The sequence below is a fragment of the Ctenocephalides felis genome, unplaced genomic scaffold (assembly GCF_003426905.1).
Source record: "Ctenocephalides felis isolate EL2017-DRISC unplaced genomic scaffold, ASM342690v1 CF-g0.4_SCAFFOLD_01492, whole genome shotgun sequence".
NCBI classification, from domain to species: Eukaryota; Metazoa; Arthropoda; class Insecta; order Siphonaptera; family Pulicidae; genus Ctenocephalides; species Ctenocephalides felis.
In genome coordinates this window covers 40,163,723-40,226,431 of record NW_020537646.1, presented here as the reverse complement: position 1 = coordinate 40,226,431, position 62,709 = coordinate 40,163,723, and the positions used below count along the sequence as shown (strand labels likewise).

The 62,709-nt window shown below is 28.2% G+C and overlaps 2 pseudogenes; both read right to left on the bottom strand.

Annotated features, from left to right (window-relative positions):
• Positions 1–3,988: 3,988 nt before the first annotated feature.
• On the bottom strand, positions 3,989–19,158 carry LOC113371235 (annotated as a pseudogene).
• A 3,017-nt stretch (positions 19,159–22,175) lies between these two features.
• LOC113369910 lies at positions 22,176–32,249 on the bottom strand (annotated as a pseudogene).
• Positions 32,250–62,709: the final 30,460 nt, after the last annotated feature.

Sequence of the window (62,709 nt, the reverse complement as noted above, 5' to 3'; positions counted from 1 at the left end):
AAGATTCATTTTTCCACTCCATATGAATAGCAACTTATAGATTCAAATGATAGTTCAAATTCTAAGTAAAGTAAATTTAGCGATCTAACACTCGAACGGTAACTGGATATTTTTATATCACGCATTCAGTATTTAATTATTGTTTAGTTAGTTTTCAAATATTTTCAAATTCATACGTATTTAACTACTTTATTATAATTTTAACTTTCAGTATTTGATATAATTTACTTGTAAATCTATCGTAAACTAGTTACCATATTTACGTTCACAACGCATTTGGTGTGTTATGTAACGAATTGATTTATTGAGAACGATTGACTCATGTTGGTGCTAGCTGTTAGCCAGATTGACCCATGTTCATCAAATTTATCAAATATTACTATAACATTGTATACTGATGTTCTTTATAAAAATGCACGGATGTGAATATTTCACAATATAAATGTACGTAAAAATTTAAGAGAATAATGTACCTGTTTCAACTCCATGTTCCAAATATCGTCTGCATTCATTGAACGTCTGCATTGGCATCTCGTAGTTAAAAACACTGATACCGAGTCTTATTATTGCACAAAAATTGTTAATATATTATATTTTCACATACAATTAAATTAATATAACATACATTTGCAAATACTATTACTTTTGAACTACCGATAAATCAAATATAGTTTTTATACCATCACAAGTAGGATCACAAGTGTTACCCGACGAGTGTCGTCCAGCAAATGTCACAGGTACCTCAAAAGCCATAAAATTAAAAAGAATATGTGCATATAAAAATAATGGCGGGAATTATTTTTTGATAAGACGCCATCTGTGCAGATACATTCATATATGTTGTAACCATAGTAAAATATTAAAAACATGACTTATTCTTTGAACAGAAAAATAATTTTGGAGTGATGATATGAAGGTTTTATTCAAATAATGTTTATTCAAATCGTTTATCATAAAAGCACAATAAAATTGATGTAATCAAAAAACAATATTATTAAATCTTTTAATAACTCAGTTAAAGCCTTGCTAACATAAAGTGCAAGTTTGAAAACGAGAAATGTATAAAAAAAAACTAAATTCAAAATAGATTTTTTTTAATTTTTTTATTATATTTTTAACAGCAATCAGAACCTTACGACCTATGAGCTGTGGGGCTGAAACTTCTCCTTTCTTCGTATTTTTTAGATGGTAACCCAATGGTTAATCCATCCATATTTGATGATTTTGTTATTAGAATTAATCTTGTAGGGCTGACTTTTTATTGGTGCTGCAATGCCTGGTGAGGGCTATTTGCACTTGGAAACATATTGTTATCTATATTTCCGAGTGAAAATCGTTGTCACTGCTGCCTGACAACAGGCTGCTCGAAGTGGGTATCGAACCCGGGACCTCTGATTCAGGTTCCGTCGCTCTTAACTGCTTACCTACGGGCGAGCCCAAAATAGATTTAAGTTCAAAAAATATTGGTAGTAAGTCATTGACGGATGTTTATTAGCCATGTCGAAATAAAATGCTGCAAGACATATTACTTAGGTCACTATTAAAAAAAAGAATAAAAATCTCATCAGGTTGAAGCTCAGTAGTCATCCACTAGGTTGCCTGTAACTTGCATTGGAATTACTACACAACAGCTCATAGAACACGGAGATCTGATTGTTGCTCAAATAAAAATTATATATTAAAATAACATAGAATAAATAATACAGAAAAATACTTGGAAAATATATAAAAAGCAACATTGTAACTATACGATTCAACGTATCTTAAATCTGTTAAATCACAAAATATCTTACATCAATTACTTGAGATGAATAGTAAGAAACATATCTTATACTAAAGTGAATTATTTTATTAATTTTTCTTTTTACTAAATTGTGCTTTAATTGGACCTACAACTGATTCCAACCTTTTAGAATAATTTTGATAATCAATCTTTTGTCATTTAAAAACTTCATAGAATTCTGGTGTATCTTAATATATTGTCATTTAATTATTTAATATTGCTGAAGTACAACAACAATATTTGTTAACTAATTGCAAGTTATTTTCAATAAATTAATAAAAATTATTTAAATATGCGTGTTTTTGCGGTGAATAAACAAATCATGCTTAAATATATTCTTAAGAATTTATGAGTATTGAACCATATTTGTGGTAAATTCTCTCAGCCAATTCGTTAAAATTAAGCAAAAATATTTTACTACAAGGCAATACCTTTCATAACTATCAAAAAAAACAATAAGTCAAACTTTAGGTAATAAAATTAAAGTTTTATAAATTCAAAATCATTGATACCATTGATAATAATTTTGAGGTTGATAGAGATTAATGTAGAAGTAGTGTAGTAGTGGCAAGTGAGTTGGGGTGATCTTCGAGGCGACTTCTGTACTAGTCAGAATGAGATCGTACTTCATTGTTTACTATGCTGATATAGACGGTGCTTCATGGATTTTAGAGCCAATATACCAATTTAGAACATACTTTTTGGGGCATTCAAAATTTCTTTCAATAATTCATTCGGATATTTTTATTTTCAAGATGTTTGATTTAGAAACTGATCCCCAAAGTTGTAATATAAATATAAAGATAAAACAAATTGACTTTTCTAAATAATAGGAGTGGCTACATTATATCAAAACTGATCGTTGGCACTATTAAACATTTTTTGTATCAAAATGTTCAGAGTGATTATTTATTTATTTTGGCAAATTGCCAACTACTCAAAAAATATAACATAATATAATAATATGTATTTATAAATGTGTAGTACATTTATACAGTATAATTTTAAATATACACATATGAGAATACACATCCTATTCGCTTGGAGTTATCATACATCACTTTTGTATGGCGATATGAACAGAAGCGAAATTCGTTCCATACCTTTAGTCCAGCAAAGGTATTTTGATATAAATGTTACCTTTATGCAAAGAATGTTATGAAAACTTTCAATTTGAATTCTGGACACTCACCCCGAATAAAGGTATACGGATGATATTACTGAGTTGCCATGCGAAATATTTTCATATGATTCGTTTCACAAAAATATTAAATTCAGATAAAAAATATATGTGCTTTAGAATAGAAATTTTTGTGAATAATTAAAAATTCAAACTGAGAATATAGCAAATTATATTGATAGTGGTAGTGATACTGATTAGGTTTAAAATAATAAAATTATGAATTAGTAATTAATGATAATATATTAATATTGCTAACTAATTCTTTACTAATATAATAATATTATTTGTAAATAAATATATTTGTAGATAACTCAAATATTTTACATATGTTTATCTAATGAAATAAAATAATTTATAAAAAACTAATCGATTCGAGAAAGTACTTGACACTACCAAATTGTTTTTGATTTTTAATAATTTTTTGTTTTCAGTAGTTAAGTTTTTATGCCTTAAATTTAATAAGTAATAACTCGGAAATATAGGGGCCACCACTTTTCCGGTAAAATAGATCTATTTTACCGGAAAAGTGGTCTATTTAGATCGACCCAAATAGACCGTAACATAAAGTTGTTATGATAACGCCAATTCATTTATATATGAACATTTTATATTCTCATATAGGTTAGGTTTATAACTAAATAATGATCAGTTTTACACATAAAATCTAAGTTCACGTATGTGTTATAAATGCACACCAAAAAGATGCAGTTCTGATAATATTAGAAAATGTTTTTTTATTATTTAAAATGTAATACAATTTTTTGCTGTGTGCTCTTAAAATCTTTTTAAAAATTAATCTGATATTTATAGATATTTTTAAATATGATTTGTGCATTTGTAAAAATCATACTTAACATGATATATGAATATTATAAATAATAATATTTTTATGAACGACCTGACTGAAAATATTACTGGGAACTAGCAACTTAGCAAGAGAATCTTGAGTTGCTGGTAGATTCGAAAGAAACAAAGAATCTAAAAAGTATCTTTATTATCTGTACCTACATAAATTCAGAAATTCAATATCTGTATCTTCCTGGTTCCGATTCTAAGTGTCTTGGATAATCATTTCCATAAGTTGGAGGCAATACACGAAGATGCGTGTCCGGCCGAACAAATCTGAAAATTATATTGTTGAATATTATACATAAAGTTTATACTTAAATAAATTATGTAAATTATTTTTTTCTATATCATATTGTTTGATTATTCAATGAATTTATATCCCATGTAGATAGAAAATTAAATAAATATAGAAAAAATATATCATATTGTCACCTATCGTGAGCTGGTCCGCGAAAATTATCTTCAGGATTGTGATATGATAAATCTTCTGGACGGCGACTGTAACTGCTAATAACAATATGATTTACATATAAATCATTATAAATAAATTTGTGGAATGTAATTTAGTGCGAATAATGAATATTTTCAATAAAATATTTTATAATAAATATTTTAGTTTTGCTTTTAGCTTAATATATTTAAATATTTTTTTACCTTGGTTCACTGGGTGGTTCATTTTGTCGGATGTATTTAAGTGATTCTGGATCGTTGAATCTGAAATAGGCAGGAGTTTATTTGTTATCAGAAAGATGAGGTATTAACTGTATATCATTCAAATTGATAACTTTTCTACGCATTTTTGTCCATTGGCTTTTTTGCATAAATGTTAATATTTATTTGTGTTACATACTCAAGCATTTACCACCAAAGCAACTTAAGAGAAGAACATACAATTATTTACTACATCAAACCACATAATATCTGGGAAGGCGCCATTGCAGAATAGCGAATGTACTGAGTGTATAGTTGTCTATGTAAAATAAACCAAAAAAAATTATTTGCTAATTATTCATTTTTGTGCAAAATTGCTAAACATATAAGTTATTTTCAATAAATAATTTACACAAGTATTACTCATTATTTAACGGAAAACATTCACGCGCCTAATAGTAATCCATCGTGTATTTTCTAAAAGTGCAATTTCTAATTAAACTACACTTATCACTTGTCACTAAAAACACTTGTCTTAGGCTTATTATATTTTAGTATCTATGTTAATCGAAATCGTGAAAAATAAATACTATATCAATTATAAACGATGTAATACTGCTCAGTATTACTTTGCCAAAAACTAATGTGCGCGATTTCCTCTAATATCTCTCAAGCGGTTGTTGAATTTTCCAAATAGATTCAGGAGGAGTTTAACGTAGTTGACAATTTTTGAACTCTTTTGTGAATTCAAAAAAATGGCTCGGTCAATATAACAAATCTAACCAACGCTAAACTTATTTCAAAGATTTTCGTCAATATTTTTGAAATCGATTCAGCGGTTTATAAAAAAACTTCGACGAAAGTCAAATTTTGTTTCACATAGAAATACACGCGCAAGCATTCTCATACATACACATACTTTTTCAAATGCGGACTTGCCGCTTTTCAATTTTCCAAATTCCAACATAAAAATACTTTTTCCAAAATTTAGAATCACTTTGAAACGACATAAGAATCGAATTTTCTGAAATCATCTTTTTTGGAAAATTAACTAGTGGTGCACAACATTATGCCTTAAGGTAAATTGCTAAAACTCCCGACAAAAAGTGAGCTTGAAAAAGGGGCCACTTTCACATGTTTTCACTGATATCTCAGCCAAATGATGAGCTACGGATTTGAAACTTGGTATATCGATTTTTTTAGAAAATATCTATAAAATGGCATCAAAATTATACCAGGGTGGGGCCGATTCTGTATGGAAACACGTCCATACCCTTTATACCTATTATTAAAATGTCTGATAATTTGATGTGCATATGTTTAATGATCATTTTTGACCCTTAAATAGCAATTTTTGCACTTAATTTAAACATTTCTTCATTTTGTTTTTTTTTAAATTATTGGAATCGGACGCTCCATTCTCTCAAACACTGAATTACAATTTTTGGCACTTTTTGCCCCGTATCTTCGAAACGGCCATACCTGCCTTGGCTAAAACCTAATCAGCATGTCTCCTTATCAATACGAATCGAATGTTTTTTTAAATTCAAATCGGTTGATACGTGTTCCCGAAATCGTCGACGAAAATTTGTATCCGCACACACACATATACATCCATTTTTTCTAAGGTATACCAAAATCTTGAGAGGCCTTTGAAACGTGAATTATTACTAGAACTTACCCTACGGGAAGTTAATAAACTGTTTGATAGTATTTAAATTTACTCAATAATAAAAAATAATCAATTATTATAAAATAATGAAATTTTTACCTGTGTTCATTGCCGTATCCTCTATTGTTGACAACCGCTGGGTCCTCGTATATCGTAATTTGGGGTCGCAAACGCTGACGGTATCTCTCGGTGTTTACTGGGGCCACATCGTCGTCGTATCGATGATTCGAATAACGCACATTTTCTTCATTTTCATTGAACCTCGGAAATCCATCAGACTCACGATGGTTTAGAGGTATTCTATTTTTACCTTGATTTTCATATTCGGAAAAATAATTCAGTTTTCGATTTCCAGGGCGAAAATCATCTCTCAAAGGCGGAGGTGGTCTGAGTACAGATAATTCTTGTTCTTCGGGATCATATTTTGGTAGTTGTTGATATCGTTATAATTATTGTGCCTATTATGATTGTCATAATCGAAACGACGAGGATTAATTGGTTTTCTATAGTTATTTGAGAGATTTGTCGTCTTCTCATCTTGGTATTCCTCATCGTAACCTTGGCCGAAATGTGATACTCCGTTGTGGTATAATTTTTCAGCGCCATCATCCACGGTGTCTTCGTAGAAGCTGCTATTTGTACCAGATTCATCTCTGTAATATAAACAAGATTAGTGAATTTTGATTTTAAAGTTTCTATAAAAATTAACAAAAATGTGGAGACATAAAATTACATATTTAAAAGTTAAGTTTTTTAATGCATCTCCAATAGTTAGCAACAATGAAATAGTTTGACCGAGCTTAAATTATACTATTTCTGTGGTAAGATCTATATATAAAAATAGAAAAACTATACTTATGGCTAATTAAGAATATTAGTGAACCAGCACTAATATTCTTAAGATCCTTAAGTATAGTTTTTAGTATAGTTATGTTATCGACTAAAATAATTGCTCATTGCAGTTGCAGTTTCTACCTAACAAATTATTTTCAATCCGATTTTAAATATTTCTAATTAACAACACGTCATATGTTGATTCCTAGTCTTATAATCTTTCTGAAATATTACTAGTTTCGTTAGTTAGATTACTATCGTTATTTATTACGTTCACTCTGAGTTTGTAACAGTTTACTGAATTTCGAAAGTAATTTAATGACATAAAGCACTAATAGGTAATTATCAATCGTCCATATAATATTTTGATAAATATCTCCAATATAATCGCAGAGTTATTTTCAAATTCAACATTTTGAACTAACCGTTTTGAATAAAAAGAGATGTCGAAATGTGAAATATGTGTAAGTTTCGTCTTGAAAATATGAATTAATTTGAATTTGCATAATCAATTCCAATGTACATTTTATAAAATTGTTGAGTAACGAAATATGTCTACCATTTTATTTGATAACTATTTGGTATTGGTATTTAGCCTTGAGACAAGTTACATGAACTTACATAAATAATTTATGAGTGATTAAAACTATTTCGAGTGGTTTTATTATACATAAATGAAAACGAACGAACACGTTAACACGTTTTCTAAAAGTAAATATTCAAAAATCAATAATTTTTATAATTGAACCAGTTTCCGTAGGACTTTAATGATTTAGTATGTTCATTAAGACCAAGTACTCTATCGTTATACCAAGTAAATCTAATTTTAATTTTAGCTAACGTCAGAAAAACTACTCATTTTTTTTAAATTATGATGAATTTTTAAAATTAAACTACTTGTCGTAAGACCGCAATATTACAGTAAGTTCTATAAGACCATGATATATATCGCTAAAAAAGTTCCATAAAAATCGGCTTAAATTTTTTTTCAACAGTTAATTACAAGAAAACGGCTCGGTGGATTTTCACCTAAAACTAATCAGCATCATTCTCAACTAATATCTTTCGAACAGTTTTTGATTTTTTAAAATCGATTCGGTAGTATGAGCTTAAATTTGGACGAAAAGTTTAACACTTTTTTTTTAAATCATAAAGAAGGCAGCTCGTCGCACAAAACTGACAAACGATAGTCCTCATCGAGATACATCAAATGGTTTTTAAATTTGTGAAATCGATCCAGCCGTATTTGAGAAAACGGCGATTCACGGCAAAAAATCTGTTGATGCACACGCACACACACACATATACTTTTTCCAAATTTGGTCTCATTCGATACAGAATGGCTTAAAACGTCGCGAAAACAAAATTAGCAAATCGATTTTTTTAGGAAAACAAACTTCTCCTTTGGGATGTTAAAAATACAATTCATATTTTACCTTCTGTAAGAATTGTAGAATCCCGACTTCTGTCTTGTCTTGTTATGGCCTTTATCTATGCGTCTGCCTTGTGAGCGACTATCTTCATTAGTTCGAAACGTGCGTCCTGATATTGTTTCAGATTTCTTCGTTTTGATTTCTGGGGTACTATTTTCACTATCTTCTTGATTTTGTAAAAAGCCATGTGATTGTCCAAAATCCGATTCTGGTCTCAAAGGTGTGGCACGTTGTACGGACGCATTTTCGCATTTGTAAATATAAATAAAGAATAAGATAAAATAGAAATAATTTTTTAAAGAAAACATAATGAAAAAATAAATATTTATACAAAGTAAAAAGTTATATCAAGCCTAATTAAACTACATTTAAAAATCGGATAACTAAAAAAATACTCCGTAATCAAAAATTTTAATATTTATTCTGGTTTTTATTACTGTTAATATAGAATGAAATTATAACGCAGTATTTTCAGTCGCATTGACAATTAGCAAATAAGTATGCATACACCTTTGTCAGAGTTATATATAAATCGTCTTGAATTTTTTGCATAAAGTCGAATTTCAACCTTTGTTGCGAGGTTAAAACTGATCATCCAGAACGAAAGCATATATCCCTATACTGATTGAATATTTCGACGTTTATAAGAAACAAAAATGTTTCTTATTTAATAAACACTGCATGATATCAAATAACTGATGTACTATTCAACTAAAAAATAAAATCTCTATAAAGACTTTTAAAAGTCTTTATAAATATCTTTATCTAAATATATGATCTAATTAGATCATATTTGTATTTTATGAAATTTTATGAAAATAAACGTTAAGATTTATAATTTGATCAACTAATTCAGGTACTAATGCAGTCTAGGATGATTCTTTTAATTTCATATTTGTGAAACTTGAAATGCAAGATAAACATATTGCATAACGTCTAAAAAGCAGTACCTTTCTTAATTAGTAATGTTATGTTTCATGAAATGGCGATCTGAAAATGAGTATAACGAAAAGAATTTTCCAACAAAGTGAAAAATCAATTCAACCAAGTCTAGTAAGATTTGTTATTTCACGCTATTGGACCTTAAACAACTCATAAAATTCATTCACCCAGTTACCTGAAAAAAACAGCAGAATAAATCGATCGATTTACGAAGCGTAAAAGCTTGTGTTTTTATCTGTAAAAAATGACATTGTTCATTGCTAGTGGATAAAAATAAAATAATTAACATATATGTATTATTATATCTGGTTTTTATACTGTTTTTAATTTCAAATGCATGATTATCTTATTGTAGCACCAATTTTTAACCATTTTTTTCGGCGGTAACGGTAATTAACGACTCGTATTTAATTGTATTTAATCGATATCTCTTCATTTCTTTCATTATCTATTTATTAGCTTTAATTTCAATATTGGTGAATATTATTGGAATTAACTATTAATTGAATTTATTATTTATAAATTAATTTGCTAACCACATGTTAAAACATTTTCGCCACAAAAAATGAATTATTTTTTAACACTCACAATGACAAAAATAAAATTCAATTTATACACAACACTTGAAATTGCAAAAACCGTTTTACGTTTATAATTATAATAAACCGTTTATTTTTATTTTTACTCCAATTTTAATTCAAAACTACTATTTATAATGATTAATGCAATTTCATCTATATACTAACTTTGATTAAAATATGGTACCCCAACAATACGAAATGGAACGTTATATTTAGGAAACATTCTTAGAAAAGAAAATAATGTATTAATTTAGATTTATAATTAATTATATTTTGCATTTGATATCGCAGAACAAACTAGTTTTAATCAATTTTGTCGGACTTTAAGTGAAATTAAGATTTTCAAGAATCAACAACACAAGTAAAATTCACAGAATGGAAAACAAATATTTAATTCATATTCTTCAGATAATTCACCAATAGTTAAATTATGCTAAATAGTATTTTGTAGTTCGTTTTTTAACAAAAACAGAACTAATAATAACTAATATATTATTGCCATGGCCGTTAAATAAATAAATAATAAATAAAAGTTTTATAATCTGTTATGGTACTTTACCATAACTGTAACTTTATAGAAGACAACCCAATGGCTGCTGTATATCTATCTATTTGAAGTATTTTATACCAAAAGGCAACCTAGCAGTTATCCTTATATATTCGAACTCTATTGCAGCAATGCCGACAAGGGCTATTATCACTTGAAAACATTTTGAAATTTACAAGCAATAATAAACTGCTTTATATCACGCTGTCCGAAATGCGTCCGAATATTTGTAATTCAATCTATGCAGCTGAGTTTTACCAAAAATTAAAAACAGAAATTTTGAATTTAAAATTTTTATTAATAAATATCAATTAGGTCTCAAATAATTGTGCTATATTTGTATAAAATTATATTACAGTAACTCTTTGAGTTTCTCTTGTATAACAATACCATATCCTCTCTTTTCACTTCCAATTCTTTTCGAGTATTGACATTTCTCAATTTAACAATACCACTCTTAATTTCCGATTCACCAAGAATGATTGCTAATGGAATTTTGTTTTCCTCACAGTGCTGTAGTTGGACTAATAATTTTGGATTGTTTTTATAGGAATGCTCAGCCTGAAATAAATCAAAAGTCATATGAAGTCTCCAAAGTATTAAATTTCAAATTAGTCATTATATATATATATATATATATATATATATATATATATATATACGAGGTGTGTTTCAAAAAGTACCCGGAATTACTAATAATTAAATTTCGCGGGTCTGGAGTGTCTGATTGTCAAAATTTTTTTTTTATTGTGTTGGTATACATGCCCCTAAAGTATGATGAAATTTTCAGCTATATTCACTGTTTACTTGTCTGTGGTAGTCGCTAAAGGTTCGACGTGTTTTTCTGAGCTCGGCGATTTTTACAATGGAAGAATTGAAAAGTCAAAGAATTTGTATTAAATTTTGCGTAAAAAATGAAATAAAGTGTTGCAAAGTGCAAAAATTCACCAGATATGGCTCCGTGTGACTTTTTCCTATTCCCAAAGTTGAAGAGACCCATGAAAGGACGGCGGTTTTCCTCGATTGAAGAAAATCGCTGAGAGTGCTCAAGGACATATCAAAAAGTGAATATCAAGGGTGCTTCGAAAATTGGAAAAAACGCTGGCATAAGTGTATTATATCTGGGGGGGACTACTTTGAAGAGGACCACATTAATGTAGACGAATAAATAAATATTTTTTTGAAAAACGAAAATTCCGGGTACTTTTTGAACAGACCTCGTATATATGCAAATAAAACTATGAATGTAATTTTTTGACATTGTTGAGAAATTATATTATTTCCCAAATTATCAAATTAATTTATTGACAAGCTTGGGAAATTATTTATTGTTAAATGTTTATTAATAAATAAATGGTATAAATCTTTTGAACTTATCATTTGTGAAAATTACCTTAATACCATTATTCCACAGTTCTGTTAATACTTTCATTCTATGTACAGAAAGATTTTTTTGTGCTGAAGCAACATAAACTTCAGTTTGGCATGTTCTTAACTTCTGTCCTGCATTTGCAATCGTGCTTCCAAAACAGCAAAATTCTTTCAACCCCAATGCTAACACCCACACAAGGAACCTAAGAAACAATTATAAGTTAGTTTATTATATCACAACATGTGATATATATAATTATAAAAAATTGTACCTGTTTGTTCTTAGAATCAAACATTCCAACTAGATTATCATAACGTCCGCCACCGGCTACTGATCCAACTCCTGATTGTTCATCTCCAGCAACAGGATTTGGAACTACTTCACCTGCAAATTAAATTACAAGATTTTTGAAAATCTTGAATATTTATCTATGCATTTAACTACAAAGTATTAAACGAATTTTTTACAAAATAGCAACAATTAAAAAAAAAATACAACTCCTTTTTCATATTCTTGATTTTTTTTAAAAAAGGTTAAAATCGCATTTTGAGGAGGAGCGTACTGAAGAGAAGAAGTCTCTGAACAAGACTCTGTAATCATTTCAAGTAAATTGGTCCAGTAGAAGTTGGAAAGACAGTTTCGAGACAAAGGTATTTAAAGTTTCGCGGAGAGTAAGGAAACAGAGGTGGATCTTCTTAGTCAACAGCTATGTCTCCAAAAATAATTTAAATTTTGATGTACAATCTTCTAAATCCTCTTGTATACAAATTCTTGAAGTTAAATTTTGAACACGCTCTATGGATATACATCGTGTGTAGAATCCTAAGAGATTGTATGATTATTCTAAAATTTAATAAACTCTTGTAATTAAAGCACTTCTCTTAAAACCATAGTATATTAGAATATATAAGTGGACTTTGTGATTAGAAAATTCAAGTGGACAATCTATCGCTAATAGTAAGTTTCAACAAGTGATATCTTTCGAAGCTTCTGATTTTCAAAATCAATTGAAAACTATCAAAACGATCCAAGACTTCGTCCAGTTAACATCAAACAACTTTTGAATTTTTGAATATACATACAATAATGTACATAATGTTTTAAATATACATATAAACACGTACTATTTCCAATTGTGATTTCACAAGATTAAAAATTCTTTGAAACAATGAGAGACCAGATATTAGCAAATTGATTTTTCATTGAAAACAAGCTTCTCTAACTTGGGAAGTTAAATCTTTGATATACAAGTTAAATTTGATATATCTACATATATATATATATATATATATATATATATATATATATATATACATATACATATATATTGAAATGAATAAAACAGCCAATGCGTCGAATGTAAAGAATTTATTTTAATTTTTTATACGTTTCGAGACTAGATGTGTCTCATCATTCACGTTCAAATTCTCAAGATATATATATATATTATATATAATATATATATATATATATATATATATACATATATTGAATGGTAGAATCTTGGATTTTGTGTATATTTTGTAGAGTTTCGAACAAGAATCCAAAGTAATAAAAAAACAAGAAAAGTTTTTAATAAACAATTTATTTATTTATTTATTTACTGTCAACGTTTCGAAACAAGGTACGTTCCATCTTCAGGACATCTGTCAAGAAACATGATCTTGATGAGATTTAAGCAAACAATATGTTTAGGAAAAGAAAATAGATTTTTCTTAAATAATAAATTATTTGCAAAAAATAATAATGTACAGAATATGATAATATGATCAAAATGAAAATGATAAAAATAAATGAGTGGATCATCAGAACAGGATATTAAAAATAATTTTTTGAAAGTTATGGAAAATTTTAAGAAAAGGTTAATGACAAAATTGAATTAATTACCTGTATGTTTGAATATACGTTGCACTTTTTCACTAAACAAGATTTTTTAAAACAAAAAATGATTTGTGAGTTATTTTTCCGCCGAATAGTTAAATTTTGTAAAGCAAAATTACTAAAAGTTTTGTCTTTTTTAAAATTATTATTTGAAAACACAAATAATATTGTTTTCTCGATGTTATGCGATCGGCTTTTGGAAACAAACCTACTGAATCTGATGATTCATGTGTAACACGTGTAAACACTTGAACGAGAACTGTGAGATTGTATGTGTGTGTTTTTATATGTTATGTTCATTATTATTTTTTGCAATTAATTTATTATTTAAGAAAAAAATAAATTTTCTTTTCCTAAACAAATTGTTTGCTTAAATCTCATCAAGATCATGTTTCTTTACAGATGTCCTGAAGATGGAACGTACCTAGTTCCGAAACGTCGACAGTAAATAAATAAATAAATAAATAAATTGTTTATTAAAAACTTTTCTTGTTTTGTTAATTCTTTTGGATTCTTGTTCGAAACTCTACAATATATATATATATATATATATATATAATATATATATAATATATAAAAAATGTTAAAATAGCAAGATCACAAATTAAAAAATCCCAATGATGTCGATTACCATATTTATAAATTTATTAATTTACCTTTAAGTACAGCTTCGAAAATTACACCAGTGTAATAATCTAAACCTCTTGCCAAACTCAAGTCAAATGAAACACAATGATCAACACCATAGATTTCACAATAATCCAGTAACAAATTCATTGCCTGGATAATAAATAAATCAATTAGTACTAAAACCAATTGCTAGGTGATAAGCATTCAAAAAATTACCTCTAAACCTTTTATAGCCATTTGTGATTTCTTTAAATCTGGATCTTCTAGCAATTTATTTACTAATTCCTTTTTACCATTTAGTTGGACATATGTACCGATTTTATCAGCACTTTCTGGGCTCAAACCTTTCTCCTCTACCATTTCTTTTCTTACTTCTTCCCAAGGAGACTGAAATAAAATGATTAAATTATAGAATAATATAAATTTGTTTTAAATTTTAAATATCATGCATTAAACATAAAAATCCTCATATATATAATGCAATGTTAAATAATCTAAGTGTATTAGTAAAACAGATTTTACTTAGACCTGCATTGATAACTCAACAACAATTTACCAGAAAGTAACAAATAAAAGCAAACAAAATATCCTTTATACCTTATCCAGTTTGTCGACTGCTGAACAGATTGTTCTGAATTTGTCTTGAGGAACTCCACATGCTTCAAACATTCCGTCTAAAAGAGATCGGTGATTCAATTTTACAACAAAGTTTCCCAAATCTAAAGCATTTAGGATCTCATATACGACTCTTACACATTCAGCATCAGGAAGCATGTGATCATAAGTTCCTGCAATATCAAAATCCTGCAAAAGTAATGAAAATTTAATTAGGAAAAGTTAACATTATAATAATACATTTTATACATCCAACATATTTAACACAAAAATATAGATACCAGACAACTAGAATAAAAACTTTCCAAATTATAAGTTTTTGTGTAACAATAATTTTAAGTCCTATTTATAACAAAAATATAAATAACCAAAAATTATTTCAAAATAAAATTGAAAAAAAGTTGCTTTCAAATTTTCATCTCGGTTTATCAAATTATAGTATCAACTAGTTGTAAGTGGCATTTTGTCTTAAGACAAGTTGCATAAACATCCCAACATGTGTAAATAATCAACTTAATCAAGATAAAATCAATATATTAAATTATGAGTGATTTATAAGTACACCGAGATGTTGTTTGCAGATTATTCATTTTCATACAATTTTTTCTTATTACACATTATTCAAAAAAGAAATATGTCTAATACATACACGGTTGATTAATTCAAATTTTAATTATTTTTCATAATTAAAACTCTTTTTGTAGGACTATAATATTTTAGTATGTTTATAAGACCAGATACTCAATTGTCAGACCAAGTTTATTAAAATTCTCAGAAAAAACTTTAACAATTAATTATGAAGAAGCGGACTGGCTGATCTTTGTCAAAAACTAATCAGCACAATTTGCAATTGTTATCTTTTTTATATTTTTTGAATCTTCAAAATCGGCTTCCAAATTTTGCGCTTTTCTGCTAATTCTAAGCTCAGCGAATCATATCAAGAGCTTATCAAGTTTTATTAAATGGATTTATATTTTTGATTTAAAAAATTTCGAGAAGTGGTTTAAATCTACAAATAATAATAGAAAGATCAGAAAAAAAACTATATAATATAATTTCAGCAAATAAATTGATGATTAATGATACATACACATTGATAAAATTCTCTGTATCTCCCTCGGGTCATAGAAGGGTTATCTCTTCTGTACACCTTGGCAATATGATATCTTTTGATTGAAGACACTTTGCTCATAGCCAAATATCTTGCAAAAGGTACAGTTAAATCATAACGCAGAGCTAAAATTTCACCACCTTGATCTTTTAATTCATAGATAAGCTTTGAGTCTTCACCATATTTTCCAGTTAGAACATCCTAAAAACATGATAATAAATTGTTGTATTTTAGAAACAGAGCTATTTATTATTATTAATGTCTAAAATAAAAAAATTTAGATTTTTTGTACATTATTGAAAAAGACAATGATCAGAAGATTTTGTATTTTCAAAGTCATTTTTTTTAACCCTACAGTTTTACTTGTTGTCCATTTCAGGAAATGGGTAAAATTACCACATAATATAAACCTCAAACACATGCATATGTAATATATTAAATTTATAAACATATATGTTTTACAAAAGTATATGATGTAACCCCAGTATAACGCGGTACTTCTATAACACAGATCACTCCAATATGGTTGGAGAATTGAGGATATCCATTTTATAAAACAGCAAGGTTTCACACTAACATAGATCGAAAATTGAGTAAAACCCTAATTAAATAGAAAGTATATAAAAGAAAAAGGACTAGGCTTATCTGAACAGTTAGTAATATTTCTTAAATGCAAATCCTTCAAATAAAATGAGCAAAATATGACTAATTATGTCCTCTAACTTTAACTCAATTAATAATGAAATAGATATTCACAACACTTCACCTAATCAAATAATCTCCATCTACACAAGTTAACATTTTTATTTTCTTTTCAAATATCTCATTATTTTATCTTATTCTGTTTGTAAATATTATTGTTACATTCTGCATTATATGTAATTTTATCTTAAGCATTTTATGTTACTAACTATATATTGTAATTTTGTATATATTTCAATTGTTATTCATTATGTAAAATAATTGTACACCTAAGTCTGTTTTTACACGGTCTTTTTGTACACGGTTTTGATATAACACGGTTTGAAAATTGAATATTTTTAAATTTTTTACACGAATTTATTCCATTTAGCACGACTTGAAATTTTATGTACCTAAATTTTTTTGTCAAATTAAATATTTGCGAAGTATGTTCATTCACAAAAAAGTATTTATGAAAAAAAAAGTCTGAAACCATCGATAGTTTGCAAACACTACTTAAAGATTTAAGTGAATTCCCCTTTAGCGCGTACAAACAATTTTACTGGTCAAGCAAATGTGAATAGCACTAATTTAATTCTTGTTCTTAAAAATTATATGTTTTTTACCAATTTTAATAGGTTTTAGAATTAGGAACGAAATCACCCATTTTTGTATAAGTCAATGTCTGTTTTTTACACGTTTTTTTTTACAACGGATTCTTCTGGAACCAATCTCCGTGTAAAACAGACTTAGGTGTTTTTTGAGTCTCTTGGAGAAATCTGTGGGCTATATATTAAAGAAATAAATAAATAAATAAATAAATATATACAAATCTATCTATGAACTCTTAATACTCAAATTTTCTCATATCTTTAGTTTATATTTGTACACTTTAAAATGTAATTATATTGTATATTCCCTTGGGCGTTGAATAAATAAATAAATAAATAAATAATAAATACCGTACTTTGAGTTCAAACACTGGTGTATCAATAGTCTCTGCTCCGTGACGATGAAAAACTGTTAAGATTTTCTCAAGCACATTTTGTCTTAATGTCATTTGATCCGGAGAAAAATCTCTCGTTCCTTTGGGAGTCTTTAATATCAATTTCCCACTCGTCGGCGGGGCAGCCCCATTACTCAGCTGTGCTTTTAAGGCAAGTAATTTGGCAACTTCTTCATCAATCTAAAAATGAAATAATTTCAAATATAACAATTTTTACTGTAATTTTATGTTTTAAAGAAACCTTCCTAACCTGATTAATAAGTTCAGGATTTATTTGTAAATTTTGTTGATTTCTATATCCTATATGTATTTTTCTTGGAGTAGCGCAGGTTTTAGAAATTGCAGAGAAAATCGCTCGAGATAAACGACAATAGGTAAATGACATCATTTTCATTTTCAGTAATAATGGTAATAATGGAAAGTAACTCGGCTCAGAACTGCGTTAAGAAGTATAGCACGTACATTCCATTGCAGTTTTTTATGATAAGAAAATAGAGCAATAGAAAGTAATAAATTCTGATATATTGAAGGCTAAACAGCATATGGCTAACAATAGATAACCTCACAAAAAAATTAATTTAATGTTATTAAATCCTCTAATTAGACTCATTTAAGTACAATTTACACCAAAAAATCAAATTATAACTTATATCATGAAAGTTGCACAATCGTTAAATACATGTGGCTGTCAAAATACCTTTTCTTTAGGCTCTTTAGCTGCTTTGAGTTTTCTCACTAAATCTCCTTGTTCTTTAATCTGATCTTGAATATCCGACATAATAATAAATTTTATTCAACACTATATTCAAAATTAAATTATTTACTATATTATTTAATAAATAATTATAAAACTACAAAATATGACGTTAAATGCACGGCGTTCAATTGCGGATTGTTCGCATGGCAGTTTCTTCAAACGACTGAACTTGCTTGATCAAATTGCAGCTTTCATTGTGTGAATAAAATAAAAATATAGGTCAATTTGATTGCATGTTTTAACGCAAAAAAATGACATTATGACTATGCAAAAAATCAATAATCAATAATAATTATTTTAGGAAATGCCTTCATGAGTTTCAGAAGTCCATAAAAAAAACTTAACCTCAAAATATGCTCCAAAGAAAAGGATTCAATACTGTTTAAGCTGAATTAAATATTGGTGTGCAGGATTATATAAGACCCAATTTATTTTATTACAAAAATTATTTATTAAAATGAGAAGGATTTCAACCCGAACTTTAATGAAAGTCGCCGCCTATGGCGCAGTAGTTGTTGTTGGCACTGGTTTATACCTCCAAAATTCTGTAAAACAGAATATCAGAAACACAGAATTTTACAAATCAGCATTAAAAACATTAAGAGCTCATCCAGGAGCTATCCAATTCCTAGGTGAACCCATAAAGACAATGGATTTAATTATAGAGACACACAAAACAATAATTTTGATGATACAAAAGCTACATTTGCTGTTAACGTTACCGGCTCAAAGGACAAAGGTGTAATGTATTTCTGGGCAGATAAGTTAGAAATGAATGGAATGTTAATCGAATGGAGCTGGAACTGAAAAGCAGACCTAACGAAAGGCTAAAAATTGTTGGAGATTCTCAAACATCACAGTAGTCATGAATTAAATGTGCATATTGTGATATGTTTAGTAAATTGTTGTAAATAGATATGTTAATATATAGATTGATTAAAGATTGATATAATGTTGCTTAGTTTCTATTTTTCTCAATATTCTAAGACAGATAAAACATTGCAGAATAAATATAGCACACAATTATGCAAGAGTTACAATATAACTAACAATATAAATATAAGAAATTAAGATTAAAAAATAGAAATGATAACACTACACATTTCAAAAATTTAAACCCATTAAAGCAATGTAATTATGCAAGAGTCACTATTTAACTAACAATATAAATATAAGGATTTAAGCTTAAAAAATGGTAAAAATAACACTACAGTAAATTATAGTAATTGTGAAATCTTATCTTATAATTTTTTGTATTTTGAAAATATCATTATTAACGGTATCTATGTAAAAACTATATTAATGTAACCACATATACTATAGTTATGAATTAAAATATTAAATAGGTAACTGTTGCCCCCTATTCGATAGAATTTTTCCAATTATCAAAAGGCAAGTAAAAATTAATTCTATCCATTTCATCAACTTTTATCAACTGCACCAAAAACTTATTTACTTAAATCCGCTCAAACTGGTTGAAAACTTAATGTATAAATAATTTTATTAACAAAATTAAACTATACAACATGCAATGTATAATTTAATACATTGTAAAAAAGTATAATAAACAATTCATCAAATAAATTTATTTATATGTTAACATATAAATCAATATGTTTTAAATTTTTTGATATGATGATCAAGTATTTAAACTACAAGTTTACCTACATGTAATTATAGATTTATTATTTCGCTCCCAAAATAGCTCAAATTGCCCACAATTAATAATATAGTTTGTCAAAGTTTTTAACAAAGCCAATTGTTAGACAAACTGCACAATTAGTGTTAGGTCTTACATTGAGAAATTACACAATCATATTTGCTAATTTTATGTTTTCTCGAGGTTTCTGAAGATATTCTGAATCAATATTGGAAAAAGTAGGCATTCATGCATGTGTATGTGAGTCATAATTTACCCATATCCTTACAAAAAATAGTTCACTTATAAAAATGTACTGAAGTCTGGAATAATGAGTCGCTCCCTTAGGACGTACTCCGTGTATGTTCTAACAAGCAGCCGAGGGCTTACAAAGGAGTACTCGTAACAATTGCACTAATTTAAGTAATTACTAGTTAGTAATTTATAAGATTTAAACTATATGCCATAAACAACTAATGAATTTGGTTATATTGTACAAAATATGTCTCTATAAATAACTTGTAAATGTGTGATCAACACGTGTAGTCACTTTCAAAATAAACATTTCATTACAAGTTGAAAGTTGATATATCTCTATTCTTATTAATTCGGTTATTTGCACATATCTGCCTGCCCATGCCCTTTCCTGAAGGCTAAATGCCACTTACATCTTAACTTGCACAATTTATTCATCCTTTTTTTGGTTTAAATTGGAAATAAATACTGAATATATTTAGAAAAGGCGATAACCGTATGGGCTGTTACATCAAAGTTGCCTTTGTCCTTTCAGTTACGTAAAGGTTACGTGTAACATTACGCCGGTTACGTAATGGTAAAGGTTTTATTACGTCTTGAGGTTTACTGGATAAGACTTTGTAAATATAGTGCTATAAATTATTTGATGTTGCTTATATACTGAGGTGCAATTAAAAATATTATAATTACCCAATTTTTTTTTTGTGAATGTAGTTAGTTATTATAATTAGTTATTAACTTTTTCTATATATTTCTCTGTTGAATTGACTGTCTGCATATCACAAATCACTTGGTTCAATATTCCAAAGCCAATACATGATGTGCCAACTCATGCAAGTATATTAGATTAATTAAAACCAAGATTACAGTTAATATATTTTTAATTATAAACAAAGAATAATAACAATATTACAAGGTACCGGTATTATAATAAAATGCTTATATTCTTAATTAATCTATTAAAAATAACGTCTCTTGCATTAACTGTTCATGAATTCTCTAAAATATGAACAAAAGACCAAAATTCTTCCATTTCTCATTTGTAACAATAACCACACCACATATATACATTTACACGCTTATAATTTACAATTATTTAATTTAATTTTTCTATATACAATTGGCACTCCCTTTTCATGAAGGAATGTAGTAAAATACAGTCGATATCTAGACTTAAGTATGCTGAGATGTTTACAAGTGCAAAATCATAGTTACAAGTATTTTTATAATTATGCGAGAGCCCAAATTATTTTCAAAAATGTATATTATGATAATTCTCTTTTAGGAGAAAAGAATCGATTAACAAAATATTTAATATATTATAATTCACAATCAATATCCCCTAATTTGTATACCAAGTATAAGCTTTTTTCATAATAAAAGAAGAAAAACTTCACAAAAAATTCATTTTAAATTCAGATATAAAACTTTTAAAAAAATATACATACTACCATAAATTACTTTTGAAATATTATAAGCTCTGGTATTAATTTCATATAAGTCAAACTTTTTCTAATGCTGTTAATCTCCCTATTAAATCATGCATGAGGCGCATTATATTAAATATTTCCAAAAATCTATTATTAAATTATCATTAAAAGTTTGACTTAAAAAAACGAATCAGAAGGATTCCAGAATTTTATAAAAAAATTAAATCTGAAATGCATAAAAAATCTATATAATATTTAATATAAATGGATAAAAAAAACTGTCAAAAATATATTAATGTAAAACTTGAATAAAATTTGTGTTCCTTATCATAAAATTTTAGAATCCTTCTCATGAATATTTTAGTACTAAAACGTACTACTACATATTTTATAGAAAAGGTAATAAGTATTAAATATATAGAAGATAAAACAGCCTTCCATCTGATTACCCAAAAGTTTCGTAAGCTAGGTCAATATATCACCTCAAAAAAAAATTCTATTTTATAAGAACACCTCTCAATTATTAAAGATTTTTGCTAGATATTTTCTTCAATGTTTAGAAGTAGCTGTGTGTGATCTATACAGAGGATTAGCTCCTTTAATAGGCAGTGGATGAGCTTCTGTATTGAAAACCCATTTGTCTAATGGTATCAATGAATCATCCGAAAACAATAAATATAGATACTAAAAGAAAGAAAAGTTTGTATTATTACATAATCATAAAATGTAGATTTATTAGGTATTGTATTAAAACTCACTTTTAAAGTTTCAGCTAAGAAGAAGCTTTGCTGAACATCATTCCTTAGGTGAATCTTCTAAGTACACATTTTTAATACCAGTGTAACCTCCACTGGCTCGACAATTTCTTTCAATTGCCTATAAAATGAAAAACAATTAATGAACTACATTTTCAAATTAAACGAAAAAATCTTAAGAGTATGATAGAAAGAATTATCTTAAAATAATATTAAAATTGAAAACTGAAATTGGGCAAAAATAATAAAGTTATTCATTGAAGATTTGTAAAAATAATCATAATTATTGTAAACTAGATAAATGATTAAGATATGGAACTATTTATATACCTGAACTGCTTCCCATCCCCAATCTCTATATTTTTGATTTTTAGTTAAACGCCATAACACAAAGTAACTTTCAATCGTTTCTGGTCTTAATATATAGTATTTTTCTGTCGTTTTGATTGCTCTTGCTTCCACTGCTTCCGTAAATCTACAGAAATAAGTAATATAAATATATAATTAAACTCCAAAGTGCATAAGAAATTAAATAAATACTTTATCGATATCGGTAGAAAAATCGTTTGATACACCATTTCAAAGAATAGTAAAAAACACGAGTAAAAATGACTATTTAGTATAGCAAAGATCAAAAAATTTCGTTTTTGTAGTAATTTTAATAGTACACTTTCGTTAATAAATATTGAGTTCCCAGAAAATAAGATTTCTCACTTCTCTGCTCTAAATTACAACTAATTTAAACATTATATGTTAATGCAAATTTCATTCAGTAATCTATAAAATATAATTTTAATTCTTGAACTAAACTTTTATAGTATCTAGAATTCTAAGAATTTCTATTTCAGAAATAATTTGTAAGCCCAATATTTACATTTGCCAATAAATTCAAAATTTATAGAAAATATTCAATTTTAAAATTGAACTCGCTTATTAATGAATATGTTTATGAAATGGAAAATTTACCATTTGGATAATTTACCTGAAACTCTCTGGACCAAGTTTTGTAGGTGTCCTATCATAAGATTCGTGGCAAGTGGCTGCAAGTTGCTCACCAATTAATAAATAACTATCAGACACATCATTTTGCAAAGTTTGTGCACCAAGTCCATATAAACCACCTGTGAAGGTGAGAAATAAAATTAGTAAAATACAATATTAAAATATATTTATATATTTAGTTAACTGATTTCACAAAATATTTCAAATGGCAAAGATTTATTATGATTATTTTATAAAAATTAGCAACACATCTGATAACAAAACCAGTGGTGTATGGCATCGTGCTTTAAGGCAAATTTTTAGAACTTCCCATACCGTAATGGAATATTCGAGGAATATTATATGTTTTCAAATAGATTATTATAAATACTGTAACTTATGTTTACAGAAACAAATAAAATAAACAAAACTTAATCAATCAAATTTAAAATAAAGAATATTGTCTAATATTTATAAGAATTATATAAACCCAATTACAAAGTTAAAATTATTTGAAGTATATAAGTGAACTTTAGAACGTCAGCAATAATTAAAATTAATATTCGAATTATTTTCGATACCAAAAAAAAAATGAGAAAAAAAAATCTCTTTCCCAAACGCAATCGTTTCGTCAACAGAAGCAAAAAGTTTTTGAATCATTCAAATCAGATGCTTAATTCTCTCGAAAACTGCCATTTTTTCCACATTTCGCTCAGTATCACCAAATGGCCGCACCTGCCGTTGCTAAAACTAATCACCACTTCTCCCCATCATTACGAATTGAATGTTTTTTGAATCATTCAAATCGGATGATGCTCCGTTCTCTCAAAAACTCAATTTTTATTTTCTGCACTTTTTGCTCCGTATCTCCGAAACGGCTGACATGCCTTTGCTAATCAGCACATCTTCCTATCAATAGAAATCGAATGTTTTTTGAACCATTCAAATCCGTGCACCTGAAAACGTGGACGAAAAAATGCGGACACACGCACACACACATCCATTTTTACGATGTATGCCAAAATGTTCAGAACCCTTCAAAACGTGAAGAAATGCAAACATTTACATTTTCGATTTTTGGCCCATTACTATAACTTACCCTACGGGAAGTTAATGAGAGTAATTAGTGATGTACATGAGAATGTTCTTTAAGATAATTTGCATAAACTTCCCAATATGTGTAGATAATCTTTATAGTAAGATGTTACCGATCAAATTTGCAACAGATAATTATGAAAATAAAGTTTTCACTTTTAATTCCTGATTAATTGACAATACAGAAAAGAATATACACAGAGCGTTGCCCAAAATGCTAACTTCCATGAATTTTCATAGACCAATAATTTTATATTATAGGATGATCTCATTTAGTCGATAACTCTCACCGTGCAGTTTGTCATTTGAAAACTTAATAATTGATTGAAAACCAATTAATATTATTATATATTATTTAAATAATATAATTTATATAATAATATATTTATATAATATTATTATATATATTCCAAATGATTTTTCAAACAGCTTATAAATTTCGAGTTGGTTCAGGATTTTTGGCAAAAACTTGGGAAAAGTATTATGTAAATTGATCTATCTTATTAAATGTTATACCTGCAAAGCATGCCAAATGGTCCATTTTGTGTTCAACTTTTTCGTATTTAAGTTCAGCGACATAAGTCAATCCGGACTGATGTGATCGCTTGATCATTTTTTCGGTGATCGCAGCCATCGCTTCGTCGTACATGACTCTTGCTTCGGCGTCCTGCCGACCACTCTGAAGCCAAGCCTTAAGAAGATACTCGAAGAAACTATCACCTAGGGCTCCTAGAGACATGTGATCTGGAAAAGAGTGAAAGAGGTAATTAATATTAAAAATTCAAAATCGGTAAGTTTTCTATGATGGAATAAGGGGGCGTCCATTAATCACATGATCGTTTTTTAAAGGATTTTTGGACTCTCCCTCCTCCTTATGTAAATTGTAAATTCAAAATTACCAACCTTACCCTATATTTTAGTTACGAGCAAAATTTTTAAATTTTTGATTTTTTTGAAAATGTTTGGATTTTTTTTTAAATCAGGTAAAAAATAAATATACGTGATATCTTACTGTACCCCTCCCTTCCCATAAAAACCTCACGTGATTAATGGACGCCTCTTAAGATTAAAACAGACAGAATATACGTATATATACTCAAAAAACAGGTGTTTAAACAGTACAATGTTTCAAATTTAAAATTACAATTACAATGACAAAAAATCGTCTCGTCCAGTTCGGTGCACGATGGTAAAATACATATGATAAAGGGAATGTAGACGAGTTTGGAATTTTTGCGGTGTATATCAGTTAATTACCCTGAGATTTCTCTACTGAATACAGCACGTATAAGTTATTCATTGTATTGGAAACACTCAAATTAAGTTATTAACTTCCCGTAGGGTAAGTTATAGTAATCGCAAAAAAATCGAAAATGAAAATTTTTATATATCTTTACGTTTCAGAGGTTTCTGAACATTTTGGCATACCTTAGAAAAAATGGATGTATGTGTATGTGTGTGTGTGTGTGTGTGTGTATGTATGTATGTATGTATGTATGTATGTGTGTATGTATGTATGTATGTACGTGTGTGTATGTATGTGCGGATACAAATTTTCGTCGACGATTTCGGGAACACGGATCAACCGATTGAATAATTCAAAAAACATTCGATTCGTATTGATAAGGAGACGTGCTGATTAGTTTTTGGCGAAGGCAGGTCTAGCCGTTCCAAAGATACGGGGCAAAAAGTGCCGAAAACGGTAACTCAGTTTTTAAGAGAACGGAGCGTTCGATTTGAATAATTCAAAAAACATTTTACTTGTATTGACAAGATGAAGAATTGATCAAATTTTCATGAAGCTAGGTCTAACGGTTTCGGAGATCTAAGAAAAAAGTAAAAAAAAATGTCATTTGGCGGTCAAAAATGATCATTAGACATATCAAATTATCAGATATTTTATAGAGATTTTAACAATAAGTATAATTTTGGTTTACATTCCTATGGGTTCCGTACCAATGTTTACGCGTTAGGCGGCGACGCGGCGCTTACGCGCTTTGATATTTCGTCTTTATGCAGTTAAAGCAGTACGATTGCTTTGAAAAAAAGTTTAGATCTTCCAAAATATGTCACAATAAAGAAAATATTTTTTTTTTCAAAAAAAAAAATAAAAAAAAATTTTTTTAGAAAAAAAATTTTTTTTTTGAAAAAAAAATTTTTTTTCAAAAAAAAGTAATTTTTTGTTCAATTTATAGTTTCTCAAAAATCTTATTTTTTCGAAGTAAAATTTTTTCAAAATTGTTAATCGTTTTTTAAAAAAAAAAAATTTTTGGTACGGGAAGTTCCAACAATTTGATTAAGGCACGATGCCTTAATTGCCTTAAGACAGAATTCCACTTACAGCTAGTTTTCCAATTAAATAATACAAATTCACGCTAGAATGCCTCTTGCCTACAAAATATGAACGTTATTATTATGTAAAGAATATTGTTTATTTCTAAATTATTAAACGTTTTGTTTCTTCATTTTATTTACGCAAATCGACGAAATTCATATAAAGAACTCCATGTATTCTGAAAAAATATCTTTAATATTACTTATATATTTGAGGAATTCGTAACCTGCCTGATTTGCCTTAATAATAAGTGGAAAACTTAGCCTCTCGAATTTATATTTATCTTGTAATTAGATTTGATTTTACTATCTCTAGCCTTGTAAATGAATGTAACTTACGTTGTCCCCATTTTCCAGTTTTTGGATTCAAGTAATTCGGATAAAGACCGTTCACTTTATCGATTTGTTTAATGATTGAACGAATGTGTTGAACTTTGTCCCTGTAGATCTCATCACCAGTTATATCGCTCAAATATGTGAATTCTAAATGGAGCGTTCCAAATTCAGCTAAGATGCTTGAAAATCCTCCAGTCCATGGGTATTTTTTACTTTCCTGGAAAAATAAAAATAATTTAAACTCAAAAGCTCAAAAGTCGCCAATCAGTCTTCAATTTTTTAAATTAATCAACGGACTGAAAAAAATTGCTTGATTTCTTTATTTATTACAGAAACAGAAGAACATAAGCAAATGATAAGAGTTAGGATTTCAATTGCATAGTGATTCGTAATTTTAATTAATCATGATATAACTAACAAACAATTATTTTTATTAAAATAATGAATATTAAAATTTGTAGCAGAATCAACACGGCCTCTGTTACATTAAGATTTACATATAGAAAAGGTTTCGACCACAAATATTTCACTTACCCCAGTTTTGAGGTTGACCAGAGCATGAGGTATACCAGTGGGTGTTTGGAATGCAGGAAGTAACTTGTCTGCTACTTCTTTGGCTTTTTCTTTGAATAATTCATCGCCCGTTAAAGCATAACAAGCCAAAAAGCCACCGATGAATCGAATATTCATCTCAAATACGGACACTTCGATATTCTGTAAAAAAAATAATAATATTATTTATTGGTAACAGATTTTACTTTTTTAAACACTATTAAAATAATAATTCTCTAGATTCTTTCGTATGTTGAAACAAATCTTAAATATTTTTTTACTTCAATTGCAAACAGACAGTTCTTCTTCAATAGGTAATTATGTATATATAACATTTTGTGACAAATTCGACATTAAAACTGATATAACTGATGATATAATTTGTAAAACAATAATATGAAATCTATTACTGCAATGAAACCAAAACATTTAATTACTATGAGATATGTTTCAATAAGTTTTAGAAAAGTTGTTAAATTTCTTAAGAAACTAATTTAAATTAAGACATAATATCAAGCCTCATAGTCAAGACATTAAATTATCTAAGCATTTTTCAATATATTTGTATTTTGATTATATTTCTTATATTTAAAAATTGTAAAAATGATTTATTTCAATATAGTAAAATCCTCCAAATCTAGTAAATTCAATCTAATATAATAATAAATTGTAATATTGGTAATAATGAAATCTATTTTTCTAGATATATATTGAAATATTAAAAACGTTGCAAATATTATTTAAAAACTAGTGGGGTGCATGTCATTGTGCCTTAAGACAAGTTGCTGGAACTTCCCGTACTGTAATTGAAAATCTTGGTACAGAACCCAAAAAAAAAATACATAAAATGTGTACACATCACATCATGAAAATCTCCATAAAATATCTAATCCAATAAACATTTTTGACCGCCAAATAACATTTTTTAAACTTATTTTTATTGAGAGTCCATAATTGTAGGATCTGCATTCCCAAAAATTTAATCAGTTCTTCATCTTGTCAATACAAGTTAAATGTTTTTTTGAATTATTAAAATCGGAGGCCCCGTTCTCCTAAAAACTGAGTTACCGTTTTTGGCTTTTTTGCCCCGTATCTTCGGAATGGCTAGACCTGCCTTCGCCAAAAACTAATCAGCACGTCTCCTTATCAATACGAATCGAATGTTTTTTGAATTATTCAAATCGATTGATCCGTGTTCCCAAAATCGTCGACGAAAATTTGTATCCGCACACTCACACACACACATACATCCATTTTTTTTAAAGTATGCCAAAATGTTAAGGAACCTTTGAAACTTAAAGCTATATAAAAATTTTCATTTTCGATTTTTTTGCGATTACTACAACTCGCCCTACGGGAAGTTAATTATTTTGTACAAAGTATGTCTTCAAACACAATAATCAGTTTTCTAAAGATGATTGCTAAATTATTAGTAATTAACTATTTTAGTAAAGGTTGTACAAAATGCATATTGTTATAAGTACGTTTTAATTGATTCTGTTGACAAACCAAGTTCTTAATTTAAGATTTATATTTTATAATTTGTATACGCTAAGCTTGTAAAAGATGCCAACAAAGAGTAAAATCTTTACCAATTATCAATTTTTAAAACATACCAAATTGTCCACGGTAAATTCCTCTTCAACCCATTTCCTAGCTCTTTCATACTCTTCGGTCATTCCCATGACAAGTAAGGTGTCCATACTATCGATTATGGTGGCACCAAGGGATGCAGACCCAAAGATTGACGAGGTATGTGCAGCTCCTGATACTGGACGGACTTCATTGGCACCCCAGGCATGACGTTCGTAGCCGGCCCAGGCATGTCTCATCATCTGAAGAAATAAAAATAAATACTTATAGTAATTGTCATTAGGAATTTAGAAAGAAAGTTCTAAAAGTTATAAGGAACTCAAATATTATTTGTTCGAACGTATTTTCGTTTTATTATATTGGTCATGAAGGTGGTTATATTGGCCATGACAATCTTCATGGCATTGAGAGTTTTACACGGGTTGGTTGCTACCCCTAGTAGAGGGGATAGATAAGACTAATTGTTCACTTCTAAAAGTAAAGTCCGCAAAACAACATGTTTAATAAATAATCAATAAATATATCTTCTTTCATTAGAACTTAGTGACAAATCAGTGATTGTTATAAGAACTGCAACAACTACATAGTATACAAACAAATCAGTGTTTAATACAGTCCACAGCTACAAGGGTTAAATTATAACCAACAACCTGAATTATCGAAAGAGAGTATTGAAAAATTTTATAATTACGTACATAAATACATTATTAATTTTCAGATTGAGGATAATATTGATTCGGTATGTTAATTTGTCAAGATGCTCTAACAACTTTGATCCAAATAATTTTGTACCAAATGTTATAATAAGAAAATCAAATATTAATTTTCAGATTGAAGATATTATGAATTCGAAATGGTAATTTGTCAGATATCCTGAAAACTTTGATCTAAATAGTTTTGTACCAAAATTTTCCGGCAGAAAATTTCGAATCGATCACACAATACATAAAAAAATAGACCTAAATATTTGCTAAGAAGTTGAAAAGTTATTTTCTAATAGTGTTAATACAAAATGGGTGATCAGTACGAAGTAGTTAAAAAAAAGATACAAATATTATTAGTTAAATTTATCTTCAATTAAATAAATAAAATTGAATAATGTATAATAATAATTTACATAACGATATTGTATTATTAAATAAATAAATGCGTGTAGAAGTATATAAAGTTAGATAACTAATTTCAAAACATATTTAAAATAAATTTTTCTGCTTATGTCAAACAAGCATCATATTCATAGTTAATGAAACAAGTAAAATAATAAAATACTAAAAGTATTCGTGGCAAATAGTTTTTTGATACAAAATCAAATATTAAAAAAAAGATTCTATTATAAATAAATAAAATAAGAGAGTAGTCGTTTTTCTGTTTATATTAATACTTTAAATTAATGTATTTTGCAGTTTATAATTAAAATTTTGAAAATTATAAACTATTAAATATCAATCCAATTTCAGTAGACGTACATATATAAAATATGATATATAATATAATCTTATATTATTATATACTATATTACATATTATATCAGTGCTTTGTAAGTCAACACGATTCAAGGTAGTTTTTAATTTAACAGCAAAATTATTGTTAGTTTTGGAAAAGTGCAATAGCATAGCATGAAAAAATCAGATACCATTCAGAAGTATCTTATATTATTCTAACAAACAGTAACATAATTTAGGACGTTAAAAACTTATAATCTTGGTCTTAAATTTCTAAACAAAAACTTATTCAAGACCTGCTTTATTATTTACAGAAAAGTTTAAAATTTTATAAGTACCTCAAGAAGACCATGTGAAATATCTCGGCATATACCTCGATAGAAAACTTAATTGGCGAACTCATATAAAAAAAGAGACAACAGCTGGAGATAAAAACCAAAAAGCTGGTTTACTAGGGACTAAATCCAAACTAAGCTCATACAATAAGCTACTTTTATATAAAACTTTATTCAAACCAATTTAGTGTTATGGTATACAATTGTGGGTCAGTGCTCATAAGACTAATATAGAAATTATACAGAAATTTCAAAACAAATTTTTGAAAATTGCCTTAGGAGCTCCAAAATATGTTCCCAATTGGTTGATTCATGCCGACACGAATACACCTACCATAAATGAAGTAATAACAAAAACAGCACAAAAGTGTAGAAACAAGCTAATCAGTCACCCAAATACATTAGCAAACTCATTGATAACAGAGAACTATCCAAGAAGATTGAGATTTAAGCCATCAACTCTCCTGATAAAAAATGGAAAACACTTAATCATTATTTATAAGAAATTATTCAATAAGTAAATAGTTAAAATTATATAATTGTCAATAAAATATTGTGAATTTTATATCGAATGGAAAAAACAACTACGGAGATGTTTTTTCCAACATGCCTATGTAGTATACAATGTCCCTTTTCGATCGACTATTGTAAATAAAAGAGATAATAATAATAAAAAAAAAGTTTGGTTTCTACCTCTTTTACTTTCTCCCTACGTTTTTCCACAGTTGTCACATTCCATTTTCTTTCCAAATTTTCAATATTTTTGCTTTCTCGAGCTAAGTACTGTCTGTGCCTAGGATCTTTAGCTATCATATGCAACAAATCGCTAGTTTCTGTCGTGGCATATTTTCCTAAATCTCTACTATAATAGTTGTCTAGAGGTTCGACTTCTAGAGTTCCAGAAATATCATAACCATAATCCATTTCTGGTGAATAATTTTCAGAAATAATTTCTCCTCTCTTAGATCTAGTCAGCGCTAAGCTGGTCATCGCCACGACCATCATTGCGGATAAAACTCCGGTAACTGCTCCAGCAGGCATTTTGATAATAAATAGTTCTTTTGATACAAAAGATTATAAATAGATTTCTTGAAGAAATAATAATTTAATAAAATTCACGTTTATCTGAGCACAAACATTTTTTTAAAAAAAATTATATAAAAATATCATCCGGTAATTAACCAGTTCTTGACTAGCATATCCTTCCGGATATTAGTTGCCGGTTGTTGATGCAAAAAGATACTGCATTAATAAATGCTTGTAAATTATATGAACGAGGTTTTTTTAAGATTTTAGATTTTTTGGTTAAAACACAGAAACATATGTTCTCACTATTAATATTCACTTTTTTACAATATATTTTATATTAATTTTTATTTCATTTGAAATTGTCAAATGGGTAAATATGTCAATTATCATCAAGTGACACTACCAAATTTATTCAAATTTTTCTCAATTGGTCTCATCTGTATTATAGACAAATTTCAACAGTGTACTGAACAAGCACAGTGATCGGTCATGAATTTTATTTATATATGGGGAATTGTGTGTACCAGCTTATCGAATTGTAGATATCAGTGCAAAAGGTCTCATTATATGTCACTTGTCACATAGTGAGGATTGATCGCGTGATCTGTGTTGTTTCCACGGGATTCTTTGTATGTCAAACATCAACAATTCAGTTGATTTCCGTTCATGTTGATCGACAAGAATTCTTTGGGTGGAGAATATTATTATTTTGTACATATTTATGTTGGCTTTCATCGCCATAATGAGATAAGGTAATATGAAACGGAAATCGAGACAAAAAAGTTATATATAAAATACTGAGTAATTAAAAATTGCATGTTAATTAGATTCATACGTTTCTGTCTATATCAAAAGGATGAAAAACTTGAAAAAAAAACTAAATTGACGTAGAAGAAAGCTATTAAACCGATTAAAAATGCATCTAAAAATTATCTGATTGAAAATTTCATAGGAGGAGGTTGTTAAATCGCCTCGAATCCTGAAAATTTCATAAAAGCATATCAAATCGTTTAGAAATTCATCTAGAAAATATTTAGACTGAAAATGGCATTGGAGGATATTTAACCATTTTAAAAAACATCTGAAACTTGAATAGGCTCAAAACTCAGTAAAAAATGATAGAAAACCGTATAAAAATGCATCTTCACTTTACCTAGGCTAATAACTTCAAAATGTTACCACATTTAAAAATGGATCAGAAAATTACATCAGTTGAAAATTCCATAGCATCAGGATATTAAATTGTATAAAAATGCATCGGACAAGTATCTACGCCGAAAATTTTATGACAGAAGAATGCTAAACCTTCTAAAAATGCACCAGTAAACTTCATAGCTGATGAATATTAAATTAGACTAAAAATTAGGAGATGGATAGTAAACCGCTTGAAAATATGGCATTCTTTGATTTTTTTTCAAAGAGCCATAATTTTCTCTAGTACATATTATATTGTATTATATTGTTTGCGTAAACAGAGCTCCTAATCATTTTTAACATTGTATGCACAGAAACTTAACTATAGGGTGGAGCGGGAGCACAAAGGTCCAATTTGACTTTGGGCAATTATATTGTGAAAACCAAACCAATTATATCACAACGAAACACATATCAAACAACTATCTGACTATGCTCAGTAAAACTCACATGTAATTAATCATTGTGGAAATGTTTTTTTGCTGTCACCAGGTCTCTTCTACCCCGTATAGGCGGGATAAAATGGGACTGCCAAGCAAACAAACAAAATGCATGGTCTTATTTTTGATGTAATAAGGTTTTTGCAAAATAGTAGATACATTATTCAACCAATGCAAAATATAAATTTCATGGGTACATTTTTTATAGAGATAACACTGTATATAACCTTGATCTGTCATTTCTTCAGAAATATTCATCAGCATAGTTGGAATAACTATTTAATTAGTTTATCTCTTGTAAAATTGCTTCTCTTAACTTGAATTACTTTTTTATTCAATTTTTTTTTTATTGTTGCCAGGTTGAAGGTTCAGTTGGTCCTTTTCAAACCACCCAAATGTAAGCTTTTATAGAGGTTATATAAAAAAAAACTGTTGAATCTAATTCAAAACTTACAATACATCTTATAAAAAAATTAAATAACTTATACTTAAAAATTGTATTAAGGTCTCGTAAACTAAAAAACAGTGCTCAATACCAAAAAAAAACTAAGAACGAAAGAAAATACATTTGTTATGGATTTTCAAACATTTGGCATTTATCTACCGATAGCAACGTCGTAAAAATCAAGGTGGATAGCTGGTTATACATTTTTTTCCTTCTACTTTCAAATATTTTTGTTAAAAAATTCTTAACTTTACTTGTTTCTGAGATATCCGTGGTAAACCTTTTTACCCGTAAACCTCCAAGACCCGCTCTATCCTATTTTAAACTTCAAAAATTAAATCAGAATTCAAAATTCAATTTTTTCATTATCGATTTTTAAATGATAACTTTTTGAAGGTGAATGCAAAATCTTCATTTAAGAAATATTTTAAATATAGAAATTTCAAATTATGTACTCTATAAAGACAATAAAATTACAATTTATAATTCAAATCCGCAAATTCATTACTTTATTAAATTTCATTACTTTATAGTATAAACACAACATTCAGAAAACGATAATGAGTTACATCTTTAGTACTAATAACGTAAAATATTATTAATTTTTGTACTACATGTCGATTTTATTTTATTGTTGCCACTTTTTTATCAATATTGACATATTGCTATTTTATAAATTATTAAAATAAATTTTATAATTTTTAAAATACTGACAATTGTACAGCAATTAAATTAAATGATAGTTAATAATTATCAGCGTTTAAATATATCATATAGTATTGTTCACATAACAATGAAGTATAATATCATTTACAAACTACTGTGTATAGTATATCATATTATATTTGTACTTAATTATAGGTATAGGAACGATAATTCGTGATAGTCCGGGAACAATAGATAATATACAAAAACCAACATATCTATTGGACTCTTATCGAATGGAAAATTAATTTGGGACACATTGTGTTGGAGTATATTTGAATATGGCGTTGTATCTAGTACATCGCATTTCCAAAATCAACATTTACCTTTTCAAGAGCTGCTCAAACCGATGAAATTCTGAAATACTCCACGTTTATTTAATCTTTTTTATAAAATGAAACTGTAAGATTTCTGATTTTATAGCAAGATCCAAAATATAACGATAAAAAACATTTATTGGGGAAAATAAACATAAAATAAAATAAACATAGAACATAAAAGGAAATAAAAGGAAATATGAGTGTACAATTGATTATTTTCTCTTATTTTTTTAGTAAACGATTTGAGACCTTATTTGACTCTTTCGCACTACTATATTTGATATAAATACGATATGTTCAACATTGCTAATATAAAACACTGACAAAATTTTCAAATAATGACGCCATCCTACATCACAAAACTACTTCGTTCATACCTTACAGACCGCAACTTCACCATACAAATAGACAATACACATTCGACGGTCAAACAAGTGACGACGGGAGTGCCGCAAGGTTCAATCCTGGGACCTATCACTGTTTTCTACATCTATGGCATTCCAACTGACGGCAGCACAACACTACTGAAGTTCGCTGTCGACACTGCCATTTTTACATGTTTTACTTGGGTTTTAAACACAAAAATACAGAGACGCATAGATTGGCTGACTGTACGAACAATTGACAAATCAAAATAAACCCAGAAAAGACTGAGGCTATTTAGTTTACAAAAGGCCGCAAGTTCACTACACTCTCTGCCTTGGACATAATAAAAGTAATAAGCCACGAAGTTTAATGGTCCAAGGATGTCGAATACCTTGGAGTGACCTTGGATCATAGACTCAGCTTCAAGCATATCAACATTAAAATTGGGCAGACGTCAGAAATATGCTGAGATCTCTCTTGAACCATAACAACCCACTGAGCGTGAAGAACAAACGGACACTTTACTTGACATTAATACGGCCAATACAGTTGTACGCCGCTCCAGCATTGAACGCAACAACAAAGACTAACTTACAAAGACTACAAACTGTACAAAACAAAGCCTTACGACTAGTACTTGACAAATTAAGAGACTCGCTAACAAGACACTATTACTCTCCCTAAGAAGCTCACTGGGAACTTTTACCTCAAAAGTAGAGTCACCCCAATTGTAACATTTAAGCCCTTGGCCGATATAGGTACGCAAGAAATAGTTTGGTATAGAACAAAAACGGCCAATAGACCAGAATAAATTATTATAAATATTTAATTATAATAGAGAATTGCATTATATACTCTGATGAAATTAGTACATTGTGTAAATCATTCCCATTTTACATTATATTACAAAATAAAGTCATCGCTTGATTACAGATCTTAGAAAAAAATATGGATTTATATCGAATCGTGTCTCTTTGAAGCATCACATTACTATAGTAGAAATCATTTGACTGATTTATGTACGGGGTCAAAAGATTTCAAACTAGATATTACTTGAATCAGCATCGTTTACAGTTCCGTAATTCAGAAAGTGACATTTACAATACTTTAGGGAAGATAGAAATTAAGAAATATTATGATTAGACAATTATATTGAGCATAATAGTAATAAACCATATGATTATAAAAAATCTAATCTCAAAGTAAGGCAAGGCATTTTCCATTAGGATTAGGACAAAGTCAAGTAAGATATTTCCCATTAGGTTTAGGATGTACATGGTGGCATTTTTATATCTTTAATTATTATTATTACAAAAAATATTAAGCATATAAATAATTATTAGTATAAATATAATCATGTTACATGTATAAACACTTAAATAAAAATAAGTTTTTGTTTTGTAACAATCAGATTATTTCAAGTATTTATTACTATGTATTTTAAGTACTACATAATTTCAGGTGTGTATATATTTTATGTTAATAAATTTCATAGAATTAACAATTTCTTGAAAGTAAAGGTGGTAGTATAGCATGTGCATATATTATATTTGAGTGATAATGAATACTAAATTATGCTTAAATAATGTAAAAAATGATTTGTTTACCACAGGGAATTGTAAAATCAAAACAGTATTTTATATAAGTATAAAAAATCACAACATTTTATATAAAACAGTAATATAATAAAATATTCTCAAAGTTATTGAATGACTTTATATCATAATAAATAGAACACATACGTGTGTACTAGGGTTTGTCGGTTTTCAAAAACCGGTTTTAAAAACCGGTTTTTTGACGAAATTTATGAAATTCGAAAACCGGTTTTTTAGTAAAAAAAGTCGGTTTTTACTGTATAAATGGAAAATGACAAATATAGGCTAATATAAAATGCGATGCAGCGTTTTGATTCTTGGAATCATATCGGTTCAATAGCGTTTGGAATCTTATCAGTCTGCTATGGTTCCCAGAAAGTTTTTGTGTTATCTTTTGTCTAATGTATATATTAACTCTAATGTTTATACGAGTGTTTATATTAATTCAGATCAATGGACTTCTTGTTTCTTTATTTGATACAGATATAATACAATATGTAAGTAGTTAACATATTTTATTATTATAAAAATATATATTATTATAATTATAACATTATTTATTATTATAATAGTATTTATATTTTTGTAGTCTAAAATGTCAGACTGGAATGGAATTATTTCAAAAAAGTAGATATAGAAAAAGCGCGTTGTATTTATTGCAATAAAATGCTTTTTTGCAAAGGATCAAACACAAACAATTTACATAATCATTTGAAAACAGTACACGATAAAAAAAACGAAAAAAATTTCTCGGATGCCGGCTCGACTTTACAAACATGTACACAACCACGTATTTTTAATTTTGTAAAAAAAACTAGTTTAGAAGAAATAGTGTCAAAGCTCGCTGCATTAGATGGACTATCAATTAATTGCATAATAAATAGCTCGTTTATAAGAGAGTCATTACAAAAACGGAATTATTGCTTACCATAGAATAATTCTAGGGTTATGGAACTTATTTACAACTTTTACGAATCTATAAAACATGAAGCTATAAATGAAATAAACTGTATGAAAAATAAAGGACAAAAATGTTCTATAACTATAGATGAATGGACTAGTAAAGGAAATCGAAGATGTTTAAATATTTTTGAAATCACATTTTATCAAACAAAAAAATAATTAGAATTTTTAAAATTAATTCATTGAAGCTACTCAAAATAGAAAATACTCGCGGCTTAGCTTAATTGTTTTTAAAACTAAAATTGATATTATCAAGGATGTATCTAATATTTTTTTTTAATTTAATAAATGTTTTTTTTTTAATTGATTCATTTATTCGAAAATACGAAATTTCCTTTCACTATCATAGAAATATTTACATTCTTATATGTGAAAATAATGCATAAATAACGAATAATTATTTTCAAAATTATTTAATCCATATAAACTATTATATAACTATTTTTGATCTACTAATTAAAATTAAAATAATTTTGTTTACTATCCATAAAATTTAACAATAAATAAATTCAATCAAATACTGCTTAAAATCGCACTAAATTTGTGGATAAATTTTTGTTATTAACAGAATATTCGAGCAAAAATTTATTTTCTATATAAAATTCGAAAACCGGTTAAAACCGGTTTTCTGGCAAAATTAAAATTCGAAAACCGGTTTTCTGAAATGTCGGTTTTTGTATAAACCCTAGTGTGTACATAAACATATGTATAAATGAACATGCAAATTGCAGAGTAAAAATTGAAGTGTTTTTATATCTTTAGAAAGAAGCTAAAAATAACAAGATAAAGATTACTACTACAGCATGTGTATATATATATATATTGTGATAATAATTTCGATGAATCGTCAAATTCGTTTGATTAAAATATGTAAGTTCATGACTATTGGTATTTGCAAGGAAAAGAATTTAATTTATAATATTTTAGCATTAAATAATAAAGCGAACAAATGTATTGCAATTAGAGTCTTTAATGTAAATTTGTTAGAAAATTTAATGCATCTTCGTTAATGTAAATAAAGAGCTTTTGCACACTTATTTTATTATATAGTAATGTAATGTTACACCTGTCCTGAAATACACAACAAGTAAAACAGGATTCACCCTTTCCACTCACAAATTGCGAGATTTATATGTATTTTGCCGCCGGAGCGGCGGCATCCGAGTCGAGAGGGTTAAAAAATAACTTTAAAAACACAAAATCTTCTAACCATTGTCAGTTTGTGTACTACATATCATCTACATATAGTTCACCTTTCTACAAACTTTTTCTATAGTTTACCACAGAATTTTCAGATAAGAAACTGTGCGTTATTTCTTGAAAATATCTCACTGAACAGAAAAAAACATACCTAATTTCATTATTATATCTGTTGATATTTTTAACAAACGCTTTCATACAACGCTAAATAGTATAATAGTACTTTAGACTTTAAAATATCTTTAAAATTAAAATTAGTAGAACAAAACAAAATTTTTAATATTCTAGATCCTTTAATATCGTACTGAATGTGTATTAGTCTTTTTATCTGACATTAAATAAAGCAGTAAAGGTATATTTTAAGATTTGTGTCAATGATATATTACTATATTTATATTATTGGAGGCCAGTATAACATATCAAGTGTAGAACTGTATATTAATATTTAGAGCACAGATGTTCACATTTATAGAGGCAGTTGTGCATATGGAATATTACAATTTACTGAAGCTTTTGTAAAAATAATTGAATACTATACAAATTATAGTAGTTTTATATTTAGGATATAAATTCCTTAATACTATATTATTGCCGACCGATATTGCAAACAAGAATTTAAACATTTTTCATAAAATTCATTATTTTAAAGTAATACAAAAATCATTTTAGAATGGAAACAAAATGATGTAATAGTTATATATTTATTAAGTAAATATTTGAGCATTTATTAAATTCAACTGTGTTTAATCATTATCAGAAGATCTCATCTCATAAATACTTGAAATTAAATGCAATATCTATTTCCAATTACCTGGGATACATATTTATCCCTTTGTCATAAAATTCTGTGTTTGGTTAAACCAATATTCATTAGATGTTCATTAGAAGTAATTTATATCATTCGAGGTTTTCGATGTTACTACATACCTTTGTTATTACTAAAATGGAAAATATTTTTATAGGCAAGACAGATACTATAGGTGCTTAAAGAATGAGATTATATCGCCAGCGAAAAAGTAAAAAAAATACAGCCAGTCAATAAATGTATGTTAATTTTAATTACATGAAGTTCTTCAAACACAATTATTAAACACATGGTAAGTGAAATTGTGAAAACAATATTTCTTTAGGCGTTGTTTTACATAATCCACTGTGTGAACGAGTATTATAGAATTTATTAATCAGCAATTACTTAATTTCTCTAAAGAAAGTCCAAGTCCTGAATGCTAATTGCAATGACAAACCGATCATTTCATATTTGAAGTATGACTTCAATTACATTATTGTTTTCAAATATTAAAAATATTTTTAATGCCATTGTAAATATATAATTTATAATTTATTATTATATAAATGTGTATAATGGTTGACACTAATAAATGTGTGCATTACAAGTGTTACCATATTACTAATAAACATTATTCAAAACTGTTATATGATGTATTTATTTACAATTGAAATGCCATCCTGTGATAACAATAAAGTTTTACTTCAATCACGTGTGAACCTTACGCGCACTCTTTTTTATTAATTTTTAATTAATGAATTAAGTAATCAGATTACGAGATGGTAACCAACTCATTAAAATCAGTAATTCTTATCAATTTGAAATTAAATTTTGAAATATTATTTGCTTGAAAAAATTGAACCATATTCGCGAACCTTATAAATGATACGATAAATTTCATGGCCCATTTAACTTGAGATATAAAAATATTGAAAAAAAATGTTTGAAGTAAATCTTGCAAATATTCCACGGGATGGATTCGCTCGAATTCGCAACATATTATTAGATAAGTCGAGGTCAGAAGATTGTTTATTGTTATAATAACATGGAAGATAATTTTCTTGCAATAGCAAAAAAATAATAAATCGCCACGCGACCGGCTTCAAAATAACATTAACGGTACAGTCGCCTTTAATGTTGAGATTAATCCAATATTATCAAATTGCGAAACTGCCACTTTATTTATGCCATTCAGAAAAGATATATCATTAGTCCTTTACTACTATTGATATAGAATTTGTTTTTTAAAAGAAAACTTATCAGAATAGTGGCATGATTCTTTTTATCACATAAATAAAATTTGTAAATACTAAATATTATTTCCATTCTTGATATTTACTTAAATAAAGTTTTGATTAACAAAAAAAGATCTGGACATCTTATTCAGTATATTTTTTCGATGTATTTCTTACGAGAATCATTTCCGATGGTTCATAATATATATTCTATACCGATTTTTTATATGTATTTCTAACGAAAATCATTTGCAATGGTTTATAAATAATTTATATGAATAATATGTTCACAAAAAAACTGCATGGCATTGAATATCATTTTGCATCTTAGTCCAAAGTAAGTATGTAAATTTTAGATCGATTTGAAATTTTAATATTGGAAAATCATCATTCATCAGATTGATTTAAAAAATAATTACATTCCTGAAAATACAAAAAATCTTGTACTTGTACTTTCGCACTTACAATTAGTTAAAATGTGTGTCAGATAACTAAATTAAAATAAAATTATTTTATACCTAATTGATCGAATGATTTTGTCAGAACACACTTTACAATTCCTATTTTAATGCCACCGACAATATATAATTCTAATAGGTTACACATTAACGTTTTTTTTTTTAAGCATTTTGTTTCAAGTTTCAATGTAAATCCAAACTAGAATTATAGAAATTGCTTCCACTTTATGAATTTAACAACTATTATTAAGCTAGTTGGTATTAGTATTTTGTCTTGAGGCAAGTTACATGAACTCTCCGATATGTGCAAATAATGGACTTAATCAATAAAAAATAAATTAATTTATGAGTGATTAAAAGTATTTGGAGTGTATTCATTACACATAATTGAAAATGAACGAACGCGTAACTCGGAGTATTTTCTAAAAGCAAATGTTCAAAAATCAATAATTTTTATAATTGAACCAGTTTCCGCAGGATTTTGCTTCAGTATGTTCATTAAGTAGTTTTAAAAAAAAGTTTCATAAAAATCGGCTTAAATTTTTTTTCAACAGTTAATTACAAGAAAACGACTCGGTAGATTTTCACCTAAAACTCATCAGAATCATTCCCAACTAATATCTTTCGAACAGTTTTTGATTTTTTAAAATCGATTCGGTAGTATGATCTTAAATGTGGACGAAAAGTTTAACACCTTTTTCTAAACTACAAAGAAACGGCTCGACCGACAACAAATTAGAATTCTCAATAATTTAAGTCATAGTGATAAATCCTGAAGCGAAAGTCGACACAGTGGATGCCGTCTATAAACGACACCAGTTCAAACAGATCGTCATGGGGTGTTGTCTATAGGCGACGCTCGTAGCAAAAGGGTTAATACATTGTTTTTGCTTTCAAAGATTAAAATACGAAGTTGATTGATAGGTAGATATACAAAAAATTAGATTTAGTTTGGGTTTGTAAAACATTGTTTTAAAAAATATCACTAATTTCATAGCATCAAGAGTCTTATCAAGAGTAAATTTATTAATTATCTCCTACCTAAAATACACTGAATTCAGCAAGAAACTAATTTTTCTTCTAAATGCATAATTACATATTAAGTCTATCAAGCTCATTATAATAAACATATAATTATCATGTCAGAGACTTTCTATGAATTAATTATTTTATTCAGTCTATATATGCGATGATAAACTATTTAGTCGCATTATAGTTATAATTTCCCATGAAAAAAGTTCGAGATTGATATAGTAATCTTAGAAGGAAACTAACTCAGAGTTAATTATAATTAATGATTCGTTATCAAGCTCGCAAGCAATTTATTGCACATGCGATAATCATTAATGAAACAATCAGATTACGCAATCAATGGAGCAACAAGCGAGCAGCATCTGGTGGGATCCAGTTCGAAGATTTTTATCTAAATTAAATTATATTAGTTAAAAGATGTTGTTGTTAATTAATAAAGACTTTAATCGAATAGTGCTAGTTGAAAATTGATAGATATATAATAACATTTAAACATATTGAATTAATGGATATCATTTGTAGGTACTTTAAGCTCAAAGCCTATTAGATCCAATTTTGATCTTAGGAACTCGTGATACTAATATAAAAACATGTTGTCAAACTCTTAGTTTTATTTATTGACACGGCTAATTTATCATAAGGGCATGTATCAGTTCATGATATTTAATATATTTAATGATAGTACCTATGGTAATCATAATAAGCAAACCAATAACTAGTTGTTAGAGGCATTTTGCCTCAAGGCCAGTTGTAAAAATTTCCCGATAGGTATAATAGGTGACTTAATCAATCGAAATTGGGATTTAGATATTTAGATTAAATTTTCAGCTGTTCATTGCGAAAATCAAGTTTATCAATTGCTATCAATTAAATCTTAATAATGCGATTTCCAATTGAATTATCATTTAAATTATCTATAATTATATTAACTATATTGCATAGACGCGTGCTTGTATGTCCTAAAACTATTGTTTATTATTCTACATTTTAATGTATTGACAATGTTTGAATTATCACATCACAAAAGCAACTTTTGGCACAAATTTTGACTATGATATTTTTTCCAACTTTCATGATTTTTTAAAATTGAACTACAGTAGGGCCGTAATGTTTTAGTATGTTCTATAAGACCATGATATCTATAGTTATTAATCAGTATCAATCGGTTCAGGCGTTTTTGAAAAAACTTCAATTAAAGGTAAAAAATTTATTCACACACACACATACACACATACTTTTTCTAAAATTGTGTGTCATTCGATTCAGAAAGGCTTGAAACGTATAGAAAACATAAAATTAGCGAATTAGATTTTTTTATGAAAACATAAACTTTATCTTCGGAAAGTTAATAAAAAGAGAATAAATAAAGGTAAATGAATAAAAATAAAAACAAACTAATAATGTAAGATATATAATAATGAAGGAATGAAAAATTATAATTATTATTATCATCATTATATAAATTATATAATCACTGTGTAACTGCTCCATTGAATAGTTCATAAATTATGATAAATATAATGGAAATTTTCTCTTCAATCTTCCAGTAGATGTATAATGGCGAGAAACTTTGGTAATAGTTTTTTATGGTTTTCTAGTTAAAATAAAATAGAAGCAAGAATTTATGCTGCTAATTACGTCCATTACAAAAAATACTGTAATATTTATCTATTAAAAACTGTGCGATTATCCGGAATATTCTCTGCTCTATCACACTGTTCAGAAATTTTTTAATTGAAATAGGATAAAGAATTTATTTTAACCCTTTCCACTCGCGAAATGCGAAATATACATGTATTTTGCCGCCGGAGCGGCGGCATCCGAGTGGAAAGGGTTAATATATAGCATACATAAATAATTTTAACTGGTTAAAGATTGATTGAAAAGTAATGATATATTCCAAAAACACTTAGCTTGAAGATTAATGTATGTAGAAAATTAAATAAAAGGTTTATGAGTAAAAATGAATTACCTTCACACAATATCAACAAAATAATTGTTCAAACTGAATATATAGATTAACTAGGAACTTCTCCAATTTCTACTCATTATTCAGATTTAATAAAAATATTTAATTCACGTACTCTTATTCGTAACGTCTCATATTAATTTTTTATAATTAGCATAGTTTTCTGGTAGATTTGCACATAAAATTAATATATGTAATGATTAATGCATATATACTCGTGAGAAAATAAACAATTTTTAATGCGACACACGTTTAGCCATACCAGAAGTATTAAATATATTTGAAGTAATTTAAAAATACTTTGGCTTTATTTCGTGTCGCAAATACTACCAATGATTAGTAGGCGGTATGAGAAAAAATTTATATAATTTCATTCCATAGTTCCACTATGCTTTTTTCCCACTTCTTACATTCCAAACAAAACATTCGAGTGAAAAGGGTAAAAAAAATGCCATTTGGTGGTCAAAAATGATCAATAAGACATCAAATTACCAGATATTTTATAAAGATTTTGATGATAAGTATGAATTTTATTTACATTTATATGGGTTCCGTACCAACTTTTATTCGTTAGACTGCGACGCGGCGCTTACGCGCTTCGATATTTCTTCTCTAAAGCAGTCTCGAAAAAAAAGTTCAAAATTTTCAAAAAACTTCAGAAATTAATTCATACTTTTCAAGTCAATTCATTCAAAAAAAATTCATAATTCTCAAAAATCTCATTTTTTCAAAGTTTCCTAAAAACTTTAAAGCTTTTATAAAAAAATTAATCTTTGTGTCGAAAAGTTCTTGCAATTTTCCTTGATGCCATGCACCACTAGTTTTTGAAATATTTTCTGAGATTATATTACTGAATTAAAACTACCTAAACTGCAAAGAAACAAACATTTTCCGCAAAAATTGTAGAATATTTAAGCATGGCAATCACGCAATGAAACGAATTGTAGACATAAGAAAATTTTCCTTGCATATATCGCAGGCGAATTAAATTTGCAATATTCAAGACATCGTATAATATGTATGGCTTCACGTTCCTAGCGTTTAAAGCTCTAGAAAAATATAGAGTTCCACTTTCTACTATCAATATTCAGTCGAATTTAAGCAAAAATCCTTTCTACGCTGAATTGAAACATTTACCACACATATTTTATAACATTTTATACATTTTATACATTTAGCAAAATGTCTTCGACTTATTTAGCAGCAAAAAATCTTAAAATGCTATTTTCATTATAAAATTAAATAAGAGCACAATCAACAAAATAAACTTTAATGTTAAATCAAAAAATCTCTTCACTTATCGATTATACATCAAATGCAGAAATTAAAATAGATCATTATTCACTAATAGACATTATACAGATAAGCAGAAAAAAGTTGTTTGTGAAAGTGTTCCCATTTCTTGCTTCAAGCATATAATCATAAATTATAATAGACACAATTGATAACGATAAAGAAATGAAATACCCTTTTCAGTAATACGACTATTAATAATCTATTGAAGTAATATGAAAAGTAATGATTCTAGGAAAGAAAATCGATACTCATTTGAGAATGCAATTTTAGATGGTAGCAATAAATATGAATCAACTTTAGAAAGGTAGACATTTATTTTTAATTTTAAATCTAAGATTTCGTTCTGCTATGTGTGTGATTGCTCAATTCTTGAAAAAAAAATTTTGTTGTAATTTGATATTCGTTTTACAATTATTATTTTAAATTTTAATTAGTGGGGTGCATGGCATCGTGCCTTAAGGCAAATTGCTGGAACTTCCCGTACCGTAATTAAAAATCTTGGTACGGACCTAAAAAAAATTTGCACAAAATGTGTACACATTATTAAAATATCTATAAAATATCTGATAATTTGATGTACATATGTCCAATAAACGTTTTTGACCGCCTAATGACATTTTTTTTTACTTATTTTTATTGAGAGTCCATAACCGCTGGACCTGCCTTCCCAAAAATTTAATCAGTTCTTCATCTTGTCAAGACAAATAAAATGTTTTTTGAATGATTAAAATCGGACCCTCCGTTATCTTAAAAACAGAGTTACCGTTTTTGACACTTTTTGTCCCGTATCTTCGAAACGGGTAGATCTGCCTTTGCCAAAAACTAATCAGCACGTCTCCTTATCAATACGAATCGAATTTTTGAATTATTCAAATCGGTTCATCCGTATTCCCGAAATTGTCGACAAAAATTTATATCCGTACACACACATACACACGTCCATTTTTTTAAAGGTATGCCAAAATATTCAGAAACCTTTGAAACGTAAAGATATATAAAAAATTTCATTTTCGATTTTTTTGCATATAATAATTCCGATTTAATGTTTGTCAATACTCTGAAGACTATTTTATAAATCTTTATTATTATTGGTGATAATATGCCGTTTGTTTTCAATGAAATAAATTAATCAAGTACGGTACTTGATATAATAGATTTATGTCTAAGAATTAATGCTAATCAAATCTAATCCGATCAAAAAAAAGTTTAACTCAAAAAATTCACTATTATATGTAAAAATGTCTATCAAAAAACCCTTTTTGTCAGTTTTAATATGGTATAAACTAACACATTGAACAAAGAATAAATATTAATATATTTAATATCAAACTCAATTTTTTTTATCTTTGGCAATATAATCACCAACCAAACTATGTATTTTTTTATAAATTATAGATTTTGTAAAAAAATATTCTGTTATGTGCTCATCTTGAATAAATTTACACTATCAATTAAATATAAACATCAATTAAAAACAAAGTTTAAAAACAATTATGCCTATACATACATAAAATTTTGTTTTGATCATAAAACGGGGAGTTCCCATTTTCTCTACATATTTCCATCATAGTAATAGACTACTAAAAATTTTCGTGTAAAAATAGACATTTAAATTTCGTGTAAATGCAAAATTAATATTTCATTAAAATAAAATTATTTTCAAAAACCGTGTAAGATCGAAAATGTGCACGGGGGATAGGTGTATTATGATTTTCTTATTTCTGAACTCTGAAAACCTGATGTTATTTACAAAATTATTTAACTATAAATATTTTCTACGTTTCTACGATATTGGGTGCTCATAAAATACTAAGAATAAACAAAAACATTTTTCTTAAACATTTCTACACTTTTTGAAAACCTTTTAAATTAACACCAAATAATAATCGTTACATATATACCTTAAAATTTAAAATCGGTAATACCTAGCAATGTTTACTGTTGCGAGTATCTTGAAAGATTAATAATTCTGAATTCATTTTCCTAGACTGATTCTTCCTAGACATGTATATATATATACCATCGCACCATTATAACGATTTCACTCGTTGTTATTACAGAGTTCATAGAAAATAGAAAGTAATAAAATGTTTTTATTTTTCCAGTGTAATGTCCATTATTTAGCATAAAAATATATTTTTCACGGTATGTAAGAAACATATGCATGACGAGTGACTGATAGCATTTTCCAAACACTTCAGTTAGTACACAGAGCACGTACTGGAATATTCAACGCCTCTATTTAGAGATGAAAAATGGAAAACAATTTGTGTCGATATAATAATCTGCAATGACGATATAAAATAATTTAAAAATTTATTCTATAAAATTTTCACTAAATCTAGAAGAATGTGTACCGCGTTCATATGAGAAAAATACTTGGTCTCACAAAATGCTTCAAAATTTTATTTGCAAATATGCAATAACTAAAATATAAATGAGAAGTATATATGCAAAAATATGATTTGTTAAATAACCTTCAAATATAAATCGCATTAACATATGAAATCAGTAAACAAATGGATACACAAAAACATGTTTTGATGAAACATGTGATAAATTAGGAAGACCGATTAATGTAACAATTTGACACAAAATTGATATGTAATATAAAAGACTTGCAAGACGCCAATTAAATATTAGAGGTTAAATGAAATAGAAACAATTTTAATGGCAAAGATTTATCTTAAGACATTAAAAATCGATATTGATAATTAGTAATTTCGTAATCAAAAGTTTCTGATCACAATTTTATTACTGTGGATTTACACTCCTCAGATGATTCGCACTTATAGAGACCCATAATATTTGATTTATTAAAAAAATAATGATTTCTATCCTGAAAATATTAAGTTTTATAGAGCTTATTATAGGTATGAAAATAGCACTCAAAATATTTACACAAAATTATTACCATACTTCACCATATTATAAATTGATCATTTTTTAGATGGATAAGTATTAAGTAGCATTGTTTGCCTTGATCTGTGTTTGGACTGAGAAAAGGCGGATTATAATAATCTATTATTATCTTCGCCTATCATATAACCTATGATAAATTCTGATACTAAATAGTAATAATAAATTTAAAAGTTATTAATAATAAAAAATATTTACTTTAACCCTTTCCACTCGGATGCCGCCGCTCCGGCGACAAAATACATATTAAACTCGCAATTCGCGAGTGCTATTCTCGAAACTAGCTTTTTCGATTTTTGAACTAATACTGGACTCGTTTAGTTGAAATTTTGCTTAGTCTTCTTTTCAGTATGAGCTCACATCAAAATTCCGGTATTAGTATTATTACTATTTTTTAGATATTCGAGAATATCGAAAAAGGTTTGTAAACAAATTTTTTTTAGGGAATCAGTATTTTATGAAAAAATATTTCATTGACTTGTGTGTACGACATTATTCTAGATTAATAATATATTTAACTTCCCGTAGGCCAAGTTATAGTAATCGCAAAAAATAGAAAGTGATTTTTTTTTATATATCTTTACGTTTCAAAGGTTTCTGAATATTTTGGCATACCTTAGAAAAAATAGATGTATGTGTGTGTGTGCGTGTGTGTGTGTGCGGATACAAATTTTCGTCGACGATTTCGGGAACACGGATCAACCGATTTGAATAATTAAAAAAATATTCTATTCGTATAGATAAGGAGACGTGCTGAGTAGTTTTTGGCGAAGGCAGGTCTAGCCGTTTCGAATATACGGGGCAAAAAGTGCCAAAATCGGTAACTCAGTTTTTAAGAAAACGGAGCGTCCGATTTTAATAATTCAAAAAACATTTTACTTGTATTGATAAGATGAAGAATTGATCAAATTTTCATTAAGGCAGGTCTAGCGGTTTCGGATATCTAACGAAAAAAGTAAAAAAAAAAATGACATTTGGCGGTCAAAAATGATCATTAGACATATGCACATCAAATTATCAGATATTTTACAGAGATTTTAACAATAAGTATAAATTTTGTTTACAGGTACCAATGTTTATCCGTTAGACGGCGACGCGGCGCTTACGCGTTTTATATTTCGTCTCTATGCAGTTTAAGTAGTACGATTGCTTTGCAAAAAGTAATTAACTTCCCGTAGGGTAAGTTATTGTAATGGGCCGAAAATCGGAATTGAAAATTTTTACATTTCTCGACGTTTTGAAGGTTTCTGAACGTTTTGGCATACCTCAGAAAAAATGGATGTGTGTGTGTGTGTGTGTGTGTATGTATGTGTGGATACAAATTTCCAGTCACGTTTTAGGGCGCACGGATCAACGGATTTGAATGGTTCAAAAAACATTCGATTTCTATTGATAGGGAAAAGAGCTGATTAGTTTTTGGCAAAGGCAGGTCCAGCCGTTTCGAAGATACGGAGCAAAGAGTGCAGAAAATAGAAATCGAATTTTTGAGAGAACGGAGTATCCGATTTGAGTGATCTAAAAAACATTCAATTAGTAATGATTGGGAGAAGTGTTTATTAGTTTTTGGCAAAGGCAGGCCCAGCCATTTTGAAGATACGGAGCTAAATATGTAAAAAATAGCAGTTTTTGAGAGAACTAAGCGTCCGATTTAAATGATTCAAAGAACTTTCTGCTTGTCTTAACAAAATAATTGATTTTGGAAAAAAAAATTTGTTCCATTTTTTTTTTTTTTTTTAATTTTTTGTATATCGAAAATATTTCAGATTTTATTTTATTATTTTATATTAGACAAAGATACAATATTTATAATAATCTATTTGAAAACATTCAGTATTCAACGGGAAGTTCCAGCAATTTGCCTTAAGGCACGATGCCATAATAGCCTCAAGACAGAATTCCACTTACAGCTAGTTTTTTGTCAAATTTATAGTTTCTCAATAATCTAATTTTTTCGAAGTAAAATTTTTTCACAAATTTTAATCGTTTTTAAAAAAATATTGATTTTTGATACGGGAAGTTCCAGCAATTTGCTCTAGAGCTATTTTTAGTTTTTATCATTTTTTTATATTCTCAAAACATTAGTTAATAACTTGTAAAAAAATAAAAATATTATTTGCCTTTTATACGGCCAAAAACCACACAAAATTCATGCCCCTAGACCAGAATACCCCCTTAAACTCGATGAATGATTAGAATTCCATCTTTACTCGCTTTTTAAATTTAAGGTTAGATTAAACATTCAAAGAATAAACCGAGAAAAAAGGCATCTGATATTATCAGGAAGATAGATAAATACCACTATTATCATATGTACCACTTCACCGAGCACATGGTTATCTCAAATCAAATATTTATGAATTAAAATAAAATATTATATGTAAAAGTTTACTGACAGCAAATGATATGCAAATTTAGATATAAAAATTTATTATTTCAATAAATTGATAACAGACTCGAAATTAAGCAAGTTCGACATTATTCTCACCCCCATTCGCGTTCGGTTTCATTCACTTAAAATAGAGTTGTCTTTAATAATGCAATGGTCGGTAAATAGAATTAGCTGCATCAAGTGCTTTATAAGTTATATTAACAGTTAAATGTATTTAGTGCGTTTTCCTTCAGCAATTCTCTTTGTTAAGATTCTTTCTGCTTCTTCTTTGAGTTGGTTCATCAGAGGTTAATTGTGGTCACCATTACGAATGTGGTTCTTTGAAAAAATGTTTATTGGATATATTTGAAGCAATTATTTCCAAAGACATTTATATCAAGTTTAGTAAGCGTGTATATAAGAATGATGATATCTAGTCGAAAAGTATAAATTTTGATTTTTTTACTATTAATAACAGCAATCAGAACTTAAAAGTCCTAAGTTTGTTGTCACGTCGGGGTCGCCAATTATATAGTCTTACAAACTATATATTTAATTTATAAACGATTAAAACACGATTTAACTTCGATAATGATTTAATTTGATCAGAAAATACGAATACGTAAACTTGCGAGATAAAACAATATTTTATTGACGTATAAAAAAAAGATGATTGCGATTACTTCGATAACTTTTGTTTTTATTTAATTATGGCTAGATGTCAGGGGACGCCATAGACTACTTAATAAAGTATCAGTTTAGAAGGCAACCCAACGATTGGTCTCTCTCCATTTAATAAAGTTATCATTATAATTTCTCTAGTACTAATGACTTTTATTATTATAATTTCTCTAGTACTGATGACTTTTGAATGAATGCATTAATGACGAGATGGACTATTTTCACTTGGGAACATTTAAGTGAAAACCGATTACATGGATCACTAAACCATAAGTTGCCGATTCCTTCCTGGCATCAGGTGGGTATTGAACCTGAAACTTCTGGTTATAGCTTATAACTCTCACCACCAGTAGCTTTTGATTGAAACGATAAAAATTGCAAAAATTGAGTGAGGAATCTCAATCTGATATGATAAATTATTTAATGTATTTATTTTAAGTTTTAAAACTTTCACAATTTTTAGGAATATTTTCCTTTTGAAGTAAAATAAATATCTTTATATTTTTTAGGGATATACAACTAAAAGTTTTAGAACTCAGCATTAAGAAACGAACTTTAAAAAAATACGAACATCCAGAATAATCCAAGAAATGTCTGGTTCTATTTAAGAACAGTACTTGATCAGCTCAGAGTTTTTGTGCGCTTTACTTGTTCTTATTGCAGAGCATGGCAGATAATTTTAGTGAAAGCAGAGTTGTTTCAAAAACTACATACTTAGAGATGCCAAATATTGTAAACAAATATCGATGTTTAATATCTCGTCTTATAAGTAACATATGCTACAAAGTAATTTTAGTTCTAAAACTATATTTCATGTGTTTACAAAATAAACACTTTAAAAACCTAAATATAAAGAATAGAAGAAAGTAAGAAAAAGCATTAAGCACTTTAATAGTGCTCAAATAGTACCTTTTCTATTTTCTGTTATTAAATCTTAAATAAAATGACTTTACCAAAAAGTATCAGTAATTTTGAAGGTGTCGAGTTGAAGTTTTGAAACGTATTCAGCAAGAAGCCTCTTCGATTTTGACAAATTTAATTAAACTGTGCAGTCGCATTAAATGAAATTAAAATAATGAATTATAAATAAAATAAGTTTATGTAATAAATTGCAAATTAAAATAAAAGTAATTATAATAATGATAAATAATTATATGACGGAATGTTGTCAGTATTTTAATCCATCGAGGACGGTTTCAATAAAAGAATTCTTCAATAAGTGAGTATTCATCTTTCATCTTATTTCATCTAACATTACTCTGGGTGTAGTTTATACAATATATTAATTAGCAGTACAATGTCTCTTATGAAAATTATGAAATATAAAATATAGAAATAGGTAGCTGGTATAAATAACTGTATATATAATTTGCAGTGTAAGGCTTCTGCGAGTCGTCAACGGACAATCATATACAATATAACAACAAGGTGTTTCGGAGTCAAATTCTAGTTTCCCAAATATTAAATGCTTGAATTATAATACAAATAAAGTTTGTAATGTAAAAATCAATATTCAGAAACCGCTAAAACGTGAATAAGATATGCAAAAATTTTCATTTTCGTCTTTTGGACTCTTACCATAACTTAGCCTACGGGAGTTAATAAACCTAGCAATTGTATTGAAATAATTATAGTCGCTTTCAAATAACAGATACAAGCTAATACAGTATTAGCATCGAATTCTAATTTCGAACTACTTCGACTTTTTCAGGTCATGTGAGTTCACGTCGTAAAGCTTGCTTGCACATACTTGCACAAGTCGAGAGCACATAATGAAAGCTTACGATAAAAGAATTATGTGCCAATAAAAGTATATGGGAATGTGCTGGCGACAAACTCGGTACAGAATTCTACAGATCGCATGGATCGCATAATCAAGCTGACGCCGAGCGCCGACGCTGTGAGAAGTATATTGCATAATAAAGCTTTTATTTGAAAAGAAATACAATAGAAAATCACTAGTTATTATACTTTGAGTTTTTATTATATTGAAAACGGTTTGAATTGGATTCTGGATAGTATCGCTATCGATTTTCCAAAAATCTGTTGAAGAATTCTATAACTTGCTTCATTTTCGAAACATGGTATTTTGGATTCTTTATTCTTCTTTCACCTATGATATTCTGAATCTGTTCCTCAAAATATATTCGCATTTCTTGATTGCAACATTTTCGTCCTTTTTAACAATCAAACTAATTAAAAATCTAACAAATAAATTGTGATTCATAAAAATTCGATCAATACGTGCTAAACTTTTATCATGATATTATTTAAACTCTCAATAAATATATTTATTTTAAATTAAGTTTATATTGTTCACTAATTCTTGCAATTAGTCCAGAATAATTATTGTTTTTGAATATTAATGTGTTGAATTGTAATATATCATGCTTTTACATTTTTATATTACTAATGGCTTTTGATCTAAGGCCGAGCAGGATTTAAGAGTCCGCGAGTAAAAAGATCCAGCACCATTATCTCATAAACCAGTGAAGTAGAGATGGGTAACTCACTACGGAGTTATCACTCCGATACAACTCCTCCCTTGGAGTGAATCCGAGTGGAGTAATCTCACAGGATTTGTCATATCCGACTTCCCTAAACTGGCACTAAATCAGTTAGCGTGTGCAGATATTTGCTTGAGATTTTTTACTAATACAAAGATTTGTGGCGATGAAGTGGTCTTTTTCTCGTCTAACAGCCAGTTTTAGGACTCTCCAGGTATACGAGGTCTGTTCAAAAATAACCGGAATTTTCGTTTTTTCAAACAAATATTTATTTATTCGTCTACATTAATGTGGTCCCCTTCAAAGTAGTCCCCCCAGATATAATACACTTATGCCAGCGTTTTTTCCAATTTTCGAAGCACCCTTGATATTCACTTTTTGATATGTCCTTGAGCACTCTCAGCGATTCGGCCTTTATTTCTTCAATCGAGGAAAACCGCCGTCCTTTCATGGGTCTCTTCAACTTTGGGAATAGGAAAAAGTCACACGGAGCCATATCTGGTGAATATGGAGGTTGGGGCATGACTACGGTATTGTTTTTGGCCAAAAAATTACGAACAAGCAACGACGAGTGAGCAGGTGCGTTATCGTGGTGCAACAGCCATGAATTGTTTTTCCATAAATCGGAGCGTTTTTTCGGATTGCTTCACGCAAACGTCGCATCACTTCAAGGTAATACTCCTTATTAACCGTACGACCTTGTGGTAAGAACTCTTGATGCACTATGCCGTTATAATCAAAGAAAACAGTAAGCAAAACCTTGACATTCGATCGAACTTGACGTGCTTTTTTCGGTCTTGGCTCACCTGGGCTCTTCCATTGGGACGATTGGGCTTTGGTTTCGACATCATAACCGTACACCCATGTTTCATCACCAGTTATGACCCTTTCAAGCAAACTTGGATCGTTGTTGACGTCATTTAACAGCTCTTGAGCGATGTTCATGCGATTGCTTTTTTGGTCAAAATTTAGCAGTTTTGGAATGAATTTTGCTGCCACTCGTTTCATGCCCAAAACATTTGAAAAAATGTTATGACATGAGCCAATTGATATGCCAACTTCATCAGCAACTTCTCTAATTGTGATTCGGCGATCATTCATAACCATTTTTTCCACTTCTTTCACATTTTCATCGTTTTGGGTCGACCGGAGCGTTCGTCATCTTCAACGTCTTCGCGGCCATCTTGGAAACGCTTATACCACTCGTAAACACTTGTTTTTTTCATAGCAGACTCACCATAGGCTTTTTGTAACATTTCACACACTTTGTTACACTTTATTTCATTTTTTACGCAAAATTTAATACAAATTCTTTGACTTTTCAATTCTTCCATTGTAAAAATCGCCGAGCTCAGAAAAACACGTCGAACCTTAGCGACTACCACAGACAAAGTAAACAGTGAATATAGCTGAAAATTTCATCATACTTTAGGGGCATGTATACCAACACAATAAAAAAAAATTTTGACAATCAGATACTCCAGACCCGCGAAATTTAAAAATTCCGGGTACTTTTTGAACACACCTCGTATAATGTCTCAAAATAATGCTATTTTGTATTCTATATTCTGTATACGATAATGTTTGTCCGTAAATGAGTTCTTTCAATGGTATACAACCAGCTAACAAATATTTAGTATTATATTATAACTTTTACACAATTATGATTTTATAATTGTGTAAAAGTAATAGTATGCTACTCAAACTACCTAATGTATAATTAATTCTCGAAAGGGAAATAATAAAAGTATGTGGGGTATTATTATTTTGTGAAAAATATTATACACAAAGATTAGTTCTTATTTCATATATATGGTTCACTGCATTATTTTCATATAAAAATAAACATATTCAAAGAATTCTATTGTCAATTTGAAATTTGTAGCATATTGCATAAAATAGTAATTATTATAATAAAATGAACAAAAATGTTTGAACTATTTGCATACTATTTCCAAAGTCTTAATAAATCCTTAGATATGTTAACAACATACTAGAGAACACATTTGTGTCAAGTATTATGTTTCAAAGTTGTCGGAGTTGTGGAGTTGTTAAGTGGATATAACCCTTCTCTGAAGCGGAGTTAAATCCTAACCGCTCCGACTTCGGATATAATAAGTCCATCTCTACAGTGAAGTATAGAAATCTTTTATTTAATTTTCCGACGCCATTATTAGAAAATAAATGCCATGTATCAATATTCATAACGAAAATATTTTATTTCGTTGGCAGTTTTGAGCTTTGGTTTTGAGCTCTTATTTATTTCATAATACCCGAATATAATTTTTAAGTATACGTTATTTAATTGTTTTATAAGATATGACTGTTATTTTTATGTTAGATTCGGAAAGTTTTTTCTGTTAACTTATAGACTAGCTTAGTTGGGGTGAAAAGGACCACCTGAACCTTTACATTGGAAAACGTGTAAACAATACAATAAGAAAATAGTAAATAAAAAAATAAATTAAGTTAAAACAAGCAATTTTTCAAGAGATAAATAAACTTCAGTTATTCCAACTCTGCTGATGAATATTTCTGACGAAATGCCAGATCAAGGTTATGAACAGCGTAATCTTTGTGAAAAATGTCCCCATAAAACAATTATTTTGCATTGGTTTGCAATTTAACTATTATTTAGTAAATTCCCTTTAGAAATAAAAATGAGACATTATTTGTTTTCTCGAAAACTGTCCTTTTTACCTAGCCTATTGGGTAAAAAGGTATAGATGACAAATTAAAAAAAGAGGGTAAAGAACATATTTCTACAATAATGAATTAGCTGAGATTTTACTGAACACAGTTTTATAGTCGTTTATTTAATACGTTTTATTGTGATGTGTGAAGTTCATCTGATATAGAGCGCACGATTACAACTTGGACCTTTGCACCCCGCCCTACCCCAAATATTTAATTAGCAAAATCATTATGTATAATTCCTAATATTTAGTAATATGTAATATTACACATTGCTTAAAATGTGAGAAATTAAACAACTAATTACTGAAAAGAAACGATTCTTCTTTCAACGTGATTAATCAATCAATCAATTAAAAACTTTGATGGTACGCATAACCCAAAATTATTTATTGATATAAATTTCCTCTTCATTCATTTCAAGAAGAATTGTATTTCAAAAAAAGAACTTGAAAGGAAAATGATAAAAATATATCTGATATAAGACAATAGTTAGAGTTAATAATTCTGTAGTGCATCAGAACTTTTCTATCAAAAACATGCGTGTTAGTCTGATAAATATTGATAGAATTACATAACAATTATTAAGTTTCATTTGCATAATATAATTATATCCAATTTAGAACTCAATGTCATATCTTAATTTATATTTTCATACAACTGCGGCATGTGCAGTCACGTATTTAATAAAAAAAAAATGCATATACTATTGTATGGGTTATGTAATAAAAAAAAAATTGTATAAGTCGTTCAGTGAAATCTTCAATCAATCATGAAGTAATTTTATCACAACATTGTCATTTTCTCAAAACTTTATTCGTCGTGCACTGTAATTAATTTTAATCGGTTTAATAATACTCGTCTAGCATAACTGCTATGGAAAGACAAAACAATGTACCTTGATAATAAAAAAACTGACAAAGTTTAGTAGAAAAAACTTCAATTAAATAAAAAATAATCAATTTTAATCTATAATTAAGTGACGAATTAATATATGATAAATATAGGTGAAAAATTAGTAATGTAACAAATATAAACCATAAAAATCTGCCTGCCCTTTGATCATTTCCCGTACACTTATATAATAATTACTATAATATATTTTTTTCTTATATTCAACTAGCTGTTCCCGATTACGCGTTGCTATGCTAAAATAATTAAAACATATGATTAAACCATAAAATTAAACATGTAATTATAAATTTTAGCATAAATGCCGTTTTGTTACATGTAATTATGGTGGAAAATAGAAAATGTTAGTTGGTGGTTGAGTTGTGAAGCATCAGCGTTTTTTTTTTTTGTTCATGTGCTCTCTACGTAAAATGAGTTCTATTTATCATTTCTACATGATGTAGATATTGAATTGCATGCATTTTTAATCCTGATTTTTAAATAAATTTTAAATAATTTTAATAAAATTTTAAATAATAATAATATAGTAAAAACCACATCAACTATATAACAACAGATAAACACATATCAAACAAACAATCGAATAATGTCATTCATAAATTCATAGTTGTAGAAACATGTTTTTTGATATTCTTCGAAAAAATATCTTCCGGTTTATAAGAGAACAGCCAGGTGAGAAAAAAAGATAAACTATTTTAATTTACTTGGAATAGGTAATAATAGTTACACTATTTAATCTATGCGATGCGGCTTAATTATAAGGTTGAAGGCCAAAAATAAAAATAATGATCTAAAATCTAAATATATATGGTGAAACATAATGAATAAAAATCTTATATGAATATAAAATTTAAAAAATCACAAAAAATTGATCCAATATACTGAAAAATAAGTTCTAGAGTTAAACAATCCTTGATATTTTTTTTTTTATGTGAAATTAAGCTTTTCATAAGCTCAAAACATCTCGTTATAAATTCAGTCAAAAACGTTCCCTTACAGAAATCGAGCTGAAAAATTATGCATTTACTATAATTATTCTTATGAAATAGTAGTTCTTGTGATAAGAGGATGAAAATGTAGGATTCTGGGTATTTTTTGTATACGCATAATAAAAAAATTGAAAATTGATTATTGACTGGCATATATTATTGAAAATAAATTCATCACAACTGGCATCTATTATTATAGTAAAAATACTAACAATTATATTAGACCGCGGAAACAATCATAATCTCAACTCTGCAAATAATCAGTAGAACAAAAGTGACATAAAATTTTCGAGTTTAAGACAAACAGCATTACTGTGCTATTTGCTATGCTAATGTTAATGTATTATTTACATAGTGCTAATTTGTCAACGTATATACCGTTATATAACTGATCTATATATTAAAAACAATTGCTGTTTAACCTATTTAGTTACGTATGAGTATAACGTTATTCAATAAGTTGTTTAGATTTGAGTTAAGAATGATGTATTAATTTTTTTCTTTTAATTTTTTTTTTTTGTTTTCAAGATGGTAATTTTTTGTTTAACAAATTTCTATTTGTTTTAATCCTTTGTTTTTATCCGATTCTCAGTTTCTCAACATTGTATTCAACCCAAGAACTCGTTACATTGTATGAAACTCATATCGAGTAACAAAAGTATTATAATCAAAATAGGATCGATGAACTTTTTCCAAATGCGTACGTGAGCCTTTGCGTACGACGCAGTAATTCCTATGAATTTCGATCGGGGAATCACATAATTCGCACTTATACATATAAGGAAACTACTGATCTAATTCAAAACCAAAGAAAGTCCCTGATTATTAAATGATAAGGCTATATAAAGCCGAAATGGTTTTTTAAGTTGCTCAGTTGTGTAATTTTCGTATAGATGACGACATCTCAGAGTATTAATGAACGGGAAAATAAAAGTTACATGAAGAATATTGTGTTTAATTTGAATTTATTATGATATTACAATAACATCTAACGAAATTGGTTGATGGGAGAGAAAGCTAATCGGCGCTCAACAATATATATATATATATATATTATACAATATATACATATATATATATATATATATATATATATATATATATATATTTAGGTTGTCAAATATCTCCCTTCCGCTTTTTGCTCTTGGTTTATAATACAAAAAGGCGGAAGGGAGATATTTGACAACCTAATATATATTCAAGCATTTTAAATACACACTGCTTATTGAAAATTTTTGAAGAAGAAGAAGAGAGCTATGCATTGTCCAATGCAAAACCGTTATAAAGCAATGTCATTGTTCTTCTGAACCCATATATTCCCGACTAAAATCACAGTCCTGGACAAAAACTCACCATGATGATAAGTACTCTTAAAAATTACTAGTCCCATGAGGTAGATCTATTACCATGGTTCATATTAAGCTTAATCGCCGAGTATTTAAGCAAGCGTCACCGCGACGGCGACGTCAAAGTCAAATTAACGTAATCAACGCGACAATGTGTTGAGCCAACCAAGAAATTATATGCACAGTAATAATAAAAACAACTAGTTTAGAAAACAAAGCAATAACATTTAATGAGACCCTGCTTGCTTTGTTGCTAAGACCGTCAAAAGACAAAAGACTGCGGTAGGGCCGCCACGAAACGAAAGTATCAGCGCTGATGTAAGATTTTCAAGTGCTTACTCAGTTATACATAATAATAAGGTGACCATATTTTTTATAACAAAATCGGGACGGCAATTTGTAGTTCTAATACGGGACCGAACGAGAGGCTTTTAAATTTATCTTTTATTCTTTGATCTGTAAGTTTTTTCTTAGTTTTAACGCCTTGCATCAAACTCTGTTTCATTTTCTTCATAAGTACTCTTAATAACTAGTGGAGTGCATGGCATCGTGCCTTAAGACAAATTGCTATAACTTCCTGTACCGTAATTAAAAATCTTGGTACACATTATTAAAATCTCTATAACATATCTGATAATTTGATGTACATATGTCCAATAAACATTTTTGACCGCCAAATGACATTTTTTATCTTATTTTTATTGAGAGTCCGTAACCGCTGGACCTGCTTTCCCAAAATGTATTCGGTTCTTCATCTTGTCAATACAAATAAAATGTTTTTCGAATTATTCAAATCGGAAGCTCCGTTGTCTTAAAAACTGAGTTACCGTTTTGGCACTTTTGGCCCCGTATCTTCGGAACGGCTAGACCTGCTTTCGCCAAAACTAATCAGCACGTCTCCTTGCCAATACGAATCGAATGTTTTTTGAATATTTTCAAATCGGTTGATCCGTGTTTCCGAAATCGTCGACGAAAATTTGTATCCGCACATACACACGCACACGCACACACACACACACACACACATACGTCCATTTTTTCAAAGGTATGCCAAATATTCAGAAACCTTAGAAACATAAAGATATATAAAAATTTTCATTTTCGATTTTTTTGCGATTACTATAACTTACCCTACGGGAAGTTAATAAGGTCACCATATTTTTATAACAAAATCGGAACGGCAATTTGTAGTAATGCTAATACGGGACCGTGGCTTTTATATTATATTATGCTTTGATCTGTAAGTTTTTTCTTCGCTTTTACCCCTTGCATAAAACTCTGTTTCATTTTCTTCATATGTAACTTAATAAAAATGAGCATTTTTCCAAGCAGTCTTAATGTTCGTTTCCATAATTTTTGCTAATTTTCGTAAAACTCAATTTTAAGTCGTCTTTGGAGTTTGCATTCGACAATGTTCTTATTCATAATGTATTGTTTCATTAAAGCATACTAGTTGTACACACCATTTTCAAATATTCAATTGGTAGTTGTAATTTTAGTACCAAATTAGAGCAAAAATTCAATTTGAACCTTTTTGAAAACCCGTGACAAATATTGCTTTTACAAAAAACCGGGGACACAAAATGAAAATCCCAAACCTATCGACTCCTTAACTCTATTCCTTTCACCATACAAATTAGTAAAAGTTTGATTGTTTTCATATTATAAGCTCCTTAACATTATTCATTTTCACCATACAAATGAGTAAAAATTTGATTGTTTTGATTTGAAAGTTCCGATCATAATTATTACGCCGACAATTTATTTGCAATCATCTATCGCCTCAAGACTTATATTTTAAGGTACTTAAAAAGAAAACTTCAGATTTACTTTTCTGATATTATGAAAAAACTTCGCATGGTGATAGAGTTTAATATTTTAGGGCTTCATTTCGACTATCAACTAGGGTGGTACCATGCGAAGTTCTATCAAAATTCCAGAATAGAAAACCGGTGGTGCTCTTTGTAAAGTAAAGACACTTATA